Source organism: Rhinolophus sinicus, linkage group LG02 (assembly GCF_036562045.2).
Source record: "Rhinolophus sinicus isolate RSC01 linkage group LG02, ASM3656204v1, whole genome shotgun sequence".
NCBI lineage: Eukaryota > Metazoa > Chordata > Mammalia > Chiroptera > Rhinolophidae > Rhinolophus > Rhinolophus sinicus.
The window spans coordinates 150,608,206-150,671,789 of record NC_133752.1 but is presented as its reverse complement, the minus strand read 5'-3'; the positions used below and the strand labels follow the sequence as shown (position 1 = coordinate 150,671,789).

Here is a 63,584-nt window from a genome sequence, read left to right as displayed (position 1 = left end):
GATCATGTAAAGGAGTTTGGGCTAATTCTAATATCTAGAAAGCTGTTGATGTTTAAGTTGGGGCAAGACATGAACTGAATTGTGTTTCTAAAAGACCTCCCTAGCTGTGGAGAATGGATTGGGGTTTGAGGGGGACAGGAGCAAAAGGGGAAGCAGGGAGATCAGCTAGAAGACTGATATTTGTATAGTCCAGGTCAGAGATGAGGGTGGCTTGATAGAAAGATAGAGATGAATGAAATAGAGAATGTGGGATGTTTTGAGGGTGAAGTCAAGCTGACTTGCTAGCAGGATTGGATACAGGAGGCGAGGGAAGGAAAAAGAGAATAAGAAACACCATGCCAGGTGCATTTCATAGTTACTTCGTATAATATTCACAACAGCCCCAAGGTTGAGAAGTAGTATTATTCATTCACCCATCAACAAATATTTATCAAAAAAACATATGTCCCAGGTACCCTTCTAGGTTCTGGGAAAAGAGCAGCAAACAACACAAAGTCGTTGCTCACAAGGACCAAGTAGTATTTTGGGAGAAAACCAACAATCTACAAGTAAACAATAAATACGTTACAATAAAAAAATTAGCAATGGGGAAAAAAAACCAAGATATTAATGGGCTAGAAAGTAATTTGGGGTGTGATACGAGATACTCCTTTTTTTTCCTTTTTAATGTGGTATTCTAGAAAGCCTGAGGAGGTGAGGCTTGAATTATCACCCTTATCTTACAGATGTGGAAACTGAGACTTAGTCATACAGGTAGCACACAGAAGTTATTTCTTATGGAAGGCCCTGATGAGGTGGGTATTTAGGAGTTAAATTATACTAGAGAACAGACTTTGTAAAACTATAGAACCATCTAATGCTTTTAAAAGTCTAGCTCTATGAAAGTTGTTTCAAAGAGCCATTTCTAAATCTGGCCTCAGGAACACAAATACGTTTTCTTCTGGGTAAAAGAAGTTCCTTGCAGATCAGCAATTTTATGTTGGATAAATGGGCCTGAGCGAGGTTGGTAGTGATTCCAGACTGGGTCTTAAGCACAGTAGGATAGAACCAAAAACTGGATTCAATAAAAACGTCTTCATCTACTTTGTGCCAGGCACTCTTATTATATGTTTTATGCACACTAGGGATATAAAGATAAATAAGAGATGCTTTTTATACTGTTTGTCTTTCTACTCTTTTCTATCCAGATTTGTGTCCAAGAGGCAGACCTTGCCTCCTGAATCCCAGTGGGGTTCAGCCAAAGGGGAGCACACACAGAAGATAGATGGAGGGAAGACAGTGTCTGTGTCCCCCACTGAAGGTCACAGCACGTCTCAGGGCAGTCCCCCCACATGCACACACAGCTCTCTGGTTCTGTTTCCATAACTCCCTCCCTTGTGGTTTTCCCTACACCCTGCCCCCCCCTTTGTAAATAGTCTCTATTAAATCATCCTCAAATTCTCTTGTTTTCAATCTGGGAGAAAGCAAAAGGGCTAAGACACAGGGCTTTCTCTTGTGGCTTTTAAAATATATATACATGAAGAGAAGATCTCACAGGATATTTTCAGCTACATCTCCTTGGACAAAACTATATCATGTGGGCATCTCAAGTTGCAAGGGAGCCTGGAAATTTTAGTATTTTATAATCTACCCTCTATAGTAAAGGGAGGGGAAAAAAAGAGGAAATTAGGAATAAATGTTTAGTGAACCAATCTACAATCTCAGGACCAAGATATTCGTTAATTAAATATCAATCACCTGAAAAAGTGATGCCTAAATGGTTACTTTTTAAAGATCACAGATATGCAAAGATCACCACTATAAGATCAAATAAAGGAAGTAAACTATCCTAATACTAGGTAAATGGGCTTGGAATAAAATTTCTAATGACAACATCACATATTGCTATGTCTCAAATATCCGAGACAAAATAAAGATGAAGTGCTCCCAGAAAACTGTTTTAAGTATCTCTATAAAAAGTGAAAACATTTTTACTATTTTTACATGAAAACTATGGGGTCCATTGCACAGATGTTCAGGTCTTTTTGGTTTTCCACAGCTTTGGTGGAGAAACAGTGTTGGATTCACGTCCCTATTGATGTATCAGTTCTCTATTGTTGTATAACAAAATATATAAAAGCTTGGTGGTTTAAAACAACAATGTATTACTTCTCATGATTCTATGGGTTGAATTGGCAATTCTTCTGTTGTTTTTCCTGGACTTACTCATGTGTCTACCTGTTAGGTAGCTCTCTCCTTCAACTATAGCTACAGGTACAGCACTCTCTGGGTTCTTACAACCCTTCCTTTCCTTGCCCCTTCATTTCTAGGGGTTACCACCTCTAGTGGCTCCCCAGTGATGCCAGACTCAGAATGCTTCACTACTCTTATAGATTCTCCTTCACCCTGTCCACATCTTTCATTATATTCTCCTCAGTTCCCCATGTGAGTGTGCAATCTGTTTCCTCCAAGGACTCAATGATACACCTTTGAATGCTATAGTAGGGAAAATTATCAAATAAAAGATTAGAAGACAAATTATATTAAGTCTCATGTCACAGTATAAGTAACTAGAAGCCTAGAGGAAGAAAACATTCTTCAAAAAAGAAAAGAAAAAAAAAGAAGGAAGGAAGGAAGGAAGGAAGGAAAAAAGGAAGGAAAGAAAAGGGAAGAAATTTTATTGATTCTGTCTGAAAGGATCAGAGATTTCACATGGTAATTGACAACTGAGCTGGGCCTTAAAGCTTGAAAAGATCCTAGGGGAAAAAGCAAAATGCTAAGGGAGCGTGAAAACATAGTGTGTCTGGAAATACAGAGCAGCCCCTGTACCTGGAGCACTCTGTGTGTGGGCTGTGTGGAAATTAAGGCTGGAAATTAGACTGAGATCAGATCAGGGATAGCTTTGAGTGCCAGCTTTAAGAATTTAACCTTTAGGGCCCACCGGGTGGCTCAGGCAGTTAGAGCTCCATGCTCCTAACTCCGAAGGCTGCCGGTTCGATTCCCACATGGGCCAGTGGGCTCTCAACCACAAGGTTGCCAGTTCAATCCCTCGAGTCCCACAAGGGATGGTGGGCAGCGCCCCCTGCAACTAAGATTGAACACGGCACCTTGAGCTGAGCTGCCACTGAGCTCCCAGATGGCTCAGTTGGTTGGAATACCTCCTCTCAACCACAAGGTTGCCGGTTCGACTCCCTCAAGCGATGGTGGGCTGTGCCCCCTGCAACTAGAAAACTGCAACTGGATCTGGAGCTGAGCTGCGCCCCGCAACTAAGACTGAAAGAACGACAACTTGAAGCTGAGCTGCGCCCTCCACAACTAAGATTGAAAGGACAACAACTTGACTTGGAAAAAAGTCCTGGAAGTACACACTGTTCCCCAATAAAGTCCTGTTCCCCTTCCCCAATAAAATCTTAAAAAAAAAAAAAGAATTTAACCTTTATTTGGCACCCCAGGGTTCTCAAAATATACCACCAGTGGTAGGTGGTAAGACAACTTAAGTAATACACAAACTTAAAAAAAATTTTGTTGTTGTTATTCAGTTTTAATGTATGGGAGGAAAAACCATAGCTACAATGCCAAAACTATGAGTTCATAAATATTTTTGCTTGGAAGAGGCTAAAGTTGGTAGTAAGAAAAGTCAACTGAATTAGAGAAAAATATTAAATAATTATATGGGTGGAAAGGGACCATGGACATATCATGGAAATACAAGGTTTGAAAAGCACTGCAATAAGCAATGGAACCTTTGCTGTTTCCTTGGTGAGGGTATTGAGGGGAGGGAAGTACTATGAGGAGAGCTGTGCTGTGTAAGGATCACACTGGTGACCTTGTGGAGGAGGACATATGGAGAGAGATTGGGGCTGGAGTCAGGGAGCCCTATTAGGAAGCTAGTACCCATGAGGGGAAACATGAGGGCCTGGACCAGGGCAGCAACAGAGAAGATGGTGAGAACTCATACAAAGCATACTCCAGAGAGAGGTTATGAAGTTGATGGCTTGATTAAAGGGGACAAAGTGAAGGAAGATGGCAACTCCATTTATAGAATTAGAAGACATAGAATTACACAATTAGAGGGAAGAGGAACAAGAATTTTTTAGTGGGGGCATGGGGAGAATATTGAATTAATGCATTTATTTTTGACATGCAGATTTTGGGGCTCCTCCCAGTTGTTCACATGTCAATAGACCAATTAAGGTGCATATTTCTGGGCACGCCACAGAAAAATAACCAGGATACATATGCAGGCATCTTCCTTGCATGTTCCATATGTCTGCTTCTCCCCTTAGTTTTACAACTACTCTTGACTTCTGCTAGCATATAATATGATAAGCCTACTTTAGGTAAATAGGAAATACTTAGCTCCTCTCAGGGACCTTGCTCAATCCAGGGACCACAACCAGCAATTTATAAAATAATTGAGTTATAACCTATTACAGCTGGAGGACCTTGGTGATCATCTGGTATAGTTAGTCTCAAACTTGAGGACACAACAGAGTCACCTGGACGGTTTATTAATGCAAAGATTGCTGTGCCCTCCACCAGAGTTTTTGATTCAGGAAGTCTGGGTAGGACCCAAGACTGTGCACTTTATGCAGTTTCCCAGGTGATACTGCGGTTGCTGACCTAGGACCACACTTGGAGAACCACTGATGTAGCACCACTTCTCCAGACCACAGCTGGGAAACGGCAGCCTGGAGCAGTGAAGTGCATCCCAGCAGCAAAACATACTAGCGGAAAGAGCATGGACTTTGTAGTTAACCAGGTCAGGTTTCAAATCCTGGCTTGTTCACGATGTGATCTCAGGCAGGTTACTTAACTACTCTGAGGCTTAGTCTCTCTTCTATGAAATGGTTAGGACAACAGGTAGATGTTTGTCATTCTGGCTGCCGGCAGAAAGATGGAGTTCCAAGGTGGACCATGCCAGTAGTACCAGCAGTGCCCTCCAGCATCCAGTATTGGGCATCGGTCTGCAAATTGCAGTGTCTAGTGCTGAGTGGCAATTGCCACAGTGCTCTGACTGTCGTGGTTCTGTGATTTGAGCTATCGTTTCCGACTGCATAGTCTCGGAACCCAGACCCCTACCCCTCCTTGTGACCCACTTAAATCCTTGGAATCAAGTACTTATTTTGCACAACTGTTGTGAAAAGTAAATGAGATCATGTATGTGATATCCTTATCACTGCATTATGAAAGAGTTGGTCCTCATTAAAGTGAAGCCATCATAATATTATCATTATTAGTTTAAAAGTGAATTCACAGTGTAGCTGGAGAGGTATATGTCCAGAGGAAGGCAGATGGTCTGGCCCCTGCTCTGGACACCAACTGAGAAAGGTAGTCCTGAGAAGAGCACTCCGTGTAGCCAGCTTGGGAACTGGACTTGTTCAGAACCCCTCCAAACACTCATGTGCTAGGGAATCCACACCACAATGCATGAGCACCTGGTCTGGGTCCCATCACGCCCGTGTGTCCACTGCTTTCCTTTCCATTACCCAGGATGCCTGCATCCTCTATCTAGGGCATTCTTCTTTCCAGTGAGGAACCAGGTTGTTGCCTAATGAGCAGAAACTTAGGATAAAAGGAGAAGACTCTGTGCTATTTCCACCAGGTCATAAGGAAGCCTGAAGAACCATCCCTGCCCCACCAGTGACCACACTAGGCATCTCCCTCCCCAAGAAAATTCTGGGTACACGGTAACAATTCTGATTGACTGAGTTGCCCATTTGCCACATCCACTTCAGATTGATATTATCAGTATCAGGAACAAGTAGATAACACTGAGAGAAATCTTTCTCCTTCCACTTACTCTTTACTTCCGCCTTTATTCAACCAACCACCAAATCCTATCAATCCCACAAATATAAATATTTCCTGAAATTGTCCTTTCTTTCCATCTCCACTGCCATCTCTTTATCTCTGCCAACATCATTTCTCATCTGCACTCCTGCATTATCCTCTTTTCCTGTTCTCTCTGGACCCCGTAACTCCTTCTAATCCACTATCCACTCAGCAGCTAGAGTGACCTTTTGACAACCCAAATTTGATCAGGTCACTCCTCCAAGCTAAAACTTAATTAATTTAATCCATTTAAATTACTGGGGTGTTTCTCCAGAAAAAACATCAAAAACCCCTAGCATAGAACAATGCCTATTAGTACTTGCAGGGGCTTAATAAATATTTGTTGAAGAGAGGGAGTCAAGTCTCTGGACCTGGGAGGAACTGCCCTGTTCATTTGTGTATTAATTTGAGAGCACCTCCTTATTTCCAACCTCTTAGAAGCACCTCATTGTAACCTCTGGCATCTCTTATGAAGTGATTTCGTCAAGGTTACACAGCTGGTGCATAAGCACCAAATAGAATATACAGCCCTATTGTTCTTAACTGTAGAATCACAGTTAAGTGAGAAGCAGTCACAGTTTAAAAGTGACAACCATTAGTATGATGCTTGATCCTCCTGCAACCCTCCCACCACATTTCCAGGCCTTGGTATAGAGTCTTTGAGAGATAAAGGAAATCCACCTCCTCACCCCACCAAAGAAGTCCTTTCATCTTTAGACAATTCTAACAGTTATTGAAAATCAGACATTTCAAAAAATAATCCATTCTAGCCAGTTCATCAAAGGATAGAGAATGAGGAAAAGGAGGTTGTGTGTGTGCGAGATCCACGCTCTCCTTCTTGTGGTGGTCCTGAAGTGTCTTGGGCCAGCTGCCTCCAAGAGAAGAGGAAGATGGGTGACTTTGGCTTCAGCTTAATTCATGGAGAGACTCATAATATCTAGTCTCATAGATTCCACGAGATACTATAGACTAGCCAGGGACTAGAACAAGGGAGGGATGTGTGTGGAGGAAATAGGATTAATCCCAGCTCAAATGTTGGGTGGAATCCCAGCTGCTGCAGCTGCTGAGGGCTTAACCAGCTGTTCCCTGGGCAGCTGCAATGTTCAGCCCAGACCTGGCTCTCAGGGTGGCAGCTCTGTCTCAGCATAGGGCTATCAGCTCCAAGCTAAGCTCAGGCTCTGCTGAAAGAATCTCTGGAAAGCAAAAGAGAAGAGCAGAAAAAGAGTCCCCAGTTCCAAGGACTTCTGTGTGGACATCATGTGGTTTGAAATCAGACAACTGTGTTCTTAGGTTATGTGCACCCAAAGAGAGAAGTTGAGAGATGGTTTGGCTGTAGGTTTGAGAGAACAGCAAAGCCAAGACTGGAGGTATCACCTTGTGGATGAAAAAGGGGGTTCTATGAAAAGTAACCTCACAGGGTGATCTGATCATAAATTCCTAACTGGGCAGGTCAGGGTTGGTAGTCATGTCCCAGGCCTATAACTTCTTTAGTGAACGGTATTTAAGCAAGCTTTGTCCATTGTTCTTGTGCATGTAGGTTAACACACCTTTGAGATGCCAGAAGTAATACCCCTTGGAAAGCATCACCAACCTTAAGAGAGCAGATAAACTTAACTATCCTGTAATCATCCCACCTTGCTTCCTCCCACCTTCATACAATTTTCCTTATGTTCCCTCAATTTCAAATGCATAAAAGAAAACTGCAAAACTGTTATTTTCCTGAGCATTTGAGGTCTTTCTCCCCAGCATATGTCATCAGTTTGGCTGAAATAAACTCATAGAAATTCTCTACAGGTTTGGACATTTCTTACGCCAACAATCTTCAATTCTATTCCTATCCTCTCCCGTCCTGCTCCAACTTCCCTACACTGCTCCCCACCATCTGCTCCCATGATACTGTGTGTGGAGATAGGGACATTTACTACTTGCGATCAGAACTAGAGAAACTCATGTGCTCAGATGAGGACCAACTAACCTAGGGATAAAGACGACCCAAATTGCCAACTTCCTTTTTAAAATGCAAGTTTGATTTTTTTTTTCCTCCTCACCTGCTTCCAATTCCACAATTGCTTTTCTTCTTTAGGACAAAACTGAAAATCCTTCAAGTGGATCATACCTCCCTCTCATTATACTGAACGTGTGGATGCTCCTCAGATTCATCTTACTCTTGCTCGACTCCAAGCCTTTGCACATGCTGCTCCTTCTGCTTGAACATCTCTTACACATCTTTCAGGTCTCAGCTTCAATGCCCCTTCTCATCTCTTTCCCCACACTCAACAACCTCCCAACCACTTTTGCCTGTCTTCCAGATGAACTGTAAGAGCCATGCTCAACTTGACTGTCCTATCCCATGGCACAGCACAATATTTGGTAGAGTGTAGGCACCCAGTAAAACTTTATTGCAGATACCCTCATCTCATGGGAGAGGTTCATTTGTATACATCAACCAAATCACATATAGAGACAATAGCAGAGAGGAAAGGGTTTGAATGTGCTAATTGGCTACAAAATCCCCCACAGGGAAATACCCTGACCAGCCATAACCTTCTTTCTGTAAACAGCTTCTTCAGCCTCCCAGCCAGCGAAGAAGGCTTCCTTCAATACAGCAGGGACCACAAAAGCAGTCTGGAATAAGCATGTCAAGGTTCTAGGTCAGAAAGGCTCGTTACTCGAGCAGAGTTGATTGTTTTCACTAAGACCCTGTCTAAGCACTAGCTTCTCCTTACTTCAAACATTTCTGGAAGCTTCTGGGCTGTCATAACAAAATACCATAGACTAGGCGGCTTAGACATCAAACATTTATTGTTTCACAGTTTTGAGAGCTAGGAAAATCCAAGATCAAGGTTCTGGGCAATTTGGTTTCTGCTGAGAGCACTCTTCCTGGCCTGCAGACAGCCACCTTCTCACTATTGCCCTCAGATGTCCTTTCCTTGGTGCATGTGAAGAGTGACAAAGCAAGCTCTTCTTATAAGGAAACTAATGTGATCAGATCAGGGCCCCACTTTTATAACTTCATTTTATAACTTAATTACTTCCTTAGGGGCCCCATCAGCCACATAGGCATTAAGAGCTTCAACATATGAATTTTGAGAGGGCACATATATTCAGTCTGTAACAAAGCTCAACTCCCTTCTCCTTTAATCCAAAAAGAGCTTTGTGTGTGGGTGTACCAGTCTGCACGTGTTCCCACCAGAAACCTGTACCTGTGTAGATATTTCCTTAATTGAGGACTAGGTGGCTTTGGTTAGGGCAGCTAGCCATCCAAGCAGGAGGAAGAAGAGCCAATGAAAAAGAGAGAGAAGTAACTGTCAGAATGCTAGGACTTATTAGTGGCTTGAGAAAGGAAATGAGGAAGAGTCCAAAACAGCTTAAGACACATAGGATGTGGTCGCATACCTCACGGCGGTCGTATTTCTTGTTATTCCTACCCCAGTTCCATCACTTACTGGCTATGGTAAGTTGGGCAAGTGATTTAAACCTCTCTGCCTCAGTTTCCTCATCTGTAATACAATCTCACAGGGTTATTCTGAGGAGTAAATGAGAATGCGTGTAAAGCGCTAGAACAGGGCCGGGCATGTCATAATCCTCAGGAAGCAGCAACTACGTATAGTTATACTTCCCCGTCTCCCGCTCTAACCAGCTTGCACATCTTCATCCCAGATTCCAAGTCCTTGCCGATGTTATTTCTGCCTGGAATGCCCTTTCTGGTCTCCTCTACCCACACATGCTTCAACATCCTATTCAGGCCCTACTTTCTCCACAAGGTCTTCTCTGTACTATGACATTTACTGTCTATTCAACTCCCCCTGATTTAGTACAATGTTGCTATGGTACTTAATCATCTTTTATACCTTTATGTCTGCGTTTCCAGGGAAAGAAGCTGTTTCCTAACCTTTTGTGTGTTTTTCAGTGCCTCACACAGTGCTACACTGTAGACATTCAGTAAATCCTGCCTAAAGGAAGGGGGGGGCGGTTCTGAATTCTGGGCAATGGAAAGGTCACCTGGACCTTGAAGCCGTGGTTTCAACTCTGGTTTCCTGGTACGCAGAGCTCTTGCCAGGATTATCATAAAATGCTCTGCAAATTCTCAAAACAAGAGTACTCGAAACCATACATTAGTTCTAAAACAAACCCAATGTGTCACACTGCAACTTCGAGGAAAGGAGTGTTATGAAATTAAACAATTGCGGCAACATAACCCCTTCAAAAAGATTGGGAATCATTAGTAGTGCTCCTAAAGGAGTGGTCAGGAGAGAGGCAGAGAAAGTGGCAAAGGTAGTGAAAGATGGATGCAGACCACACGACATATTTACTGAGTGCTCCCCACTGGGCATATGCGATACCTCCTGTCAGGAAGTATCATTATCTACAGGTCAGCCGGACTTCCAAGCTATGCCCTTTTCCCAGTCTTCATTGCCTATTTTGTTGACAGAAGAGGTGCTGCAATTAGAGTTGTTGTGTGGCCAAGTGACTATGCCCTCCTGGTCAGCTTCATGGAGATGGTGCTCTTCGCTACTTGCAGGCAGGTGATGGATTTTTTTAGGCAGCTGGGAGGACCTCCATAGGACAAGGACAATGAGAGATAGAAGCAGGGGTAGGTGTGTGAGAGGTGAGCCTCAGGCCAGGGCTGACAGGATACAGTTTAAGGAAAACCAATTAGTTCCCCCTGCCCAAGTTATGAAGGTGCTAGGAATCAGCACCATTATGGTTTTAAGGTGTAAGAATGTGTTCTCAGCAGGCCATTAAGTAAGATATACCCATACCTGGGAAGAGTAGGAAACACAAGGACCCCATTAACATAGGAAGACTAATTAGTTCATCAGATTAGTCATCACTTGAAGTGACATGACTGGAGGACATCAGCATCTGATAGAGGGTGACAAGGGCAGGTTTAGAAACCAAGTAGGAAAGATCCACAGCTTGAAGTGCACTTCTGGGATGACAAGAGGCCCCTGGTGGAGACTGAGGGGCATGGTGGGTGGAAGGACACAATAGGTAAACTTCAACCGCTTCCCAATGTTGTCTTCATCAAGTACTACCTGGAACCCTAAGTATGCTTTCACCTTGAGACACTGAACTCAAGGGTCACAAGGGTGAAGGAGGTGAAGGGGCAACTTGGATGTACCTGGAAGTCTGGACGTCTACAGGCTACAGCTATAGTAGTTGCAGCCTATAGTAGTTGCAGCCTATAGTGGCTTCCAGGAGCTACAGAGCTAAATCAGGCACTAGACATGCATAAATGCCTGTTTGGAAGGGCTTTCCCAAAGGTGGACTCCTCACCAGGCGCTGACACCTGTGGCTCAGCCCTTCAACTTAACAAACCCCAAGCACCACTTCTCGCCTCCTTCAAGAAGGCTCCTTTGCGCAGGTCCAGTCCACCCATTTCAGTAGTTCAGCAGTAGTTATACGCAGATTTCCTTCTTTGGGAGAGGTAGGCTCTCCTAACGCCCACGTCGTTCAAGGGCCAACTGTACATATCGGTAGCTCTCTTTCCTCTGGTCTAGAAGGGAACTGATCCTGAAGACCACCAGAGGGCGGTGTATAGCAGGAACCAGCTGCTGGGAAAACTGCGCCTACAGGGAAGGGCAGAGTCCAGGTGGTACCACCAACGTCTGACCTACCCCCAGGCCCTAGACACTCCCCTTCCAGTGCAGGCCAACTTCCTTACGGCTTCCATTCCTAACTCAGGGGCACCTGCCCGCCTGGATTTCAGGCGTCTGCTGTGTTGGAAGCCTAAGATTCCAGAAACACACAGGCCAGGGAAGCAGATCCGGCAATAATGGGAGAGGGAAGAGGGAGACGGTGGAGGAAACCAGTAGAAACAACAACCAAGACAGGCAATCAATCAGGAAGGGCGTTCGGGTTGTACTACCCATAAGCCCTTGCTTGGAGAGCCTATTTCCCCCATACACCAGGGCTGAATTTGTTCTCCAGGAGCCGCCCTTCAGGAGGAATAGGTTCCAACCTTCTGTCCAGGTTCTTTCTCTTGACCAAGAATGTATGGGGACTATCAGTTATGACTTAACTGTGGTTTGCCACGGGTCACAATTGGTCCAGTGACATCCCAGAAAAAAAACAAAACCGACATCGGCCCCATCCAAATCCTTACATCAGTGTAGGATGGGGACTAGGCTGATTGACTTGGGGGTGAGACCAGGACTGCAGGCTAACAATCGGGGGCCAGAAATCTTTGAGTATTAGTACCCACAATGGCCTGAGCCTGGGAAAGGACGAGCTTGTGCCCTTTCGCTCTTTGGACAACCCCAGCGCCCACAACAGCCGGTATGCAAGCAACCGTAGGGGCAGAATGCTGTCCTCTCTGGGTGGGAAAAGGGACCAGCAGCCTAGAAAAAGGCACGACTTTTTTGGAGTCTTGCTGATCGATTGGGACGCCTCCTCTGAGGGGAGAAAGCCAGGGGGGGCGGGCCGGAGATCTGCTGGGGACGGAGGGAGGTGTGGGGTGTAAGGGATTCACTCAGACTGTGCCCCTTTCTCTCCACTCTGGAGGTGAATCACCCTCAAAATAGAAATATTTTCCAGTAAGCTCCCAGAAGCCTTCCCTTTATTAACCCACCTGTAGGAAAATGTCAGGCGTCAAATGGGCTGGCTGTGCCAGACAGTGTTAACACCGTGCCCCAGCCCTTCATCTTGCCAAGCTGGGCAAGCAGATCATTATATTACGATTTATAAATAGAAAATAAAATAAAATAATCGGGTGGGGCTGAGGCACTGGGGAAGAAGAGGTGAAACAGTCCTCCTCAAGGAGTACCCAATATCAACCCCACCTACCCAGGACCCGGGACTACCTCCTCGAAGTTGGAGGTTGCCCCTAAACCTGGCAGTCCCGCCTTCATTTTTCTCCCTGTCCCTCCCTCCCTCCCAATCAGCATGGTCTGCTGCCCACATCCCCAGATCTCGGCCCCCACACTGCCGTTTCGGCGGGCGCCTGGAGGTTTCTATGCCTAGAGCGCTCAGCCCAGCAGCTCCTCTGCCAAGCGATAGAGGAACCGGGAGTACCAATGCATGCCGGTCGGTTGGACGGCCCCGCCCGGCAGCAGCGCCCCCAGCGCGTGCAGCAGGCGCAAAGGAGCAAAGGCGCGGTGCGCCCACTGGTGACTCTCCAAAACCGCGTAGCACGAGGCCAGGACGTCGTTGACCAGCAGGGTCCCGTGCGCCGTGAGCGGCGCGAACACACCCACGGCTTCCTCCCGTGCCACGCGGGCCACGCGCGCTGGCCTCAGCGCGTCCCCGCCGGGCGCCAGCACCGAGTCCCCCGCGCGCAGCCGGCGCGCGAACACCGGTGCAAAGTCTCCTGGCGCCGGCGCTGGCCCTCGAGCAGCGAACACTAGGTGCCAGGGCGTGAGCAACAGCTTGCGCGGGGGCCGCTCGGTCTCCACAGCCACGAAGGAAGCCCGGCGCTGCAAGTCCCGGTCCAGGAAGAGCAGCACGGGCGTGGGCACCACCCGGCCTGTAGCGTCTGCCGCCAGCACCCAGTCCCCGCCATGCAGTTCCCGCAGCCCTTTCCGCTCGCCGCTCCGTAGGCGCACAGTGGCATTTCCCGGAAAGCAGCCGCCTGCCCTGACCGCCAGAGAGTTATCTGCAGGGAACAAGCATAGAGAAGATTGGATGAAGACCCGCGGTTCCAGAATATTAGAACAGATTCTTAAAGATGTGGGTCAAGCCCAGCGCAGACCTCACCAGTCCCGGGACAACTGCAATTTCCCACAGATCTGGCCCCAACTTGGGCCGAAATAGAAGGGTTGTGTACAACACCAACGCCCACCTTGGTCTCCCCTAGAGTCGCAAAAGGGCTGTGCAGCCTCAGTTTCCCCGAGAGAGCCCCTTTGGGCAGACCTCACCACCCACCCCCTACTGTACCGGCTTTGACCGACACGTGGACGTGGTTGCGGGACTCGTAGTAGACCCAGTCGAAGCCGGCTTCCACTGCCAGGCGTGCCAGCAACCCATACTTATTGCGGTCGCGGTCGGACGTCGTGATGTCCAAGGCACGGCCTTCGTAGTGGAGTGAGTCCTGAGCATGGTGGCCGTCCTCGTCCCAGCCTTCGGTCACCCGGAGGCGCACTCCAGGCCACATGTTCATCACAGCAATGGCCAGCGCGTTCACCCGCTCCTTACAACGCTGGCGAGGAATAAAGAAGTCAGTCTCCTCACTACCACTACCACCAGCATGGGGGCAAAAAGGGACTTGGACCGGAGGGTCGATTTTTCTGTTTTCCCGTCCCCATTCCACTGGCTCCTGGCTTTTTGAGTGTCCTGGGGAAGTGAGAATCGGCATAGGTGTAGTCGCCAATCTGCGTTCCTTTCCCAGAGCATCGTTGGAGAACTGTGGGTGTACGTCTGAGGTTGAGAGGGGGCGCCTATACCTAGCTCTTTCCCCATTTTTCATGACCGTCCCTCACCCCTACTCGTTCTGGGACCTCAGCTCAACCTGGGAGAGGGCAAGCGTTGAGGTGGCTGGTGGAAGCTTGGTTAGGGAGGGGTTGAGCAGCCTGGCTCCCCGAGAGGAGCCCCTATTTGAGCCTGGTCCCCGCCCCAAGCCCCGGCTGCCCTCCCTCCGCCTGATTCATCTTTTGTTTCGTTGCCTTCCCTGGCACCGGGCACTGCTTCCTTCCTTCTTTCCTTCCTTCCTTCCTTCCTCCTCCTCCTCCTTTCAGCCCCTAGCATTAACCCCTTCATGGTGCGAGTGCCCCTCACAGAGGTGACCAAGAGGAGGCGTGCGGGATCAAGGCTGCTGGAAAAAGGGTTGGGGTGGCGGGGGCTGCGCGAAGTACAATGGCCATTCTCCGGGATGACTTAACCGAGCGAGAATCCCGGGCCGAGGCCGGGGACGCGCCGGGAGAAGCGGACTCAGCAGCTCCATCCACAAAGGCGCTTTTCAGCCACCCGGGCGCTGGGAGAGGAAAGGGCAGAAAGCCGCGCCCCCCATCCCTGCTCTGGGCTGCCGGTCCCCTCCCCCAGCTCGGCCATCCCTCCCAGTTCCAGCTCAGGCTCTGCCAGCCCCGAGAGCCCCCATCTCTCCATCTCTGGTCCAGATGCAGCCCAGAAAGGCGTGGGAGTAACACCTGAAAATAACGGGAGCTGCCCTTGCGCGGATCTGGGGGGCCCCCTGCAGGGTGGGAGTGGAGAGGAGGAAAAGCAGCAGCGGCTGGAAGCCTGCACCCGGGGGAGTGAGACCACGGTTATCTCTGCCGCTCTAGTCTGGGAGCCGGAGACCTTGGCGCGCACCATAGCACGGGCAAATCGGGAGGAGGCGCAGAGAGGACAGTTTCATTTTCTTCCCCTTCTCCGACCTCTCACCTCGGATTTGGTTTTCTCCTAACTGCCAGAGAGACACTTTCCCCCTGCCCTTCTTCCCAAGTCTTCTACATCTATGCAGGATTAGAGAGAAGGGAAGGGTGGTAACTCCTTCCAACTTTTTGTCGTTTTGTCCCCATAGGAGGCCTTGAGGCCTTGACCTGCGGGGGCAGCAGCCCAGTACAGAGCCAATTCAATGGAGGCCTTTTGCAGCCAGGGTGTGGGAGATAAGCAGGACCGAGGAGGTCCCCAGGCCTGTCAGAGACCCTCCTGGGCCTGTCCCTTGTTCTGCCCCCTCTGCTGGAGGTGGCAGCCTAAGGAAAGGACCATAATAGCCCATGACCAACGGGGGAAGGAGTGTCCCCTTCCCAATCCCTGGATAGGAGGAAGGCTTCAGGGAAGGAACAAGAAGGCTTTCTCCACTGGACAGGTTTTCCCAGCAAAGTAACCTGGAAAACTATGGCAATTAATCAGAGGAAATCCGTACCCCTCCCTCTCCCTCCACCACCCCACTCTATACACAATTAGGTGGTGTAATGGAAAGTGTATAGGACTTAGAATCAGGAGTTCTGAATTCTAGTCCCAGCCATGCCGCTAATTAGTTTTAAGACTTTGATTAAATCACTTTTCCTCCTGGGGCCCAGTTCTCACTGTAAAATGGGGGGTGGGGTGGGGTTGAAGAATGTGGCCTCCCGTTTCCTTTCAGTTCTCACATTTGAGATCACTGACCAGAGGTGGTCCTTCTCATCCAAGGCATTACTCACCTCGCCCTGGCTTGGTTAGGTTTTGGTCTGCAGCAGATGCTCAATACATGGCAGTGAATTTATTTTCATGCTTTAATTCCAAGGAAAGCCCCAGAGCTAAACTGAGCTTGATGGATGCAGTAACAGTTTGGTTCTCAGGTGGGTCTGTCTCTTCTCAGTGAGGACTGCTTTTCACTCCTCAAGATAGTCATTTAGACTCTAGAGTAGCCTTGCTCTGGCTCTAGGATGACTCCTCCATGCCAGAGACAATTCTTGTCCAGCCCCTCCTCAGGTAGATGGCCTGATGACCTGACCCTTGGCCACCCTTTCCCAGCCCCCTTCAGTTTCTGGCTCACGGAGCTTTTCCACAATCAGGTCAGGAGCCAGGCTAAGGGCAGAGCTTTCTGTCTGCTGCCTAGCCAGCTCCTGGCCCCCAGCTCACCCCAGCCCTTCCTGCCTGGCTCGGTAGCTGACCCCCGGTCCACGCCTCAGCCATTTCCCGTCTCGTCTGCCGCCATCCCCCTTTCCCCGCCCTCGCTGTCTCTCCCAGCTTCACTCTCACTAGTCCCTCCTCCCCCTCCGCATCCCAGCCTCTCCCTGTTCGGATCCCTCCTGATCACTCATTTCAGTCAGCAGAAGTGTGTGTGTGTGTTTGGAGGAGAGGGTAAGGTCTTTGAGATCAAGGTCTCTATAGATGAAGCCCAGCTCACCCTCTGGGGCTGCCCTAGAAAAGCAGAGAAGTTGGCAGTGCCCTGGCGCAGGTGGGTAGAGGCCCTCCTTACCTCAGTCATCAGTCGGTCTGCGCCACTGTTTTCCTCATCCTTGAAGATGATGTCGGGGTTGTAGTTGGGCACCAGGTCCCTGAAGCGCTCTGAGCCCCTTGCCACCCTCCCTTCCGCCGGCCCACTGGCGCCCAGGGTACGTTCCGGCACGCTGGGCACAAATTGCTTGTAGAGCAGCGGCACAAGCTGCTTGCGCACGTAGCGGCGCCGGCCAACCGGCCCCCGGCCCGGGCCGCAGCTCTGGGCAGGCAACGCCAAAAGTACCAAGCAGCACAGGGGCACCAGACTGGCCGGCAGCGCCATGGATGCAGCGGACTCGGGCCAAAAGGGAACGTTCTTGTCCTCACCAGCTCACCCGTCAGTTGGGCATTTCACCAGAGAGCGCAGCAGGCAGAGCCAGAGCTGCCCCAGAGTGCCCTAGAGCTCTTGTGGCTCTGCGCACCTGGTTATCGCTAGCTCTGCCTACATGCCCTCGGGGGGTCTGGAACCTGCTACTGACGGGCCATCATAGCAGGGAAGGGGGGTCGTGGGTGAGTGCCAGCCCAGCCTGGCTCTGCCGCCAGGCTCCGGCGCTGCCACTATGCTGGGGCTCCGCCTTAAGTGGCCCCTGGCCCCGCCCCCCCGCCCTTCACCCAGGACCGGCCCGCCCCCTCCCACCAGGGCGGGAGCTCTAGCCGGTCACCGCCGGTCCAGTTCGTGACTGAAGTGTGTCCCATCCTGGAAAACAGGCAGTCACCTGCCCAGGAAAACCTAGTAGCTTTACAATTGTCAGTTGCCTGAAGAAGCATCCTTCTACCTCAAAGTCTAAGGTTGGCACCAAACCACCCTCCTCCGACACTTGAATTGGACCTTTGCTCTCTCAAAGCCTACCCTGGCAGGCCATGTCCTCTGCTACCATCCAGGAAGTATGGGTTCCAGCTTCTGCCCAAGGCCAGCCAAGCTCTTTGTGCATATAACCAGAGCCTCCCTTCTCTGTGGCCCTTCCCAAACCACCATTTCCATCTCATGAGCAGTAACCAGGACTGGAAAGGGTGGATACCAGGAGACCATTTTCCCTAGTAGCTTTGCAGCCTTCTACTGGGAGCTTCCCTCAGAATCAGGAACTGAGCTTTGTAATTTATCTGGTTTAGGACTTCAAAATTTGACCCCTCTTTTGTCCTTGTTAGACACCCAATGGCTGTTTCTTTTCAAAAGAGTAACTTGTCAATTGGAAGTTGCTGGAGGGCAGTGGGTGCTTAAGTCTCTAACAAGCTAATGATAGTTTCCTTTCACCTCTCTAACCTTCACCCTCTCTGGACCCCCTGGAGCTCTGCTTCCAGCCACTCAGATCTCATCTCAGAGGCTTTGAGCCTGGGACACTTTACCCACCAATCTATGACTGTTTAGAAATCACTTTCTCTAAGAAGCCTTCTCTAATGTCCTGACACTGCCCACCTCTATTTCCTTGAGAACCAGTAATTAACTGCCATCCATTGTGGTACAGTATTAGAATTCCTGTCACCCTTACTAGACAAAGCAATTCTTAAGCACAAACTTGTTTATCGCATCCCCGTGGCTTGGCCTGTAGTAGGGTGCTCAGCAAGTATTCGTGGCACCCACTTTTTTTTTGTATTCCATATTCACCTCTCAGCTCCACAGCTAGCATGCACAGCTCCTTTGTGTACAGTAGAACAAAAAAAACCCAAAACTCCTTCTTCAAGACACTTGACTGCCATTTACAAGAAAATAGTCAGTCACTATAGATAAGACTATGAAATGAATGGTGGTCCTAGAAGTTGCGTAATGCACATGCATAACCCTGAGCAGAAACTTTGCCCCTAACCCCAACATAGCAAGGGGCTTACATAGCATTCAAGGCACTGATAGCCTCTGGAAAGGTGGAGTTAGCTTCTTCTCTGAGGTGGATCAAACCCTTGTCAGTCAGCTACTTCTTTTATTCCACATCCAATGGTGAAGTCAGGGAGGACAGGGCTGAGGATGTGTGTACAGGGGGAGATTATCTTACTCCGACTCCCACGCCCACCAACCCCCAGTAACCAAGGCACCAAAATGAGGCCATGGGTATAAGGAAGAGTCGGGGAACCAGCCAGCTTTCGGCAAGGCTCAGGGAGAGGAGCGTCCCACTGCCTAACTGTATGGCTTAACACCAGACCCAAGTCCCCAAAGGTCACTAACAAGGAGAATGGAGGGGAAGGAAAAGGATGGTGGGCAGGACCACTTTGTTTCTCTCAGTTGGTAGACTCAAAACTTGTGGGAGCAAAGCTGTTCAAATAGACATAGAGACAGACCCTTTAAAAAACCAAAGCAAACCTTGGGATCAACTTTATTGCTGATGGTTGTGGCCTTTTCCTCCCCATGCCCTTGTCCAGGATAGCACAGTGCTTAGGTTCTTCTGGGCCAGAGGCAGAGATAATCTGCCCCCCAAGTCTGCCCCTTTTCAGACCCTCCCCTGCCCCCACCCCACCCTATTGCACATCAAATCATGTAAACATGGCTATGGGCATGGCCCAGAACAGCAGTGAGGCAGATTGATGTGTAAACGGATTTGGGACCAGGAGGCAGACCCAGTCACCCAGTCCCACTCCATGCTGAGTCCCAGAGTTAAATCTGGAAAAGCAGGGGGGCCTGGTCCCAAACTCTGGCTCAGATTATGCAACAGTGCAGATGGCTCAGCTCCCCTCTGCCACCGACCCGCTCAGGTCCGAAGGTCCATCACCCTGTCCAGGTGGTCCTGCAGGCCTGGGCAGCAGATAGCCGTGTCCAGTTTTCTCCCTTCCACCCCCAACTGGAGGTCACTGATGCTGGGTCTTCCTAGATGCCCGGGGGAAACCGGAGACAGGCAACGGCAGTCTGTCTAGCCCTGGAGAAGAAGGGAGGTGAACAGTCAAAAGTAGGGCATAGGTCTAGCCCTCTGGGATAAGACAAGGCCACAGAATGGGAGGATGAGGGAGGTTACAAACAAAGCAGAGAGCATGCCATCTCCCCTGCTGGGATGACCACTGCTCCAGAGGGCTCCACCTCACAATCACCCCACCAGCCTGCACCCCCCCACTCCCTCTCACCAAAGGCCCGGATCAGCTCTGCCCGCACAGCTGCAGTGAAGGTCTTCACCAGACAGAGAGTGGTGAGGCCGGTGAAGGCTGCATTGTAGAGGAACACGATGTAGAAATTGCCCAGCCAGTTGAAGCGTCCAAAATCACCCAGCAGGTCAAAGCGAGTGAGCCCTGAAGTACAAAGGCCAGGAGGTGAGGTGGGCTCCCCAGCCCATCCCCCAGCTTTCTGCTGCCTCCTGGTGGCCATATTTCAACACTGCAATTGATAGGTTGGCCTCTCCTACCGTGTTTCCCCCGAAAATAAGCCCTAGCATGATTTTTCAGGATGACATCCGCTGAACATAAATCCTAATGCGTCTTTTGGAGCAAAAATTAACATAAGACCCCGTCTTATTTTTGGGGAAACACGGTATGCTTCAATTATTCCCACCTCCCAAACTCAGGGGCAGTCAGGGCTGTTCAAGGGTGTCAGCAGCTAGTCTTGCTCCAACTTCCCTTCCAGAGTTTGGCATCTTCTCCTCCATATCCTCCAGTGGGGTCCCCTCTGGCTCCAGGGGAGCTCCCTGGGCCTGCCACTTGTCGCTGGGTCAGGAACCCACAAGCTGGTCACCAAGTATTATTTTAGTAGACGGAGCCTTGTGGAGGCTAAGAGCTCTGACTCTGATCAGGCTGCTTTGGTTCACATCCAAACTCCACCCTAACAAACTGTGGTCTGGGGCAAATTCCTTAAACATCTATGCCTCAGCTTCTTCGACTATAGAGAAAATAATAGGACTGTGAGAACTAAATGAGACAGTACACATAAAGCACTATATGTGCCAGGTACTCTTCTAACACATACTGAGCCGTTAATAATATCACAGATCAAAAATTTGGGGCCCTCTCCCACTTGAAAACATATTCCCACCGGCATACAACCTAAAGGGACTAACTGGTGGACCTGCAAGCCTAGTTTCCTTTGAAATCCTCATGGTATAAGTACAAATGGTATAGAGGAGAGCGTATTAACTTAAGGACCAAATAGAACTGATTTAAATACTAAATCATTTATGATATATGGGTTTTGACGTGGTGGAGGGGGATTCCCCATGCAATTCGCACCCTACCTTGGGGTGAACTAGTTACTTTTGAACATTTTTACCAGGTAATTCTAGATCACAGCTCTAAAGATAGGAGATGCCTCAGTGTGTGGAAAAAGTACTCAGCTGAGGTTTAGAGGTTTAGGAGACAGCCTCAAACTAGCTGTATAACTGGGTAAATCTATTAGCTTCTGTTTCTCATTTTTTAAATTAGAACGTTTATTAGATAATCCGGTCGAAAGGAAGATTTGGGGGAAACTGGTGCCTTTCCACCAAATGGAAGTAAATGGGGGAGGTTGTCGGATATAGCAAATGGAGAAAGTATGAACGTTGAAGCAATACGACGCTGAAGCTCAGCATAGGCATTTTACAGAGAAACTGAGGAGGGATAATACCTCCTTCTAGGTTTGTCGTGGAAATTAGGGAAAGCCTGTATGCAAAGTGCCTGCTTTGCATCAGTGCATACTCAGTTCCTTTACCTCTTTTTGCTACTTACCCAGAGTTCGAGAGAAGACAGGAAGTGCTGAGCTTAGGACTAGGAGACAGACACAGTTCCCGATTATCTGGGTGGGAATAAAGAAAGGGGAGGTAAGGAAGCAGAGCTGCCAGCACCTAGTCCCCATGCATGCCCCCAGGAGCCTTCCTCTATTCCTGCCCAGCTACCTGCGTCATGGCTGTGTCATGCCATCTGGGCCGCAGGCCCCGGAAGAGTGGAGAGCTGTAGAATCCCACGACCGAGGACACCATCAGGTAACTGCCACTGAGGTTAGGGAAGAACTGGCGGGCTCCCGAGGATTAATGCCTCATCTCAAAGCGAATGGACCCCTCTCCGCCAGTGGCATGGACCCACCAATACCAGGTTGGTAAAGACTTGCCCCCTTCCCATCACTCCCACAACAGCTCTGCCCAAAGTCCCAGAGGAGACAGGTTCAGTGGACAGGGGTAATGGTGGGTTTCCAGAAGGATACAAGATGAGTACAACTTGAATGACGGCACCAAAGGAGCCCAGCTTGGAGAAGGAGACCTGGCCCAAGGAGGCACCCTGAGAGAGGGAGCAGTGTCACTGCGGAGCACTCCCCATCAGTACCACCCAGCACCCAGACTTCCCTCGGCCTCAGCTTCTGTCCCCTGACCCCAGCCTTTCCTAGGCCCCCCAGAAAGATATGGTGGGAGGGCAGCCCCGTACCTGCATGCCCCGGGGCATGGCAGCCTCATCGATGAGCAGCTCCAGGATGTGGATGGCCACAATGAGCACAGCTAGGCCCTGTGGGAGGCAAGGTCACAGATTCCATCCTGGCCCCAGCCCACAGCTGTATCCAGAGTTGAATGTTAAGAGCAAACACTCTGGGCTCAAACAAACTCTTATAAAAATTAAAAAAAAAAAAAAAAAAAAAGAGCAGATATGCTAGTCCAACATTTTCAGTTTCCAATTAGTTGTGTGGGACCTCCTCAAGGTTGGTGCTGGCAACAGAACAACTTCGAGGGTATTATAAGATACACCCTCTCCAGGTGGAAGGATTGCAGAAAGCCCAAATAGAAAAATGGATCTTGGTGTGGCCAGATGGCTCAGTTGGTTGGAGCACTAGCTCTCAATAACAAGGTTGCCGGTTCAATTCCCACATGGTCTGGTGGGCTGCACCCCCTGCAACTAAAGATTGAAAACGGCAACTGGACTTGGAACAGAGCTGCACCCTCCACAACTAGATTGAAGTACGACTACTTGGAGCTGATGGGCCCTGGAGAAACACACTGTTCCCCAATAAAAAAATTAAAAAAAAGAAAAAAGAAAAATGGATCTCTTCCTCCAGAATGATAAGACTTATTCTCAAGTCCAGGTTTTGGTAAGTGGAGGGAAAGACTGTATTTCAACCCTTATTTTCACCCCAGAGCAAACCTGCGTTAACTACTCAGTGGCCTTGGGCAAACTCCTTAACTTCTCTGTTTCTTCATCTACAAAGTGGGGATTGATGTGCTCAGCACAGGGTAGGACACAGAGGCACGCAATGCGAGGCAACTATTATTGAGGATAACCAGGTCCCTGTATCCCCTCCGTCTTCCCTTAAAAGGCCTAAAGTACCGGTGCCTACTACTCCCCACCCCCACCAAGGCTGGTACACCCACCGTCAGTACCAGCAAGCACAGCATGGCCAGGGGGTAGCCCAGGTTCCGCTGCCAGGCTGAAGCCTTCCGCCGCTTCTCTGTGGAGGAATGGGAAGCTGTTAGCAAGAGTCTGGAATGAGGGGCTACTCTCCTTGGGGAAACCCAGGTATCCCAATCCCTGTCAACCCACATACCCAGCAGCACCCTCTGTGTCTGCAGAGTCAAGACCTGTCTGTGCAGCAGCTCCATGTCCAAAGGCAGCCAGCAAGAGGTGGGATCTGAGGGCAGAGAGGATGGTGCTGCCCCTGCCCAAGTCCCACCCACCATCCCGGCTGGGAAGAATTTCAACTCACTACAAATCCTGCGGGTCAAAGCTGCTTCCTCAAAGGCTGAGCAGTACAGCTGCTCCTCCAGGTCTTCCAGCAGCTAGGAGCAGGGGAAAGGGAGGGACTTACGTTTACAGGCTCCCAGATCCCAAGGGCCCCAAGAACACCCCGTTCATCCCAGGGCTTCAGGGTCCCATTCCTTCCCCTACCCCTGTGGCCAGCAACTTTATCCATCCCTCCCAACTGCCTTGTGTTCTGTATGTCTGGTAACGAGGTCCAGATGCTGGGATGAAGGATAGATACAGGAACCAACAAAGGCTGTGGCCCTCTGCAAGGTGTGCCCTACACAACCGTAGGTAGGGTTGCTTCGTCGTTTGGCTCCAGCTTTGCAGGAAGCTTACCCCACAGCATCAAAGAAGGAGCGCTACATACCCGGGGCTTGACCAGCAGTTTCCCAGTGACCGAGAACATGCGGGCGAGACCCAGTGGGGTACACACTGTGGGGACAGAATCCAGTCGCCTGTCAGGCCCTTCTCTTTTCTCCCCACCACTTCCCCTACTCACTCCCTCCATTCCATCTCTTCCACCCTGGTGGCTCTGGCCCAAGGACCTTACCCTTCCAGACCCTGAACACTCACCCAGGAGCAGCAGGACCCCAAGGAAGGAGATGCACGAGTAGAGGTAGGGGAGGTAGTACTCCCAGAAGTCTAAGGGTGAAAAAAGGTAAAGGCAGCCCGTCACTTTCCCACTTACTGGAGCTGATAGGCCTCAGAAACTAGGCAAGGATACAACATAAAAGCCTACAGGGGTCAGGCAAATAATGCAATTCAGGAACGCTGGCTGATGCCAGCAGAAGAGGGAGTGGCAGGGCCTAGAGCGCACTGGGGACCCTAAGCCTTACCTAAAGGGCACATTGCCATTCGGCTCTAGTCACCAGGGACTGGTGTAGCCAGATCCTCAACCTTGTCAAGCAAAGCCAGCGATCTGGATATTAATGTGAAACCTCCCAACGTTAACATGTCAACAACTGACTCATGTATTTTTTGAAATAATTGCATGGGCCCTGCAGAACATTTGTACAGGTTGGATTTGGGCTGAAGTCCATCACTTTGGAAACGTCAGTCTAATGAAGGTGATCCCAACCTCAGAGGAATACAGTTGTTCCTGGCAAGGGACCATCAGCCAACCAAAGAGCCACTCAGCATGGAGACTGGGAAGGAAGCTGGCCCTCTCACCATAGAGTGACTCCCTGCTGGCTTTGTTGTTGTCCACAATGGCTGACGCCACCCACACCATCCCCAGCACCAGCAGAGTGAGGAGCATCAACATTACCACCGTCTCGTAGACCCGGCCCAGGACACCCTGCGGGAGGAGGCAATGGGTGAGGGGGTGGTCAACATCAGGCCAGTGGGGGAAGTAAGGAAACATGGGAGATGGCAGCCTGGCCGAGGCGACCAGAGGGGACTGGATTTGGGAGACGGGGAGGGTGTTTACCTCTTATTCTGTTAAACCACTCTGTCCTCCTACCTCACAACCTGGGGCCGTTCCCTCTCCTAGATGTTCGTGATTTGTATCTCCCCCACCCCCCAGATCCGGTCTGCATCACACAAGCTCTTTGCCCTCTGGTTTCCTGTTCAGTTTGCCCAATGGGAAGTATCAGGGACTCCTCTGATGGGAGGCCCCACCTCCCCAGCTTCAACTATCAGGACACAGGACATTCCAGAAGCTGTTTCTTCCCTCTGCTTCCACAGGTCTAGGGGTGGTAATGACTTTCTGCTGTCACTAGCACCTCAAACTTTTGGTGCTAGTGTTGGTCCCCTCAACTCTAACTAAACCTCTGCAAATAGTCTCTTCACTAAAATCTCTTCACTGGAATCATCTGAGTGGAATTCTATTTCCCATCTAGATTGATTGCTGTATCCCTCACTCACCTTTCTGGAGCCAGCAAAGCCCTCGGACTCAGTGAAGAAGTATGCAAAGGGCATGAGGAAGATAAGGGACAGGTTGGAGAAGAGAAAAACGAGGTTCCAGAGGCCTAGAGCAAAAAAAGGAAAGGTAGAGGTGGTCAGGAAAGGGAGAGTCCAACCCACTTGGGGAGCTGGGAATAGGGTGATTATGACTGATGAGCCCCAGGCTGTGTGTGTCTGCCTGACCCCCTCTGCTCCGTCATCACCCAAGCTGCACGCAGGAGCCACGCACCATGGATGAGGGAGCCGTTGAGCCACTGGATGTAGTAGTTCCGAGGCAGTGAGAGTAGCACCTCATTGCTGATGATGGAGAAGGGCAGGAGCAGGACAGCACCCAGGGCAACCGCCAGGGTAAAGGTGCAGAGCTCAAGCCTGGGCAGAGAAGGGGTAGTGCCCTTGCTTAGCTCAGACACTCACTTCCCTGGGCCCAAGAAGCCCCATTCGCACCTGTGGTTTCTCCTGGAACGGCTGCAGCGGTGACAGACCTAGGTAAGGAGCCTCCACTGCCCCTCCCTCCCCCACCCCTCCCACCCTAGCCCTTACCTCCAGGGAAGCCTTGGCACATAGGATAGGCACAACTCAGGCATTCATGGGAATCTGGTCACCTGCCATGTCACTTGCCCAGACTGTCCCCAGGAATGTGATCCTCCCACATATGCCTGTAGGGTGCATCAGGCATGATGCCAAGCTAAGGGGCCTGGCTTCTTCTCTGCTCTGAGATATGGATTTCTGAGCTTGCCTTCTTCAGCCCAAGTAAGAGCAGAGTCACCCCAGGTGGCTATGCCCTGAACGAAGGCACTACAGCAAAGGGGGGAAATGGGACGGAAACCCAGCTTTATAGAGAAGGCCTGTGTCCTGGGCTGCAATGGCTGAAAAGAAGGGACATTTTTATCTACTTGGTCCATCAAGAGGGGAGGGTTGCTTTCTTGTAATCTGTTGACCCAGAAGGGTCATCTCTATATTTTTCTCTATACTTGTTAGTGAATAACAGCAACCTGGAGTAAGGGCCATCCTCTTGGAATCAAGCATACCCCTCGCTCAGGAATTCCATTTTCCCTATCCCCTGCTGTTTCCATCAGCCTGCATCTCACCCTAATCCCTTCCCAATGACTACTGGGAGGTGAAGCCAAGCTGGAGCTATTTCCGGTGACTCAGGCCCCAGCTGACAGTTCCTGGCCATGAGGATCCCAGAAACTCCTGGCCTAACCAGAGAGACAGGAAGAACAGCTTTTCCAAGCGTCCCCAGGGTGGGGTAAAGCTGGAAGAAGCCAGAAATGGGGTGGAAGCAGAAACTTTCTCTTTACTTTGTGACACCCCACTTCCTGCCCTCCCCAGCTCCAGGGCCTCACTAGATCTCAGCTTCTAAAGGCTACTGGTGCCTGGTGCTCAGGCGACACTTACGCAATCTTGTTGACTGTGGCATCTTCATCATCCACTACAAGAGACAGAGGCATGGGGAAAAGACAGGACATCAGTGGGTAGCTCTGGGAACCACCCGTGTTGCAATGTGCCCTCCTGCCTCCTCCCTGCCCCCTGAAAGAAGGGCCTGTACCCACAGGGCAGAGCTGGACAGGAGGCTCTGGAAGAGCTCATGCTATGAGCTGCACAACATACTCATATTCTCTGGCCAAGGTGGCAGCTTAAAGATTAGTGGTCCCAGGAGAAGAAAGCACGGGCCAGAACCTCCCTCCCTTCCCACCATCTCTCCTATCACAGGTTCCTCTTTGTAAGCTCTGCGAGGTTGGTTACATCAGTGGCTGGGTACAATGAAAGGGAAATGTGGGGTGTGGGGGGAGGGGAGATTCACAGAGAAAGTCTCCAGGAGAATTACACTGAGGAGTAGTTGTCTTCTTGGGTGGGGGTTTAGGAAGCCATCTAGATGGGAGGAAAGGCTAGGGCCAGAACAGGATGATCTGGACAGGCTGGGGATAGGAACTGGGGCAAGTGTGTCCCCCCACCCCCTGCCAGTTACACAATTCCTTCAGGAAGGAAAGCTCCAATCTGAGCACATTTGGGCTCTCAATAAAGAATAATGCCACCATCACCAGGTTCTGGGGCCCCAGCGGTCAGGGAGGTCTCTGGTCCTGGGTGTGGAAGCACTAGGAGAGATGACAGAGTTTGTGCCCATGATTACATTCGCCCTGTAGTTGCCACTTTAGATTCACAGAGGGCTTTCACATTAACCATCTTATTTGGTCCACACAACAATGGACTGGGTAGAGAGTGTTGTTAGGCCCATTTTGTAGAGGATGAAACTGAGGGTCAGAAAAGTTACAGGACTTGCCTACCAGCATTACTGGTTGTAGACACTTCTATCTAGACTTTCCACTATACCACTTTGTCCCAGTCTGTGCCGGTCAGGAGGCAGAAGAAGCAGGAGAGGTAAAGGCTCCAGAACAGCCACCTCTCCTTTCCCAGCAGACACCATACGCCAATTCTCCTGAGGCTGACCCCATGGCAACGGGAACACTGGCAGAGGGCAGGCAGAAGGAAGGAAAGTCACAGGTACCTGTGGTGAACTCAGCAGGCTTCTTGAAGTGGGTCAGGGCGATATGGCAGAGGATGTAGAGTGTCGCAAACAGAAGTGTTGAGATCTGTGGCAGAGCATGAGATGGGATGAGAAGCTCTAATCCCCAGCACATTCCACAGCCCCAATGGCCTCTCTGCTTGGTGTGTGTGTGTGTGTGTGTGTGTGTGTGTGTGTGTGTGTTTTAACTAAATTTATTGGAGTGACAATGGTTAGTAAAATCACATAGGTTTCAAGTGGCCTCTGTTAATTTCATTGGGTCACTTCCCCAAAACAAGACTCCATACTTCTAGGGGTTCCATCTTTCTCTCTGGTCCTTCCTTCTAGTCAGGACCTTGGGGGCCTCTAAGAAGCACCATACAGGGGCTGTTCCATGTACCAGGGGAAATGGCACCAGGTCCAGCCCTACGAAGGATTTCCTGGAAGAAAATGGCTTTAGCCATACCCTGGTTGGTAAATGAGCAGAGAAAACTAGAGATGCACGTGTACACACACCTGAAACGGGCCATAGAACCAGACAGAATTTACTTCTAGCACATCATTGGGAAGGGAAGCAAGTTTGAGGGGAAGAAGAAGATTCTGCATTGTCCTGGCATTCTACTCCCTCTCCCTCCACCCCCATTGCCACCTTGACCCAAGCTCCAGGAGATAATAAGTAGGAATCATGTTTCTAGATCAAGTTCGAACTTCTACTCTGTGTTTATTCAGAGGCCCTGAAAGATCAGGTCTGCTCTGGGCCTCATTTAATCCTCTGTCCCTAAGAGTAGGCCTAAGCTGGGGCCCAACATCTACAAAGTTTCTACAGACAGCATCACCCCCTCTGAAATCTATCAATCCCCGGTCCCTACTTTGGGTAACTTCTAACTCCAGGACCAGGCCTCTCAGGGCCTGTCCCATGCCCCTGGGTGACTAGACCTCCAATTGACAGTTAAAGCAAGACTTGGCCAGGTTACTCTGAACATTCAGGCATCCCTACCCTACCCCAAGTAAGCTGCTATTGCTCAGGGGAGGAGACACTGCTCAACTTGGCTCCACAATCAGGGAGTCTTGAGAAGAGACATTATTGCATTTGAAGTAAGCCAAGAAGGCAGGATCAGTCTCGTGGGTCCTCCAATCCCCAAGAAGAGCTAACCCTACAGGAAATCTGCGTACAACTATCTATACAAAGAGGGAAGAAGTTATAGAGACCCTAAGAGAGCCATAGGTCTAGGACAAAGTTGTACTTTTTGACATTAGAGAAGCGGAGTAGAATGAGCCACTCAGATTGTAACTGCAGGATTTTTACAGCCTACTGCTCTGCCCTGTGCTTGCGTAATAGCCAGGAAGGTGGGAGGGCTCAAAAGGTCAGGCTGGAGTTCCACGCAGTTCCAGCAGAAGCTGGGTCATTCTTTAAAGCAAGGGATGGGAGCCAGGTGGAGGAGGTACCAGAAGCCTTCAGGCTGCCCTTGGCCAGCACTGATGTCCCGAGCTAATGGGACTAAAGGAAGGGGGAGATCCCCAGGGGACTGCTTCTTTGTCCAAGGTCTCACCCCTCCCTGTTCTCTAGGAATGTGGGCCTCTGGCCCTACACTGTCTCAAGGCCTGGGCGAGCCTCCACTATACGCCCAACTCCGCCATGTGGGACTATCCATTAAGGGACACACAAGGAAGGCTTCCTGAAAGCAGAGATGGCATTCCACACATGGACTGATATACTCCCTACTTTTCAGTCCTCACACATAAGGGCAGACCTAGTTAAATCATGGCTTACTTTACCCCTTCTCCAATCTGAGGCTGCCCAGGGCAGACTAGAGTCCAGCCTGAGACAACTGAAGGATGACCCTACTCACTAACAATTTTATTCTTCCAAACCTCTTTTCCTTTCCATTTAGTATATGGGGTTGAGAGCTACCCTGAGGAGCTCCAAGGAAGACAGAAGAGAAAGGAGAGAGATGAGAGTTCAAAGCAGGCCTGAAGAAGATCCAACTTCCTAAGTGCCACTGGAAGCCCCCAGCCCAGAAGTGAAGAGTCTATTGCTGTGGCAGGTTCAGCTGTTCTAGGTGGCAGTGAGGGGGTAAGGAAGGCAGCCAGGTGCCCTCTGCATCACTTGGGGGAACCACTCACAGGGGACATCCCTGAACAGGAACTTCGGCATGCAGGGTTTCTAGTAACAAACAACAATGGGGCGCGGGGGTGGGGGGGAGGGAGAAAAGGGGAAACCTTAGTTGTTCATCTCTACGTAGTAGACTCCACCCCAGCAAGAGTCCGAGCTTCCAAAGTGGGAGACCCACCAAAGTCCCCTGTTCGACTCCCCTTTAATAAACATCAGTTGGGTTTGGGGAGTAAATTCAAATCAAACCCATCCTTCTCGGACTATCCGACTAACATGGGCAGACTCACCAGAGTCTGACACACAGGACTCACGCCCAGAACACCGGTGGGGGTGGAGGGACGTGTAGAGCGGAGGAACGGAAACCAACCGGCTTTGTTTATCCCGCAGTTAGCCAGCTGACGCACCGGTCCTTGGTTCGGGCCGGGGCCCCTGGTCGCTCACCCCTGGTCCAGACAGGGTATAACGCGCTCTAAGCCCAGATGGTCGTACTCCGACCCGAACTTCTCACTCTCCCGCGACACCTGTGTTTCAACCCCCTTTGGTCCTACCCTTCCAGCCCGGTCCCGCACTCACAATGCACTCGCGGACCCTCTCGTGGAATAGCTGCTCTCGCACGGATAGCACTTCGTAGTCAGCTGCTTCCATACTCTGCTCAGCATGACTGGGGCGGGGGTGTCTCCGGGCCCGGGGAGGACAAGCGGGGATGAAGCCGCCGCCGCCAAGCACCCGGACCCAGCCGAGGATCCAGCCTTTCTTCGCAGCCTGCGACGGAAACTCCGGGTAATCTGAGGTTCAGATTCAGTTGTGCGGTCGCCCCGCCCTTAAAGGGGCAGGCACCAGTGCGCCTCGCTTTAAAGGGTCCCTGCCCCGCTCTGCTCCCTCCCCTTTAAGGTCGGTCCACGGTCACGTTTCAACGCAAACACCCGCCACCCGGCTCGCTAAGAGGAAGCGTAGGTCCTGGTTCTATTTTACAGGAGACCGAATGACGACACAAGGGATGGGCGGGTTCCATTCAGAGAGCGGAACTCATTGGCTCCTAGAGAGCTGCCGCTCATCGCTACAGGGACGCTGATAGGCTTGCCCTGTGGAAGGAGACGGGACTTTTGAGACCAATCGGTGTTCGTTCTAAAACTAACCAACTGTCTCCCTCGCCTCCCGCTGATAAGTGAGGATTCTTGCATTTTAATTTAATAGCGACCGAAATTTTAGTTTGGTCGTGTTTAGATGAACTGTTTGGAGCATGTCAGGATGTGAAAGCTCCATGGGGGTTCTGAAAGGTACCGCTGCCCAGGAACCCGAGGTCTGTAGCAGCATTTTCTGCAAGTGTGTTTATGTTTGAGTGAGGGCTCCTTCACCGCCAGTAGTTTTCACTCAGTCACTTTTGTGGATGGCCAAATGTGTGCTAGAGCAAATACCAAAGAAAACTGAATAGAGAACTACAGAAATAGAAATTCTGAAACTTTGTGAGGAAATGCCCACAGGGGATCATTGCTGAGTGGGGCTGAATCAAACATTAGCTGACCTATGTGCCACTCATTTAATAGACTTTATCTCATTTTAATATCATGACAACGTTAAGAGAAACGTGTTGTGACTAGCATTTTAGAGATTAAAAAAAAGGTGAGAGGTTGTCATGTGCCCAAGGTCACAAAATCAAGGAATGCAAGTTACCTTCCTGTGACCTTGGTAGAAGTACTGTTTGAAAAGTCACACCTTCCTGGAGTTGAATCCTTCCTCTAAATTAAAAGGAGCAGTGCAGAGAAACTCAAAGAAAGGTTTGAGTTTTGCAAAAGCCCCCACTGAAGAATAAGAGACCAATTCTAAAGGCCTTAGACTGCATCCAGTTACTATCTGAGCAAGAATCAGAGGCCAGCATTAACAACTGAATTCTGTACTCTTGTAACTCCTTGAGGCAAGTTATTTGTATCTCTTTATGTTTCCCCAGTGGTTTGCAATAAAACCTTGGGAAATAAAAAGTGTGTATTTGTATAAATACATATATACATACCTGTCTTTGGTGATAGTAAGATAATGAGATAACCTAAAAAGCTGATTTCCCATTTAGCAACCAAACTTGAAGTAAATAACTCCAACAGGGACAGTGGGTAGACACAGTTACAAAGAGATGACAGCTTGCTGTGGTCTTGGCTGTGCTACAAGGAAAGGAGAGGATGGAGAGGTGGCTTGGGTCTACTGAATGTGTTGTAAGAATAAACAGGAATGGATCAAGGCCCTGCCCTGGAAGAACTTACAGATTGTCAGGGAGAGGTGGCCTTAGGGCTTAACACTTCTCAGATCTTAATTTCAAGCCCCTGTGCTTTAATGATCTTATTAGAACACAAATCAGATCTATCCCAGCTCACCACCCTTCAAAAGCAATCCATATGCACTTAAAAACTCACCTGCCTTAAAGTAAGCCTACAAGGCTTTCAGAGGTTGCAAAATGGTGGACTTTGGGCTACATTAGGCATGCTATGTTTTGTTTGGCTCACAGTGTTTTTAACAAATTTGAACAAACATTTAAAAATCAGGAGATGACACCTGAAAATTTCAGATTTCTGTCTCTTAAATAGAAGATCTGGCTGAGCTGGGCAAAAAGGACCTATGGCTCTGTAGATGAAGCAGGCCACTCTTCCACAGCCCTCATCATTCGGGTAAGCACGTATATCTCACCAGTTTTTCCTTCTATATTGCCAGGCCAGCTGTGCATTTGAGTTTGTGACCTGTGAGCTATCACCTTTCTACTGCTTCAGCCAGGCACCTTCTTCACCCTGGCCTTTGGTCAGTTCCTGTTGGACCCTGCCAAGCTCTTTTCTTTCTTAGAACTCTGCATTTGCTGTTCCCTCTGCCTGGAAGAGCTCTCCCCTTCCCTTCCTCCTTCCCAACTCACTTTTGGCTAGCTCCTGTTTCTCTCAGATGTGAGCTTAAATGTAATCTGCTTAGAGCAAATCTTTCCCCAACTACCTTATCTAAAGCAATCTATTTTTGTCATATTATTTAGTACAACTTGCCTTAATTTGTTTGCATTTATTTGTCTCCTAAAGGAAAAGAATCATATTTATCTGTGGGATATAAGAACATCCAACCCTGCAGAGAATTTTTATGAGTTTATTTGAACCAAAACTCATGACAGTTTCACAGTTTCTTTTATGCGTTTGGAATCAAGGAGGGAATGTAAGGAAGATCACATGAGGGTGGGAAAAAGTAAGGCAGGAAAACAGATTATAGGTGGTTAATAAGATTATGTGCTTTCTTCAGGATGGTTAAATTTATTTCAAAGGTGTATTAACCTGGATGCATGGAAACAACGGGCAGGGCTTGCTTAAGGCTAAGATAAACCTTTCACTAAAAAAGTATATGCCTGGGGCAGGACTACCTACTATGACCTGCCCATTTAGGAACTTATCAGATCACCCTGTGAGGATACTTTCTGTAGAACCCCATTTTCATCCACATCTTGAACATGGTTATTTCCTTAGTCCTTAACCTGATGCCTAATACATGTAGGTACTCAAATATTTACAAATGTAGTGAGAAAAAATGACAGGCATTATTAATAATCAGGAGAGCTGGGTTCTGGTTCTAGAATTGTCATCCTGGGCTACACTTGATCTCATTTGCAAAACTAGAAGACCCTTCATATTGCTTCCAAATCTGTGAATCTAATGTTCATGGTCCTTTGCAGTTCACAAAACACTGTGACATTATTCGAGTCACAGACTCATATCTGATTCTTACAGTAACTGCTTACCATAGATTCTGCTTAGAGACTTAGCATCATCCAGAATGTACCAATGAGTACAAATGAAATGAACTTTAAAAGGCAAAATATCTATAAACAAATGAACTTGGAACTGCATAATAGTGTAAGACAAGTTCGAGCTCAGAACAGAGAGAAAGCATCTAGAAGACTTTCTAGGGAAAGGAGTTTTGAGCTCGGCAGCAATCTGATTTATTTTCTCACAAGTTCTTGTGCCCTTGTTTACAAATTCATTGAAAGCTGGTAGTTTTCTTTCTAATGTCTGTGTTTAGAATTGGTGAAAGTTTGTGTTTACTCAATTACCACTCAGAACACTATGCAAAAAGACACAACACAACCTTTGTTAAAACTTACCAAATCAGGGTGGCGGGATGGCTCAGTTGGTTAGAGTGTGAGCTCTGAACAACAGGGTAGCCAGTTCGATTCCCACATGGGCCAGTGAGCTGCGCCCTCCACACCTGGATTGAAGGACAACAACTTGGAGCTGATGGGCCCTGGAGAAACACACTGTTCCCCAATATTCCCCAATAAAAAAAGTTTTAAAAAAAGAATCTTAAAAAAAACTTACCACATCTCCTTTTATCCAAATTCTACCTACTTCCAAGTCTCAACCCAAATGTCTTTTCTTCCATCCTTTCCTGAAGGTATTTCCACCTCTTCTAAATTCTCAAAGCAATATCCAGCTGTATAGTTCAGTGAGCACTGAACTATATATGGTATAGTTACCAATTACCTTATCTAAAGCAACCTTTAGGTATACCAATTACCTTATCTAAAGCAACCTGTTTTATTAGGTATATATGCACTGTCTCATAACATTATCTTGAGCTGTTATTTAAATCTTTTGTATTATTTAACTTAACCTCCATTTATGTCTTTTTTCTTTTCCCCTCCTCTTAGAGAGCTAGAAACCTGTATTTGGCTTCTAATTAACTTATTTCCTTTCAACCCCAATACTTAACCCAGTGCCATTCTCACAGTAAACACTCATGTACATGGATTTGGTCTGTCCAGCAGATTAGTTACCCATTCTTGGTAGGGAAGGGGCCACCTTGACTGTGGAGTAAATTTCAACATCTTCAAGCAACACCCAGGAGGGAATGATCCAGATTGAGCAACACTAAGTGCTAAATATTAACAGGTGCTTTACATAGATTAGTTCATTCAATGTCACAAGGACTCCACAAAGTAGTTTTTTTTTTTTTAATAGATGAGGAATCAGTTCAAAGAGATTAAGTAATGTTGTGCAAGGGCCTACAATAGTAAGTGGTGGAGCTGGGATTTAAACTTGGCCTTTCAGACTCAGAAGCTTCCCTTTAACTCAATATTCTGCCTCTTAGTGGCTATATCGCCCCACTTCTATATTCTTCTCATTACTAAACTGCTTAGATACTTAGTGTAATAGAAAGCTAACACTTAAATTTGAATATCCTCAAGAGCTCCAGCACCCTCCATCTGTATCTAAAGGGTTCATTGTTCGGCTTCTTCCTGTGAGGCCACCTTTGAGCTTTCAAGTGATGAAGACTTACTGCTGAATAGCACTTTCAGAGGAGCAAACAGAAGACCCAGGGCACCCACTCCCAGAGGTGACTGGGACGGGAAAGGGGTGGAAAAGTTGCCCTTTTCTTTAAGACTTCAGAAACTTTCCATTCAGATTATGGGTTATTTTTATTTTCTCTTTACTTACCTACATGTCCTAATTTTCCCATGGAAAACCTAAGTATGGAAAAATTCCTGCTCACTCTAAGATTAGTAGCTTCAGGGCAGTTTTATTCTCAAGACTTTCTGGGTCTTCAGGAAGAACCCATGCAACTCTAGGGTGAATATACTACAGGCTGTATTATATATAGACTGAATGTTTGTGTAGCCCCCAAATTTATATGTGATGATATCAGGAGGTCGGGCCTTTGAGAAGTAATTAGGTTTAGATGAGGTCATAAGGTATATTAATGTTCTTAGAAGAGAAAGAGACTAGAGCTTTCTTTCTCTCAGCCACATGAGGACACAGCAAGGTGATGGGCCATCTGCAAGCCAAGAAGAGGGCTCTCACCAGTCACTGAATTCCTGACCCCCAGAAACTGCATGAAGTAATACACGTTTTAAGCCACGAAGTTTTTGGGCAATTTGCTGTGCAGCAACATAATAAAATGGATTTTCCCAGCTTCCAGAACTATGAGAAATAAATGTTTGTTGTTTAGGCCATCTAGTCTATGGCATTTTGTTATAGCAGCCCAAACTAAGACAAGCTGTAAACCTTTTTTCTTTTTCTCTGATGAAAATTGGACTAATTCCTAGAAATGGACCAGCAACTTTAGAATTCCCACTTGTCTAGGGTACTAAGGAAACCAGAGGTTCCCCTCAGGCCAGGTCTCCCTGGATCTGAGAACTTTGTGTTATTATTGTTGTTGGCAGGGGTCAGGGAAGGATTTAAGAAACATTGTTTGAGAGATTCTGTTCCTTTGTCCCTACCTATCTCTGAGCTCTCCAAAAATATTTGAGAGGATAGTCATAATGAAAGATTGGCTTGAGACGGCAGGAATATTTGTGAAATCCTAGATGCTGGGAATGGAGTGGTATCTTAGAAGTCTTCAGTTCTATGTAGTTGCCCTGCCACTCTCTCTGTGCCTCTCAGGGTACCCTGCTGGAACAACAGCGACTCACAATCAAGGTGCTTACATATTCTCAATGGCGGCCAGTCAAGAGACAAAAGCAAATATCCCCCAGTTCCACTAACAACAGTTCCCAAACAAACAGTCAAGCGGTCCATTAAATTAGGGATGGAAGGCAATTCCCCATAGTCCATAGTCATTCACCAGGGCTGTCCTGGGGGTGAGGGATGACCTTGACCTCACCCTCATCTCCCACGGAGGACTCAGCAAGCGTTACCTCCTGGGACTATAAGTCCTGCATCCGGGCTGCCTGAGCAGGAACTTCCCCGGCCCACAGGGCTGCAACGACCTTTGCTTTCTCCGGCCTGTGCTGGTTGGGGAACCGTCCACATCTTTCCACCTCTCCACGGGGCTCCATCTCTCTGGCAGCTGCATGGCTTTTCCTGTGCCGGTGGGAGAACCGTCCACGTCCTCCCACCCCTCCACGGGGGTCCAGCTCTCCGGCAGCTGCTCCTCCTGGTCTTCCTGAGACTGGGTGTTCATACACACAAACTGCTCCACCGTCCTTTGGAGAGCTTTGGCTGGCACCATATCCTGCCGACTACGCCATGTGTTGTGCGGGGGACCCTGCTCGCTGCGCCATTTGTCGTGCGGGACGGCCTGCAGGGTCTCTGCTCCCGCTCCCCTCATAACGCAGGATATGGTGAGGCCAAAAAGGAACACACAAGGAGCCATAGATGGGGGAGTCACACCACTATATTCTCGCTGGCGGCACTATACTCTCACTGGAGGCTGGATCCACACTGTCCGCAAACCGCCATCCACACCAGCCCAGCCGCCATCTTCTTGCTAGGCCCCATTTTCCTTCTCTCCTCCTTCAAACCGCCATCTTTCTTCTCTCTCTCTCTCTCTCTGGCGTAGCCACAGCAGTTATATTGTGGCCAATGGCTCACTGGTTACAGCTGACGGCCAACTAGCCACAGCTGATGGCCATGCAATCACAGTTGGCCATTTACTATCTGAGCCAACACCTTTCTATGTGAGGCCGAGAGCCTGGAAACTGCTTTTTGGGGCTCTGCCCCCACACCTCCACACCTGGATTGAAGGACAACAACTTGGAGCTGATGGGCCCTGGAGAAACACACTGTTCCCCAATATTCCCCAATAAAAAAAGTTTTAAAAAAAGAATCTTAAAAAAAACTTACCACATCTCCTTTTATCCAAATTCTACCTACTTCCAAGTCTCAACCCAAATGTCTTTTCTTCCATCCTTTCCTGAAGGTATTTCCACCTCTTCTAAATTCTCAAAGCAATATCCAGCTGTATAGTTCAGTGAGCACTGAACTATATATGGTATAGTTACCAATTACCTTATCTAAAGCAACCTTTAGGTATACCAATTACCTTATCTAAAGCAACCTGTTTTATTAGGTATATATGCACTGTCTCATAACATTATCTTGAGCTGTTATTTAAATCTTTTGTATTATTTAACTTAACCTCCATTTATGTCTTTTTTCTTTTCCCCTCCTCTTAGAGAGCTAGAAACCTGTATTTGGCTTCTAATTAACTTATTTCCTTTCAACCCCAATACTTAACCCAGTGCCATTCTCACAGTAAACACTCATGTGCATGGATTTGGTCTGTCCAGCAGATTAGTTACCCATTCTTGGTAGGGAAGGGGCCACCTTGACTGTGGAGTAAATTTCAACATCTTCAAGCAACACCCAGGAGGGAATGATCCAGATTGAGCAACACTAAGTGCTAAATATTAACAGGTGCTTTACATAGATTAGTTCATTCAATGTCACAAGGACTCCACAAAGTAGTTTTTTTTTTTTTTAATAGATGAGGAATCAGTTCAAAGAGATTAAGTAATGTTGTGCAAGGGCCTACAATAGTAAGTGGTGGAGCTGGGATTTAAACTTGGCCTTTCAGACTCAGAAGCTTCCCTTTAACTCAATATTCTGCCTCTTAGTGGCTATATCGCCCCACTTCTATATTCTTCTCATTACTAAACTGCTTAGATACTTAGTGTAATAGAAAGCTAACACTTAAATTTGAATATCCTCAAGAGCTCCAGCACCCTCCATCTGTATCTAAAGGGTTCATTGTTCGGCTTCTTCCTGTGAGGCCACCTTTGAGCTTTCAAGTGATGAAGACTTACTGCTGAATAGCACTTTCAGAGGAGCAAACAGAAGACCCAGGGCACCCACTCCCAGAGGTGACTGGGACGGGAAAGGGGTGGAAAAGTTGCCCTTTTCTTTAAGACTTCAGAAACTTTCCATTCAGATTATGGGTTATTTTTATTTTCTCTTACTTACCTACATGTCCTAATTTTCCCATGGAAAACCTAAGTATGGAAAAATTCCTGCTCACTCTAAGATTAGTAGCTTCAGGGCAGTTTTATTCTCAAGACTTTCTGGGTCTTCAGGAAGAACCCATGCAACTCTAGGGTGAATATACTACAGGCTGTATTATATATAGACTGAATGTTTGTGTAGCCCCCAAATTTATATGTGATGATATCAGGAGGTCGGGCCTTTGAGAAGTAATTAGGTTTAGATGAGGTCATAAGGTATATTAATGTTCTTAGAAGAGAAAGAGACTAGAGCTTTCTTTCTCTCAGCCACATGAGGACACAGCAAGGTGATGGGCCATCTGCAAGCCAAGAAGAGGGCTCTCACCAGTCACTGAATTCCTGACCCCCAGAAACTGCATGAGGTAATACACGTTTTAAGCCACGAAGTTTTTGGGCAATTTGCTGTGCAGCAACATAATAAAATGGATTTTCCCAGCTTCCAGAACTATGAGAAATAAATGTTTGTTGTTTAGGCCATCTAGTCTATGGCATTTTGTTATAGCAGCCCAAACTAAGACAAGCTGTAAACCTTTTTTCTTTTTCTCTGATGAAAATTGGACTAATTCCTAGAAATGGACCAGCAACTTTAGAATTCCCACTTGTCTAGGGTACTAAGGAAACCAGAGGTTCCCCTCAGGCCAGGTCTCCCTGGATCTGAGAACTTTGTGTTATTATTGTTGTTGGCAGGGGTCGGGGAAGGATTTAAGAAACCTTGTTTGAGAGATTCTGTTCCTTTGTCCCTACCTATCTCTGAGCTCTCCAAAAATATTTGAGAGGATAGTCATAATGAAAGATTGGCTTGAGACGGCAGGAATATTTGTGAAATCCTAGATGCTGGGAATGGAGTGGTATCTTAGAAGTCTTCAGTTCTATGTAGTTGCCCTGCACAACATGGATGTCATAGTGGTTCATTGTGGGTCCTAGCTAATTATTAGAAAGTGAGCTGCAATGTTCTTCCCCATCCTTTGCTGTGCCCTCTGGGGAAATGAGTCTTCCATTTGAGGAATGATTCTGTTGCCATTTATGGACAGGAGCTCTTCATTGGGTTTCTCTCTTCTAATCTGAACAACCTCAGGTCTCTGAGTTGCTCTATCCAGGACCACTTACTTACCTACTCCACTTGTCCCTTGGAGGAAATTCTCTTGTATGTCCATATCATTCTTGAGGTACACAGAACTGGACAATAGTTTGCATAGTAGGGTAATCAGTGAAGAGGATGGTGGGAACATTTGTATACCTAGCTTTGCACATTGTTGTATAAAAGGAATGTCTAAGGTGACATCAGTCTGTTCTGGCAGCTGGGTCACACCTATCTCATAGCACACATTCATTTGGTCAGTGTGAGCCAGCAGAAGTTCCTACATGTTAGTATCATGAGATGCTAGAGTTGAGACAGAGAGAGGCTGAGAGATTTCTTCTTATTTGTGAAGAATCTTTAGAACAGAGCAGCAACTTTACCGTACACCTCCATGTGATGACATTGTCCACCCTGTAGTGTCTTCCTGACACATCTTAGGTCTTTGGGAGAGGAGGACGGAAAAGGCAGCAGAGGGGCAGTCTTTGCTAGCTTTCAGAATGAAAAGTTTGAATCTCTGCTCTTCCCCAAAATTAATTCTTGAAATATTAAGGGTTAGTCGTGTACTCAGCACCAAGATAGTATATGGTAAGTATAATAGACATGAAGCTTATAAAATCTGGTGGGGGGGAAATATATGAATTAAATAATCAAATAAATAATTCCAAAATGTGATAAATGCCTTGAGAGAAAAGTAGAAGGCTCTATAAAAATATATAACAGATAATCTGATCTAGTTTGACCTAGTCTTCAAGTCCTTGAAGAGGTGACACTTGGGTTTTCATCAATGAGGGACGAGTATGAGCTAACTGGGCAAAGGGGGTGGGATCAGTTATGGTTGGAAAAGGTGTTACATATAGGGAAAGAGAATAGTGTTCGAAAGCCCCAGACAGGACTGAGGTGATGAGCTTGATTCCATCACAGGTGGACATAATAACATACAGCAAGCTGTCAGGTGGGAGGTGAGTTGGTCATTTGAGTGATGGGTAGGGTAGGGCATTGATTTCAGTTTATGGACCAGGTTAAAGAGAAGAAGAAGTTGGCCCTTGAATCGCATGATTATGTCCACACCGTCAGATGGTTATTCACTTTGTATCAATATTTAGTTCAGATTAATCTAACAACATGATCCTCCATTACATGTTGACTCCAAGGCTGTTTATACAGAAGGTGCAAAAAAATATATACACATTTTAAGAAAGGAAAAAAACTATATTAAAATTATAACACTCAATATATACTGATAACAAAAGATGAATACAAGTCATGTGTATACATTTATTTGGCACCCCCAGTATATCCTTCCCATCCTGGGAAGCACCGTAGAGGCAGGAGCTGAGATCAAGAAAGAGCTCCTTGGGTGTGGGGTTTCCTGTGGCTGCCTGATTCACGAGGGCCTAGCGTGAGGCCCCGCTGCCTCCAGGAATGGACAGAACAAAAAGTGACAAGCATGTGAATGCCAGGTAAGTCACTTCCTGTTTGTTGTGTATCTTAGGCTCAGTTCCAAGGTGACAGGCAGGGCAGAGTTCACAAATCTGAGCTCAGCATTTCTGGGCAGAGAACTCCTTGTCAGTGGTGCCATCTGCAGGGCATTAAGGAATTTGCCAGGAATTTGATGGGATTGGGAGGGAAAAATGGCACCTCTCTCCTCTCCCTCTAGCCTCTTAAACTGAGCATACCCCTAAATCACAGCCCTGGCCCCTCATAGGGCTGAAAGATCCCTATTGACTCTGACCTTGAGGTAGGCAATATTTAAGGCACCTGGTCCTCCAAGGCCCGACACTGGGCTGTGGTATCACTTCCCTTCTTCCCTGCCAATTAAATCTATCATCTGTAAAAAACGAGGCACTGGACTTCTCCCATTTTAAGGTCACCTAATGGAGGTCAAGAATGCTGGGCTGTGAAGACATTTAAGCATTCTGGTATTAAAATAAAGTGGGTGGGTAGTAAATTGAAGGTGTTGATGTAGTTAAAGTTTATTATTGTTGATGTAGTTAAAGTTGATTATTATTATCATCCTGACCCATGTCTAAATAAATCCCCCTTGGGCTTTTACTTACTTCTATTTCTTTTCTCAGTAAATGGCTCATTCTTCCTTGGCAGTGGCTCTGGGGTCCCACTGAGCAGAGCTGTCACGTCCTAGGGTGCCCTGCCCCTCATCTCCCAAGCTTGGACACACATCTCTAAGCTTACAAGTCCTTCCAGATTTGATTGCTCTATTTACCACCCTGCTCTGAGAAAGGCAGGATGGAAATCCATAGTGCAAAAGGGAAAATAGGCCCAGAGTGAGTCTGACTAGTGACAGAACAAGAGGTCAAGTGTCTCTCTGTTCCTTAGGTCTCTCCACCCTGAGACTCAGCTTTTCAAGACGTGCTTAAAGAGACCTGGGTCTGGAAAGAGGATAAATACGTTTTACAAAACCCTAGGGTTAAATGTTTATATTTAATAAAGAAGCTGGTCTAAGAGGGAAATAATCATTATGTTTACATCCCTTGGAGCATTCTGTAGGTCAAAAACAGGCACTGTGCTTGCTGCTAGGGCAGAGATATATTAGTAGATAATAAGACCCGTGCCCCCTAAAGGAATGCTTGGGGACATTTCCTGGGTGCCTTAGCATATAGCTTACAAACTACATCCTTGTCATGTCTCATTTGGTATCTCATGTCACCAAAGGCTTTGACTACTAGTCAACTACTAGTCATTGTCTTGACATATGATTGGGAGTAGGGGGAACAGAGGGAAATACTGAATTAGCAGCAGCAAGTTGGAACAATAACCAAATCAGGGCATAAAGGGGATAGGATAGTTCAGGAGTTTGTAGGTGTCTGTTGTAAGATAGCTTAAAAGGCAACAAAAAATACTGAAATTCGAGTTTGAACTGTAAAAAAATGGGAAAACTTCTCTCTAAACTATAGGTTTCCCCCTTTAAAAAAAATATTTCAAACATACAGAAAACAGAAGGTTCTAACCATGGTGTTGTTCTACTCAGTATAAAAATTAAACCATAGGGTTTTGGATGGAGCTCCCACTGATTCTCGCTTCCTGTTATTATAGTTCCTCCCACAATGAATAGGACTGACATGTAACACATAGGATATTGTTAAAATGACAATGTGACTTCTGAGGTTATGTCATTAAGACACTGCAGTTTCCAACTTGCCCTCTCTTGGATCACTCACTCTGGGGTAAGCCCACTGCCACGTCATAAGGACAAACAACCCTATGGAGAGGTAAATGTAAATTGAAGAACTAAGGTCACCAGTCAACAACCTGCACTAACTTGCCAGGCATGTGAAACACCTTGTAAGTGAATCCTCCAGCCCCAGTCAAGCATCAGATGACTGCAACCTAATGAGAAACCCCAAGACAGAACTATCAGCCAAGCTACTCCTGAATTCCTGACCCCCAGAAACTGCATGAGGTAATGTTTTAAGCCACGAAGTTTTTGGGCAATTTGCTGTGCAGCAACATAATAAAATCGCAAACAGCCGATGTACCTATTACCCAAGTTTGCTTGTTATCTTAACATTTGCCTTACTACCAGATTTTATTTTCTTCAAAACAAAACTAAACAATATCCCTCCAACCGCCACTACCACAAAAATAAAACATTAGCTACAGTTGAAACCCTGGCTTCTTAATCCTGTCCCTGCCTTGTGCCTCAGAACTTTAAATAAGCATGACACCCTCCACAGAATGTTGTTTGCCTAAAAAGCAAGCTCTTCTCTGCATTGGTTTGCTGCTTCCCAGGCTCTGGTCGTTACCCTTCCCTTGTTTTGTGGAAACAGAGGGGTATTTTAGAGGGTCTTCAGGCCTCACTCAAGTGTTCCCTTTGAGTTGGACACTAACTCAAAACTAGAACTATTTGGTTACTAGTTGTTTTAAAGCCCTGGCATTGGCTTTCCTCTGGGGCTACGAGTATGTTGGCTACATTTGTGTTGCTATGTTAGGCCTATGGTGCCACACAACAGAGCTTTTTCTCAAATGTCTTGCCAAATGCGATTTCCTTTCAGGAGCCAAGAACTGTTTTGTAAATACCAGGGGTGCCAAAAAAATGTACACAAATGGACACTTTGGTCAACATTGCTCAAGCAGTTTGCTGTAATCAGAAGTGTCTGGACGCTGATGGTAACCACTTTGAGCACCTCTTGTAATTGCAGAAGTCAAACATGACTTGCATTCATCTTTTGTTATCAGTATAATTCTTTCCTTTCTTAAAATGTGTATACAATTTTTTTTGGCACCCTGTGTATAGTATTTATGGGCTAGGAGAAAACCTAGGAAAATTTTGGTCTTCCCTACTTTTAAATCACAAGACATCAATATGTTCAACAAATCTTGACTATCCTTAATGCTTTCTGAATTGGAAATGTATTTTCCCATAGGTTAAACCCATTTGTCTCTCTCTACATTCCTTTAGATATAGCCAAACTACATACTTGAAAGAAGGTAAACTACGCCAAGTGCTATATACTCTCATCTTAACCTTTACAATGTTCACTTTATCCCCTTGTAAAAGCAGTATTCTCCCACAAATACACATGGCTTTTTAAGTCATGTATTTGCAAGAGATTCAAATCGACTTACAGGCGTGGAGATATTGGGCATCTGGTTCTAGAACACAATAGAGTATTGCAATAAAATTGTAATCTTTTGGTAGTGGAGTCTTGCTTTCAATATGTAAAAAACACATCTGTGAAGTTCAATAAAACAAGCTATGCCTGTCCTTATTCCTAATTCATTAACTAACCAATAACCTCAAGACCTAGATTAGCAGAACGACTTTCAGTACATCATTTTCCCAAGTCCCCTATGACCTGGATTCTAACACTGACAGAGGCGACATTAACAGATGTATCAGAATCCAGCTCTCCTGCTTTTTGAGATGAGTGTGCTCCCTGTTCTCCAGAGGTAGCTGAACAGAAGTGGGGTCCTTGATGAACACCCTGTTGTATAGTCTCCTATCCTCCAAGTGTAGAGAAGTCAATTTAGAAAAAGTACAAAGTCACTTTTTTTCTCAATGCCTTTACTTTGAGACATGAGGGAAAAAATCTTGTAGATACACATTAAAAAGACACACATGATCACAGGTAAAAGCAAAGACAATCTATTGAGAAAGCTTTAACGCCTGTCAGTTTGAAGCTAAAGTTCCGAGTATGACATGTTGCAGGGATGCAAGGAATGGTAATTAGTATTCCTCTCCTTCTTCCTCACCCTCTCCTTCAACAGAATCCACACCAACCTCCTCATAATCCTTCTCAAGGGCAGCCATGTCCTCACGGGCCTCAGAAAACTCTCCTTCCTCCATACCCTCACCCACGTACCAGTGAACAAAGGCACGCTTGGCATACATCAGGTCAAACTTGTGGTCCAGGCGGGCCCAGGCCTCAGCAATAGCTGTGGTGTTGCTCAGCATGCACACAGCTCGCTGTACTTTGGCCAGGTCTCCACCAGGCACCACAGTGGGAGGCTGGTAATTAATGCCAACTTTGAAGCCAGTGGGACACCAGTCCACAAACTGGATGCTGCGTTTGGTCTTGATGGTGGCAATGGCGGCATTGACATCTTTGGGAACCACATCACCACGGTACAACAGGCAGCAAGCCATGTATTTACCGTGGCGAGGGTCACATTTCACCATCTGGTTGGCTGGCTCAAAGCACGCATTGGTGATCTCTGCTACAGAAAGCTGCTCGTGGTAGGCTTTCTCAGCAGAGATGACAGGGGCATATGTGGCCAGAGGGAAGTGGATGCGGGGATAGGGCACCAGGTTGGTCTGGAATTCAGTCAGGTCAACATTCAGGGCTCCATCAAATCTGAGGGAAGCAGTGATGGAGGACACAATCTGGCTAATAAGGCGGTTAAGGTTAGTGTAGGTTGGGCGCTCAATATCGAGGTTTCTACGACAGATGTCATAGATGGCCTCATTGTCAACCATGAAGGCACAATCAGAGTGCTCCAGGGTGGTGTGGGTGGTGAGGATGGAGTTGTAGGGCTCAACTACAGCTGTGGAAACCTGGGGGGCTGGGTAAATGGAGAACTCCAGCTTGGATTTCTTGCCATAATCGACAGAGAGACGTTCCATCAGCAGGGAGGTGAACCCAGAACCAGTTCCCCCGCCAAAGCTGTGGAAAACCAGGAAGCCCTGAAGACCTGTGCATTGGTCAGCCTGTGAAAGAAGAAAAAAGAAAATGTAATTCTTCAACACTGGAATACTTTTCAATTAATAGAGTGAGCAGTGTATCTCACATTTGGGCATGCACCAAAGAATGAATGCTATAGTTTGGTCTCTTCACTAAACTTGCAATGAACCACCTCACCCCATTTTAAGTATATTTCAAACTGGTACTCACCAGCTTCCGAATTCGGTCCAAGACGAGGTCAATGATCTCCTTGCCAATGGTGTAGTGCCCCCGGGCATAGTTATTGGCAGCATCTTCCTTGCCTGTGATGAGCTGCTCGGGGTGGAAGAGCTGGCGGTAGGTGCCAGTGCGAACTTCATCTGGAAAAGGGAAACAAAGCGGCCACCCATCACTAACACCCCGCACAAACCTGCCCAACCCCAGGGCATCAACAGAGCCCCCAGGACACACATCCTGTCCCAGATCCCTGGGATCTCACTTGGGCTACTGAGGTCAACTCACCAATGACCGTGGGTTCCAGGTCTACAAACACTGCCCTGGGCACATGCTTGCCAGCGCCTGTCTCACTGAAGAAGGTGTTGAAAGAGTCATCTCCTCCTCCAATGGTCTTGTCACTTGGCATCTGGCCATCAGGCTGGATGCCATGTTCCAGGCAGTAGAGCTCCCAGCAGGCATTGCCGATCTGGACACCAGCCTGGCCAACGTGGATGGAGATGCACTCACGCTGTGGAAAAGAGAAAAAAAAAAAAAAATCAGGATTAAACAAATCTAGCAGTGACTATAAAGCAGAACAAAATAATCATGGAATTTTAACCTTACAAATATTCTTTTTAAAATGAATTAAAATGTAACACTTTTTTTCCTAAAGGAAAACCACTGTACTTTGCTTTTAATGAATTTCTTTTCCTCATCTAAATTGGGAAGGCCTCTTCCCAAACCAATTAGAGACCTTAGTCACAGCTTCTTTCTTTGAAGGACCAAGATAGAGAGGCCATCCATCTTGAGCTTAGGCCGCACAATCCCATTACGGACTAGGTGGCCAGATTTCCGGGCAGGTTCCAGCACAGGAAGCACGTGGCCAGAGCAGTGCAGAGGAAATGTCTGGCCCCAGTGACGAGGGGCGGGGCTCTGCGGCACAGGATGAATGAGCAATTCAGGGTGCGCGCGTTCCAGCCCTGAGGCCAGCAGGCCAGCGGAGCCGCGCAGTTGAAGAGGCACGAAACAGCCACGTCAGCCAGCGAAGGCCAACCATCCTCAGCTTCCCCCAGGCGTTGGGCTCAGCCCAGCACCTCCACATCTGTCAAGACACACAGCAAGGGATTATCTTCGGCCCAGATGTGGACCATGATCGGATTTACATTCTCTCAAAATCCCTCATCGCCACCACCTGTTCCCACACACACATTCCTAATGCAGCAAAGAGGCCACCGAGGGGCAGATGGCCTTTACGGGCTGTTGGGAGCTAACTGTCCCAATATACTGGCATAGTGCAGCACACCGAGAAAGAGCTGTTCTCTACATTTATCTTATTGCGTTCATTTTAAAAAACGAAAACTCAGGGTAAGTGGAGGCACGCCCTCCCGCTATAGACCCGCAGCGCCGCAGCGCGCAGGCGCAGATTGCAGTGGCGGCCTCCCGCCACTCCCTGGCGGGATGGTAACCGTTGCGCGTGCGCTTTTGTGTCAGGCTCCTTCCCGCCTCCGCTTTTCGCGCCGCGGAGGAAGTGAGGGCGGGGAGAGCCCGTGCGCGCGCGCGCGCCTAAGGCGGGGGGGGGGTAAGAAAAAGGGGATGAGAACGCGCGGGAAGACTGTAGGGTCTTGGGCCGCTGCGCCCTCGAGTTAAGGGCTAAATAAGAGCCCTAACCACGGTGGAGGGAGCCGGCGCCCCGCAATCCCCTCCCAGAGTCCAAGAAAAGGTGGCGATCCCCCTCCTTCCGGGCTCCCGCCGTTCTCCACAAAGCGGGCTCGATCCACTCCCACCCTCGCCTCTCCCCTTGCTTTTTGCCTTCCAAATGGATAGCGCTGGTCCCAGTTCTCTATAGTTAAAGGACCTCCGGGATCCCTCGGCTTGCTTTTCCCCGACTTCCCGAGCGACGGCGACGCCGCGCGCGGCCCACTCACCATGTCTACGGGTTAGCAGGAGCAGGTAACAGGAGTAGACACCGGATACCGGTTACTGTCCCCGACAAGCTAAGAGTCGAGGTAAGTAACGCACTGAGGCGGGGGAGGTGCCCGAGCTACTTAAGTAGCGGTCCGGGGAGGGGCGGACAGGCCCGGGCGGTGCCAAGGCCACTGGCCCCACCCCCGGCCCAGCGCGCCCATTCGGTGCCGGGCTCGGCCGCCGCAGAGGCGGGCTCCAAAGCGGGGGTCCCCTCCCCGCGCCGGCCCTGAGTGGCGGGGGCCTCCGCGCCTGCGGGCCGCGAGGTCCGGTGCTGCAGTCTGCGGCGCATGGCTGCTGGGGCCTGGGAGGGGTGGGGTGGGATGGGGGCGCGTTCGGAAACAAACCATCCTGGGAGTGGGAGAGGAGGCTTAGTTTGGACGAAACCTATGACTTAAGAAGTCTATACAATTTTAAATAGGAAGCACCAGGAAATGCAGAAACGTCTGGTCCGGATAGCTCAGCTGATTATTTTCGTGCTGGCACAATTTGTCAGTGAGTTTTGCCTTTTCCTTTTCTCAGCTCCTTTAAAGGCAGTGCGTTCTGTTCTTCCCTGATAATGTGGAGGATGCGAGGTTTAGAAAACAGGATAGTTTTATTTGGTTTACTGTAATGACTTGTTCTTTGAATTAAAGGTACCAAACGTTGGAAGCAAAAAACAGTCATTAAAAGAGTAATAACTAAGCACTGAACATCCAAACTGTTAAAAGGGCCCCATTTTTAGACCTCAACCACCGCCTTTATGGCACAACCCTACGGGGCTTTTAAAAAGGAGATTTAAAGACACGTTTTCAAATTTGGTAGCTGAATTGAAGAAGTGAAGACAGAAACTTGGCTAGGAACGAAATTGACACAGAAAGATATTAGGAAGTAGGGGTTCCTTGTGTTTTGTAAAACTTTAATAATTGCTTTCTGTTATGTTAAAATAGATCAGTTGGTTATAACTTACTGCTAGGAGGCCCAGATTATAATGAAGAGACTTTTTTCCCTCCCCTTTCAGGACAATTTATTCCAAGACCATAAACTACATTTCTAACCCTTGGAAATGCATAAGGAGGTTAGTTTAAGGTTAAAGTGTGGCTTTAACAGAAACCTATTACTGTTTTTAACTATTCAAAATGCCCTCCCGGTGATAGTGTGTTAGTAACAAAAAAGGTAAACATAAGAATAAAATTTCATACTTCATATTCAGATTTGGTAAAGTCTTCACTCTTCATATCAGAGAAATAAATTTACACTGTTAATATGTGTGTGTGGTTTGTAAGGATGTGTGTGTGTGTATAAATTTTTTTTCTCCACTCAGATTCATATGAACCTTGAATGCAAACAAGGAGGGTCTTATTTATTTCTAATAAATATATATATTTTTTGTAGTCCTGTTAAAAGGTTTTTGACTCAGAACCCAAATTTGCACACATTTCCCAAACTCGGTTATAGGGGACAGCAATATATTTGAATAATGTCTCACATATTCTTGACATACAATATCCTATTAGTTTCAGGTTGTCTCATGTATTAGTTTTTAAAAATTATTTGTCTCATTCTTAAAAGGAGATGGAAATACAAGCATGCATTTTATTGTGCTTTGCTTTATTGTGCTTTACAGAGACTGTCTTTTTTACAAATTAAAGGCAGTACTCTTCACTGGCAAGAGGAGATACTGCAGTATCTCTGAGGAATGCTTGTCATTAGCTTGCCTTAACGGGAAGAATGAATGTTAGGGAACCACCCAGTTGAACTCCATTTTGCTGAGTGCTCTGGATGAAAGCCATTTGAAAGCAGGCACCTCCCTCCTCCTAGCCCTCTGCAGGACCTTAGCGCTTTCACTGCAGAGATTTGCTCCTGAGGGCCTATATGTCTCCCCAGATACCCTCCTAAAACCATTAGCTTTTGCTAGCCTTGTTATCTGTGAATTCCTCTGTTGTGAATGCGGAAGCAAGTGAGGGTTTGTTTTTTTTGTTTTTTTTGCTAGGTCCCTGATGTTACTTCAGATTTCAGAGTAATAGAGCCAAAGGGACCTTTAAATATAGTCTGGTATCTTTATGCCAGAAAAATGTTGAATAATGCTAGGTAAGTCTGCTAACTTTGCTACCTTTTTAGTACCAGAGAGAAAAGGCTGACATTTTTTTCTTTTTTACCCATACTAAACTTGCGTGGGTCTGTTTGTTTATATTACATACGGATATATCACTTTGTCTATATTTGTCTATATTAAATATTAGTTATCTATTTTTATAATATAAATGCAATATTACACAATGTCTTAACATTTTAACTGGTTATATAGGTCTTTCCTTTGCTGGACTGTTTCAGGGCCTGTAACTATTTGCTTTGAGTCTTTGATGTATTAGGACACCCTGTGTGGCCATTTGAGCCCCTCCCATCTTTGCTACTTAATATCTGGCCATTTGCTACTGTTCTAAGCAGTCAGTAACATTTTTGATCATTCCATATTGTGGTTTAGACACAAAAGTTTCCAAAATATTTTGTTCATTTAGCCAATTCTACAAGGAAAGACACAAATAACAAATAGCAACAACTTACCAAGTGTCAACTATTTTCAAACATTTAGCCTTTTATTTTTATTACAGTATCATACATTTATATATGCTATTTTGTGTTCCGTTATTCCACAGATAGGGGAAAGAAAATGGGCTTTGGTTTGAAACAGTACTAGATTCAGTTCTAACTGTGTCAGTTAATGATATGTCAGTTAATGATTTGTCAGTATGATTTTAGGCTCCTAATTATCTTTTTTGAGCTTCATTTATGAATGGGAATCAATATTAGCTTGGAATCATCTTTTTCTCATACCATCACATTCAATCCCATTAGTAAATTCTATCAGCTTTATTTTTAAACTATGCCCATCACTTTTTTTTTATCACATCACCTTATTTCATAGTGTTCATAGAATCTGAAATTACCTTGTTTGTATATTTATTTACTTATTTAATATTATCTCCTAATTAGAATGAAGCTCCATTCTGTTTTTGTGGAAGTCAGTCTTAATTGCCCCTCCAAAAACCACCTTCTTACATTTTTCTTTGCGAAGAGAGCCTTTTTTTTTTTTTTAAAGGGGTAGTCATGTGCTCAATCTCGGGGGACAAATCCAGGGAACCCTGTTTCCCTTTGCCAGGTACTTGCTTCCTCATTCTCCTTCATAATTGGACCCACTTGTGGCCAATGTAACATAAAGGGAAGTCTGCTAGGGTGTTTCTGGGAATGGTTTTTCTCCCTGATTAAAAGAGAGTGAACCCTTGTATAAAGTCCTTTTATTTCACTCCTCTTCCTTGCTTTTGGAAATGTTCTGTGAAGATATGATGCCTGGAACCAACTTAAGACCTTGAGGGTCTTAGTGTAAAGAGAATCAAAGAAATGCCAGCTTAGTGCTATGATGCTATGAAACTGCTGAGCGAATCTTAAAACCACCTATCTCCAGATTTATTATTACATAGTAGGTGCTTCATATGTAATTTGTTGTTGAATGTTGAACTTGGTGATTGATTGGACATGAGGTGTGAGGGAAACTGAAGAATGGGGGTTAATTTTCAGGTTTTTGGTTTAAATAACTGATCAAATGGTGGTGTTTTTTACTGAGATCAGAATACTGAAGGAAGAAATGGATGGGAACTGAAGAAAGGAAACAGGAGAAGCTAACAGTGCAGCTTTTGACACATTTTGAGTTTAAGTGTCTGTGGTACATACAGAGGGTACCAAAAAAATGTACATATTTTAAGAAAGGAAAAAACTATTAAAATTGTAATATTCAATATATACCGTGTTTGTCTGAAAATAAGACCTTGCCGAACAATCAGCTCTAATGCGTCTTTTGGAGCAAAAACAGTCTTATATTAATTTTTGCTCCAAAAGACGCATTAGAGGGGCCAGCCCAGTGGCTCAGGCAGTTGGAGCTCCTAACTCCGAAGGTTGCCGGTTCGATTCCCACATGGGCCAGTGGGCTCTCAACCACAAGGTTGCCAGTTCAATTCCTCGACTCCCGCAAGGGATGGTGGGCTGCGCCCCCTGTAACTAGCAATGGCAACTGGACCTGGAGCTGAGCTGCACCCTCCACAACTAAGACTGAAAAGACAACAACTTGAAGCTGAACGGCGCCCTCCACAACTAAGATTGAAAGGACACAACAACTTGACTTGGAAAAAAGTCCTGGAAGTACACACTGTTCCCCAATAAAGTCCTGTTCCCCTTCCCCAATAAAATGTGTGGTTTTTTTTTAAAAAAGACTCATTAGAGCTGATTGTCTGGCTAGGTCATATTTTTTGGGAAACACGGTACTGATAACAAGATGAATACAAGTCATGTGTGTACATTTTTTTGCACCCCTGGTATATCCAGAGATGTCCATTAGTCAGTTATATATGCAGATGTGGAGAGAGGGGAAGAGATACAGATTTCAGATTCTTTGAGATTTAATGATAATTAAACAATGGAAATAGATAAGACTACTGAGTTGGATATGAGTTGGAAGGGAATTGCAGTAATGTAGATAAGAGGTGGTAGTTGCTTGGACCAGTGGTGGAGGTGGTAAAAAGTGGTGAGTTTCTGGATGTATTTTGAAGGTGGTGGTAGCAGGGTTTATTAATTCCTTGGATGTAAGGTGAGAAAGACAGAGAGAAGGGGGAATGTGTAGAGCTTAGGAGAGTGGTGACCTTAATAGAGAACCTGGCCTTAGTAGGGAATTTGATGAATGATCATATGTCAAGTAGAGAAAAGGAGCCTAAAAAAGGAATCTGAGAAGGAATGATCAGAGGAGAACTTGGGGGGAGTCTCATAATCCAAGGAAAGAGTTTCAAAAAATGGCACAATGTCAAATGCTGCAGAAAGATTAAGTAGGGTGAAGACTGGAAAGTGTCCATTGTACATAGAAACAAAAATATGGCTTCTATTTTTACTTATTGAATATTTATGGAGCACCTACCATGTCAGGTATTCCTTTTAAGTGCTGAATGGATACAATGAACGAAATATATTCTAACCCTCATATTTATATTCTAGTTTATATTCTAGTGAAGGAGAAAGAAAATGAACATATAGCAAAGAGATATGAAGTACGCGTATGTCAGGTACTAATAGGTGCTATAAAGAAAAATAAAGTCTGGAAAAGAGATTAAAGTTACAGAGGGGTGCTATTTTAGAGTGATCTGGGAAGGACTCTCTGAGGAGATAGTTATTTGAACAAAGACCTGAATGAAGTGATAGAACAAGCATTTCAAGCAGAGAGAACATCAAATACAAAAACTTTGAGATTGAGGTGTATATCTGTTTTTAAGAAATATTAATAAGGTCAGTGAGACCAGAACACAGTAAGTGAGGAGGAGAGTGTTAAGTAGCCAATGTCTAGATCATGTAAGGATCTTTCTTATTAGCCGTGGAAAGACTGTGTTTTATTCTAAAAACCATGGAAAGCCATTACGTAGTTTTGAGCAAAGGTGTGACATATTCTATTTTAGATTTTAAAAGGATTAGTCTGGCTTCTGTGAGAATAAACCATAAGAGGTTAGCAGTGGAATAAGGAATATGAGTTGGAAGGGAATTGCAGTAATGTAGATAAGAGGTAATAGTTGCTTGGACCAGGGTGGACCAGTGGGGGAGGTGGTAAAAAGTGGTGGATTTCTGGATATATTTTGAAGGTAGTGGTGACAGGGTTTATTAATTCACTGGATGTAAGGTGAGAAAGACAGGAGTCAATCATGACCCCAAGGTTTTTGGCCTGAGCAAAACTGGGGAATACCGAAGGAAGAACAGGTCTATGGAAATGGAAGAAATCAAAAGTTCAGTTTTGGACACGTTAAGTTTGAGATGCGGTGTGTTAGACATTTAAGTAGAAAATGTATTCTTTGATAAATATTTAAAATTAATACAGCAGTCTCCTTTATCTGCAGTTTTGTTTTCTGCAGGTTCAGTTATCCACTGTCAACACATCACCATAGGGAGAAGGGTGAGTACAGCACAATAAGATATTTTGAGAGAGAGAGACCACATTCACATAACTTTTATTACAGTAGCATATTGTTGTAATTGTTCTATTTTATCATTAACTATTGCTGTTGATCTCTTAATGACTAATTTATAAATTAAACTTTGTCATAGATATGTATGTATGTATAGAGAAAAATATAGTATATATAGGGTTTGGTATTGTCCGCGATTTCGGGCATCCACTAGGGGTCTTGGAATGTATTCTCCACAGATAAGGGGCAACTACTATTATAATAAAGAGTAAAGATATCAGGAGAGATAAAACACTTTTGATAATACTACTTTTGAAAATACTACTAAGATCTGGACATTTATGTACAAGTTTTTATGTGGTCATATGTTTTTATTTTTATTGGCTATATATCTAAGAGTGGAATTTCTGGGTCATATGGTAACTCTATGTTTAACATTTCGAGGAGCTGTTAAACTGTTTTCCAAAGTGTGTGCACCATTTTACAATCCCACCAGCAATGTATGAGGATTCCAATTTTTCCATATCCTCGTTTATACTTGTTATTTTCTTTTTGATTATGGACATTCTACTGGCTGTGAGGTGGTATCTCATTGTATTTTGATTTGCATTTCCCTGATGGCTAATAGTGGTAAGCACCTTTTCATGTGCTTATTCGCCATTTGTATATCTTGTTTGGAGAAATGTTTATTTAAATCTCTTACCCATTTTTGAATTTTTATTTTTATTGTTGAATGTAATATTTCTTTATATATTCTGGATACAAGTCTTTTCTCTGATATATGATTTGTAAATACTCCCATTCTGTGAGTTTTCTCTTCACTTTTTTGATGGTGTCTTTTGAAGCACAGAAGTTTTTAAGTTTAATGAAGTTCAATTTATCTATTTTTTTCTTTCATTGCTTGTGCTTTTGGTATCATATCTAAGAAACTGTTACCTAGTCCAAGATTATATTTACTCCTGTGTTTTCTTCTAAGAATTTTATAGTTTTAGCTCTTACATGTAGATCTTTAATCCATTTCTTTCTTTTTTTTTAAATTGGGGAATATTGGGGAACAGTGTGTCTTTCCAGGACCCATCAGCCCCATGTCATGTTGTTGTTTTCAATCTAGTTGTGGGGGGTGCAGCTCAGCTCCAGGCCAAGTCACCATTTTCAATCTAGTTGTGGAGGGCTCAGCTCACTGGCGCGTGTGGGAATTGAACCGGCGACCTTGATGTTATGAGCACTGAGTTCTAACCACTGAGCCAACTGGCCACCCACTTTAATCCATTAATCCATAAATTTCTTAAAATAATTTTTTAATTTTTCAATTGCAGTTGATATACAATATTATATTAGTTTCAGGTGTACAACATAGTGATTAGACAGTACAATTTATGAAGTGACCACCTCAATAAATCTAGTACCCATCTGACAATATACACTGTTATTACAATATTATTGCCTATATTCCTTTACATCCCCATGACTATTTTGTAATTACCTATTTATGCTTTTTAATCCCTTCCCCTTTTTCACTCATCCTCCCAATCCCCCTCCCATCTGGAAAACCATCAAAATGTTCTCTGTATCTATGAGTTTATTTCTGTTTTGTTTGTTTATTTTGTTTTTTAGATTCCACATATAAGTGAAATCATATGGCATTTGTCTTTGTCTGGCTTACTCCACTCAGCATAACACTCTATATTTCCATCCATGTTGTTGCTTATGGCAAGATTTCATTCTCTTTTATGGCTGAGTAATACTCCATTGTATGTATGTACCACCTCTTCTTTATTGATGGATGCCCAGGTTGCCTCCTATTTTGGCTATTGTAAATAATGCTGCAGTGAACATAAGAATGAACATGTCCCTTGAAAGTAGTGTTTTGGGTTTCTTCTGATAAATACCCAGAAGTGGGATTACTGGATTCTTCTTTGTCTCTTGTTATAACCTTTTGTTTTAAAATCTATTTTGTCTAGTATAAGTTGATCCATTTTGAGGTAATTTTTGTGTATGGTCTGAAGTAGGGGTGTGTGTTAGTTTCCTAGGGCTGCCATAACAAAGTACCACAAACTGGGTTAACATGACAGAAATTTATTCTCGCATGGTTCTGTAGGCTAGAAGTCTGAAATCAAGGTTTTGGCCAGGTTGGTTCCTTCTGGAAGCTTTGAAGGAGAATCTGTCCTATGCTTCTCTCCTGGCTATGGGTGGTTGCTAACAGTCCTTGACATTCCTTGCCTTATAGACGCATCACTACAATTTCTGCCTTTGGGACCACATGTGTCTGTGTCTTTACATGGCTTTCTTATAAGAATACCAGTCATTGGATTTATGACTCAATCTAATCCACTACATGTCATTTTAACTAATTGCGTCTCCAAATAAGGTTCCAGCATAATTTTCAGAAAAGCATATTCTTTGGGGAACCTTGCTACAGTTGGCAAATCTAGGTTCTCCACTCAGCCTTGCTGGCATGGGTAGCGGTGGGGCTACAGATTTTTCTGTGGTGTTTGGATGGAGAAGAGCAGTTACTGTCTAAAAGTTTTCTGTTTCACTAGATTGTCCCTTTCTTGGTCCTTTGGCTAGGGAGAGCAGGCTGTTGTTGATATTATTGTTTTGTCTGCACCCTTTGGCTTAGAGCTTCTTCAGCTCTAAGAAAATCCGAGCAGAAAAAGAACCCAGGGAATTCACCACCATGTTATCCCTTGGACCCAAAATCCATAGGCAGTCTGCTTTCTCTCCATCTTTCAGGGTCTTATGTTTGTTTTATATGTAATGTCCAAAGTTTTCAGTTGTACTTAGTGGGAGGACTTAGGGAAATACATCTATTCTACTTTTGCATTGTATTACATTTATAAATGAAATTCAGGTAGAATTTACATCTTTCTAACCTGATACTTCCAAATCATGAATGTGATATATTTCTGAGTATATTAATCATCATAGCTTTATAATATCTCTCAACAAAATTTCAGAATTTTTCCTTTAGATGCCTTGTTCATTTTTTTTTGGTTAGATTTAATCATAGGTGCTTAATATTTTTTGATGTTATTATAAATGGCATCTGAAAATTTTTCATTTTCTGTCTGTTTCTTGTGAGTGTATAGCAATATAGTTGATTTTTATACATTGATTTTTTTTTTTTTTTTTTTTTTTTTTTTTTTTTATAAAAGTTGCCATGTTAATCTTTTTTTTTTTTTTTTTTTTAATTGGGGAAGGGGAACAGGACTTTATTGGGGAACAGTGTGCACTTTCAGGACTTTTTTTTCTCCAAGTCAAGTTGTTGTCCTTTCAATCTTAGTTGTGGAGGGTTCTGTTCAGCTTCAAGTTGTTCTTTCAGTCTTAGTTGTGGAGGGCGCAGCTCAGCTCCAGGTCCAGTTGCCGTTGCTAGTTGCAGGGGGCACAGCCCACCATCCCTTGCGGGAGTAGAACCGGCAACCTTGTGGTTGAGAGCCCGCGCTCCAACCAACAACTGAGCCATCCGGGAGGCAGCTCAGCTCAAGGTGCCATGTTCAATCTTAGTTGCAGGGGGCAGAGCCCACCATCCCTTGCGGGACTCGAGGAATTGAACTGGCAACCTTGTGGTTGAGAGCCCACTGGCCCATGTGGGAATCGAACCGGCAGCCTTCGGAGTTAGGAGCACGGAGCTCTAACCGCCTGAGCCACCGGGCCGGCCCCCTATACATTGATTTTGTAGCTAGCAATAGTCTAGCTAGACTCTTAAATTCTAATAGGTTTATATGTAAATTTGGGGGGGGATTTTGCATACATAATCATTCTGTAAGGTTTTTGTCTGACCCCATATACATAGTGTTCTTCACTAATTCTCTGATACTAACTTGGTGTTCAACATTCAGTTCAATTCTGACACTAACTGTGGAGTTAGTGTGGACCCACTGGCTAAGGGTGCACCACTTCAGGTGCCAGTCACAAGTCCCAGTTTGCCACCTGTACTTCTGATCCACCTGCGCTAAATTCAAAGGTTCCCGTGACCCTCTCTCTCAGGTTCATTAATTGGTTAGAAGGACTCACAGAACTCAGGAAAACAGATTACTTACATTTGCCAGTTTGTTATAAAAGGTACAACTCAAGAACAGCCAGATGGAAGAGATGCATAGGGTAAGGTATGGGTGGCGGCATGGCAATGCCACACCCTCTTCTGATGTACCCATACTGATGTGCTTACCAGTCCAACACTTTGATGTGTTCACCAATCCAGAAGCTCTCCAAACCCTTTCATTTAGTTTTTATGGAGATTTTATTACATAGACATGATTGATTAAATCATTGTTCATTGGTGATTGAACTCGGTCTCCAGTCTCCCTGAAGGTGGGGTGTGGGGTGGGGCTGAAAGTTCCAACCCTCTAATCACTGCTTGATCTTTCAGTGGACCAGCCCCCATCCTGAAGCTATCTGCCCCGCCCACCTTAATAATCTCGTTGGCATACAAGACACTATTCCTACTCAGGGTACTCAAAGATTTTGTGAGCTCTGTGCCAGGAACTAGGAGACAAAGACCAAATATTTATTTTTGTTATACTACAACCCTATAATTTGCATTTACATTTATTATTTGCATTCCTTATTCCTTTTATTTGCTTTTCTTGATTTACTAGCTGTGACCATCATTAGAGTGATGAAAGAGGTGGTAATAATGAGCGTCCTTCCCTTGTTCCTGCTCAAAGGGAATGGTTTCATTGTTTCAACTTTAAGTGTGTTTGCTATAGGTTTTCTTATAGATATCGTTCATCAGATTAAGAAGTTTTCCTTAGTTTGATAAAAGTTTTATCATGATTTTTTTTCATTTACTCTGCTAATGTGGCAAGTTATACTGATTTGTTTCGTAAAATTAAAATAACCTTCATTGCTATGATAAATCAAACTAGGTCTCAGTGATTCATATTTTGGAATCTATTATTAGGTTCAGTTTGCTAATATTTTCATGGATATTTACATCAATGTTTATGTATGAAATTGGTCTTTTGCTTTCTTGAACTTTTTTTGGTCTCAAATTTTGGTTTAAGAGTTTGGTTGATTCATAAAGGAATGTGCCATTTTTTCTATTCTCTGGAAGAGTTGGTAGTACTGGAATTATTTTTTCTTTGAAATCTGGTGGAACTTGGTAGTAGAGCAATCTGAACCTGGATGGTGGTGGTGGTGGTGTCATGGGAAGTTTTTTTTATTCTACTTCAGATCAATTTCTTTATGGGCTATATGCATATTCACATTTTTTATTTCTTCTTCTTTTTTAATTTTTAGAAGAGTTTATTTGATCCAAAACTGATGACAGTTTCTGGGAAGCAAGATTTCAAATGCTTCCTTTGTTTCTTCTTGGAGTTTTTTTCTCAGTTCATCTTTACAAATCTATTAGAATTCAATTCTCCATAATATCTTAGTTTATCTTTTTAATGCATATGACGTTTGTGGTGGCGGCTCCTTTTTCATTTCTGACGTTGGTTATTTGTACTAACTTTTTTCTTAATCAGTTTTATCAGAGGTTATCAATTATTATTTTCAAGGGATCAACTTTTGGCTTTATTGATATTCTATGTAGGTTTATTTTCTACCTTATAAATTTAGCTCTTATCCTGATTATTTTCTTCTAATTTAAAATTTTCCTTTATCGTTCTTTTTTCTAGTGTTTTAAGATGAGTACTGTGAAAAGTTGACATAAGTGAAGCTATTTTAAAATAGAGCCAGAGCAGCCATTGCAGAGGAACCGCTTGTATGTCTTGCTCCTTCAACCTTTGGAGGGTTTCAACTGAGCGAAATAACCTTTGGACTGGGCCACACCAACATTGTCCTACAAACAACTGTTTGTAAAACTAACAGGAAAGCAGACATCCTGACCACAAGGATTGTTGATTATAGACTCCCTTTCTGAAAATAGAATCTGTAACCAGCCATGTATGTATAAGCCAAAGAGTAACTCAGTTTGTTAACACCAATAGAAATTCCTTTCTTCTATTCGTGTAATTATTTCCCTTCCTTTTCTAATAAAAACCTCTTGCCTTCACTCTATAATGGTACACAATTTGGGTTTCTGCCTGAATCTGTGCCCTCAAATTGCAATTCTGTTATCTCAAATAAACGCTTATTGCTTCTCACTTTGGCTTTTTATTTTTAGATTAACAGTACTTAATTCTTTATTTTTTAGCTTTTATTCTTTTCTGATATATACATTTAAGGCTATAATTCCTTGTGTGCTTGTGCAAAAAAGAAAACTATATTCTTCAATTGTTGACTACAATGGTCTCTATATATCCATTAGGTCGAATTTGTTCACCAGGATATTCAAATGTTTTATATGTTTCCTGTTTTTCGTATGCTTGTTATCGAGATATGTTTGTGGTAATTTGTTATAGCAGCTCAAGGAAACTAATCCAATCATTTAAATTCTTTACCTCTATAATTTCTATTTTATTCTTTTTTCTAATCTGTTTGGTCATCTTTTATTGTTTCCTAATTCTTACAAATATATTCAAGCTTGTCTTTTCTGTTTTGAAATATAGTATACAGAGTTATTTTATAATTTGAATCCCCTAATTCAATATCTAAAGCCTTTGCTTACCTGTTTCTGTTCTGTGTAGTTAATACTGGTTGATGCTTTATTTCCTCATGTTGCGTAACAACTTCCTCTTCTTCTTCTTCTTCTTCTTCTTCTTCTTCTTCTTCTTCTTCTTCTTCTTCTTCTTCTTCTTCTTCTTCTCCTCCTCCTCCTCTTCCTCCTCCTCCTCCTCCCCCCCTCCTTTTTCTTCACTTTGAAAGCTCATTTTCCTTGGGAAATTAGATTTTTTGTTGGGGAGGGCATGGTTTCTAATCCTAAAATAAGGATTTGCTTTTCCTTCTGCCAGATGCACAGGGGCCCTACCAGTCTAGGATGACTTTAAGTTTATGGCTTTAGGACTTTCGGAACACCCAAGTAGTGTGAATTAGAGTTGAAAATTCATGCAAGAGCTGATTGTTTTGGACATTTCTCAGGTATTCTTGTTTGTTTGTTTGTATTTCCCCTTTTCCTTGCTCATACCAAGGCAATTTTTATTGTAATTCCCTGGAAGAGGGGTTGTGGTAGATTTACTTCTGGCTCATCCTTACACTGAAGGTTTAGCCATTTGGAGTCCCAGCTTTTTGAGTGGGTGCTTCTCTGTACTTTTCACTTTGGGTGGACCTTGGGCTTTACTTTCAATACCAGCATCTTATTATTTTCCTTAAGGCTGTAAAGAAAATGGCATCAGTGTTCCACTTCCCTCTGGCTTAAAGATTCTTTACTATCTGATCAGCTTTTTGATGTTTTTAAGAAAATGGTTTTATCATTTTATCCCCATTTTTACTTTTTACTGGAAGGCACATAAAAATTTCTAGCCTACCATATTACTGGAAACCCAACTTTCTCTTATCTTTTAAAAATAGATGATGACAGGTTAAAACAAATTACTGTGTTTTGAGGGTCCATTAGGTATAACAGAATAGTATAAGTTTTACTTTAAAATGTCAAATTTTACAATATGTTTAAAATTACATTCTTTTTTAATCATTTAAACTTCAAATATTTTAGATATCAACTTAAAAATGTCTGAAGAAGTATATCATTTCCAAAAGAATTTTATGGTGGTACACAAACAAAAATATGAATATCACTGATCTAGAGAAATGGTCACATAATTGTATAAGACATATAGTCTCATGGCTTTAAATATATATTATGTATGTACTGGTGACTACCAAATTTATGTCTCCCACTCAGACCTTTCCTCTATTCCCTGAAGCACACATCTAGCTGCCTACTCAACATTTATCATGTCCCAAACAAAATCCCATGGGCTCCCCACACTCACATGCACACAACCTGCTCCTTTCCTCTTCTCGTGTTCTTTATCCCACTAAAGGTTACCTCTGTTCACCCAGTTGCTCTGGCCAAAAACCTCTGAGTTATCCTTGACTCCTCTCTTTTTAAAATATTTATCATCTAATGCATCAGCAAAGCCTATTAGCTCTGCCTGTAGAATATATCCTGAATTGTCTGTCATCTCCCAGACACAAAAATAGTCTACTTTACTGCTCTCCATGTTTCTATTCTTGAAGGCTTAAAAAAAAAAAAAAAGAAAAAAAGAAGAGCCTTTAAAAATATAACTTTGATCATGTCTACTCTGGAGGCTTCTTTTCATTCTTAGAATAATATCCAAATTCTTACAGTGTTGAAAAAGTTTCTATATGGTCTGGCTCTTGACTACCTCTCCAGCTTCATTTCGTATCATTTTCTCCCTCACTCATTCCACTTCAGCTGTGCCGGCCTTCTTGCTGAACCTCCAACACAATGATTATGCTACTTTATCTCAAGCCTCTCCACTTTGGGTTCTCTTTGCCTAGTTTGCTTTCCCCCCAGATATCTACTCCCTAATTTCCTTAGTTTCTCTTTCAAAATTATCACCTCAAAGAGGCCTTGACCTTTTGTTCTAAAAATAGCACCCTCGATTCCTTCCTTTCCCCCCTTAACCTGCTTCCTTTTTCCTCTTAGCTCACTTATTGTTATTTGCTTATTTTCTGTGTCCCCACTGGAATGTAAGTTGTAAAAGGGGAGGATCTTCTCTGTTTTGTTCACTGCTTTAGCCCCAGTAGATGGTGAATAAATATGTGTTGAATATGAATTAAATGTATAAATGTGTATCCCCAAACGCCTGTCATAGGGCAATTTATATATTTAGTATTGAAAAGTTACTAAATAGATAAGTGAATGGACATAGTATCACTTATGTACTTTATTGCTCCTTATTATATGGGAAGATTACATTTTGTATAATGTAAGGACTGGTTCCTTTGTACTTTGAGATAGCAACCCAGATTCTCAATCTTAATCTTTAGCACCTCAAATGATTCTCTACGGTCTCCATTCTTTAACTTCTAGCTATAAGGAGAATGGCTCTATAGAAAGCCTTCCCAATGAGAAATTTGAAGGTCAGATAACAAATTATTTTTTAGATTTTTAGAGTTTAGATTTACTTTGTGGTGTTTTTGTTTTGTTTTTCATTTTTTGTTTTTTTCTTCTAAATTAATTCAGATGCCCTTGGGCTACTTTCCTTGCCTATAATATAAACATTTTGGTCCCACAGAAGGTATTATAGAGTGATTTAGCACAATCTTGGTTCAAGAACTAATTCTTGTGTGTACTAGCAAAGAGTACTAATTTTTGCATGATAGAGAAAACAAGGATTTAGAAAAAAACAACCAGTAAAAATATCTATCAACCTTAGTAACTCAGAAAGAATAGCAGTTATGTTGGGTAGGTAGTAAAAGAATGCTGATTTTGCCTCTGGTATTTTTGAAGGGAGGACAAGCTATTAAAAATGAATGAGAAGCTGGTGATTTTGAATTACTCATTTCAGTTAAATTTAAATTAATAGAAATTTAAAACAATATATCTTGTATATGAAAGAAGAGAATCAGTGTTTAGTTCTGTAGAGTTTTTTTGGGGGAAGGGAATTCTCTAAGAAAGATTTTTCTTTAAAATTAATGAAACTATTATCTTCCTGACTATAATTAGTTTCAGTACCCCTAAAAAGTATAAATTGGGAGATTCAAAAATATGTACAGCTGAAGCCTTGTAGGTTATGAAGAGTGTTGGCATGGCATATGTTCAACCAACCAATATATATTGGGGAAGCAAACAGATATTCTGTATATATGTATTCTATATCATACACACACGTGTGCACACACACACATGCACAC

General features: G+C 45.2%; 3 protein-coding genes and 1 long non-coding RNA gene across 10 annotated transcripts; 1 reads left to right on the top strand and 3 right to left on the bottom strand.

Moving 5' to 3' along the window:
- Positions 1-8,598: 8,598 nt before the first annotated feature.
- DHH (desert hedgehog signaling molecule) lies at positions 8,599-17,234 on the bottom strand. The gene is made up of 3 exons (XM_019724670.2): positions 16,655-17,234; positions 13,693-13,954; positions 8,599-13,411 (listed from the first exon to the last, which is right to left on the bottom strand). The coding sequence occupies exons 1-3, from the start codon at positions 16,955-16,957 to the stop codon at positions 12,786-12,788; spliced, it is 1,191 nt and encodes a 396-aa protein (XP_019580229.1). The 5' UTR covers positions 16,958-17,234; the 3' UTR covers positions 8,599-12,785.
- Positions 17,235-18,944: 1,710 nt separating this feature from the next.
- Positions 18,945-30,777, bottom strand: LMBR1L (limb development membrane protein 1 like). 6 transcript variants are annotated; one of them, XM_074325744.1, is made up of 18 exons: positions 30,372-30,766; positions 27,689-27,773; positions 26,581-26,614; positions 25,412-25,551; positions 25,144-25,247; positions 24,448-24,574; positions 23,851-23,919; positions 23,645-23,709; positions 23,240-23,312; positions 23,081-23,164; positions 22,908-22,984; positions 21,973-22,050; position 21,828; positions 21,685-21,767; positions 21,450-21,563; positions 21,283-21,349; positions 19,717-19,878; positions 18,945-19,514 (listed from the first exon to the last, which is right to left on the bottom strand). In XM_074325744.1, exons 1-18 carry the CDS (start codon positions 30,441-30,443, stop codon positions 19,447-19,449), a joined length of 1,503 nt encoding a protein of 500 aa, XP_074181845.1. In that variant the 5' UTR covers positions 30,444-30,766; the 3' UTR covers positions 18,945-19,446. The 6 variants fall into 6 exon arrangements, with proteins under 6 accessions (XP_074181845.1, XP_019580222.1, XP_019580223.1 ...); XM_019724663.2 differs by adding an exon at positions 27,225-27,278 and having other exon boundaries at positions 21,450-21,540; positions 21,755-21,828; positions 30,372-30,764; XM_019724664.2 differs by having other exon boundaries at positions 21,450-21,540; positions 21,755-21,828; positions 30,372-30,777.
- A 13,918-nt stretch (positions 30,778-44,695) lies between these two features.
- Positions 44,696-47,957, bottom strand: LOC109443676 (tubulin alpha-1B chain). 2 transcript variants are annotated; one of them, XM_074325739.1, is made up of 5 exons: positions 47,868-47,957; positions 46,697-47,044; positions 46,249-46,471; positions 45,958-46,106; positions 44,696-45,773 (listed from the first exon to the last, which is right to left on the bottom strand). In XM_074325739.1, the coding sequence occupies exons 3-5, from the start codon at positions 46,367-46,369 to the stop codon at positions 44,793-44,795; spliced, it is 1,251 nt and encodes a 416-aa protein (XP_074181840.1). In that variant the 5' UTR covers positions 46,370-46,471; positions 46,697-47,044; positions 47,868-47,957; the 3' UTR covers positions 44,696-44,792. The 2 variants fall into 2 exon arrangements, with proteins under 2 accessions (XP_074181840.1, XP_074181839.1); XM_074325738.1 differs by lacking the exon at positions 46,697-47,044.
- LOC141570104 (uncharacterized) lies at positions 47,811-59,965 on the top strand. Its single transcript, XR_012493992.1, has 3 exons — positions 47,811-47,948; positions 53,823-53,863; positions 59,498-59,965. It is a non-coding gene; the product is annotated as an uncharacterized LOC141570104 (long non-coding RNA).
- The last annotated feature ends 3,619 nt before the right edge of the window (positions 59,966-63,584 follow it).

Coding starts and splice junctions, on each gene's coding strand:
- LOC109443676 (XM_074325738.1), bottom strand. Junction 46,107..46,248: donor CCTGGAACCCACGGTCATTG/GTGAGTTGACCT, acceptor TCCCTTTTCCAG/ATGAAGTTCGCACTGGCACC. Junction 45,774..45,957: donor TGGACCGAATTCGGAAGCTG/GTGAGTACCAGT, acceptor CTTCTTTCACAG/GCTGACCAATGCACAGGTCT.
- DHH (XM_019724670.2), bottom strand. CDS start 16,957: ATGGCGCTGCCGGCCAGTCTGGTGCCCCTGTGCTGCTTGGTACTTTTG. Junction 13,955..16,654: donor CAGACCGACTGATGACTGAG/GTAAGGAGGGCC, acceptor ATTCCTCGCCAG/CGTTGTAAGGAGCGGGTGAA. Junction 13,412..13,692: donor CCACGTGTCGGTCAAAGCCG/GTACAGTAGGGG, acceptor TGTTCCCTGCAG/ATAACTCTCTGGCGGTCAGG.
- LMBR1L (XM_019724662.2), bottom strand. CDS start 30,443: ATGGAAGCAGCTGACTACGAAGTGCTATCCGTGCGAGAGCAGCTATTC. Junction 25,552..26,580: donor GCCACAGTCAACAAGATTGC/GTAAGTGTCGCC, acceptor TTCTCTGCCCAG/GCTTGAGCTCTGCACCTTTA. Junction 23,313..23,644: donor AACTGCTGGTCAAGCCCCGG/GTATGTAGCGCT, acceptor CCCTGCTCCTAG/CTGCTGGAAGACCTGGAGGA.